Source organism: Durio zibethinus, chromosome 5 (assembly GCF_047325235.1).
Source record: "Durio zibethinus cultivar Kanyao isolate XHJ-2024 chromosome 5, ASM4732523v1, whole genome shotgun sequence".
NCBI classification, from domain to species: Eukaryota; Viridiplantae; Streptophyta; class Magnoliopsida; order Malvales; family Malvaceae; genus Durio; species Durio zibethinus.
The window spans coordinates 27,340,134-27,412,222 of NC_143166.1; the positions used below are offsets into that span (position 1 = coordinate 27,340,134).

Consider the following 72,089-nt stretch of genomic DNA (forward strand, 5'->3'; position numbering starts at 1 on the left):
AGTATTTAAAGGTATTTAAAACTAAGGATCATTTTTTTATTCAAAAGATACACTCTGAGGTCCATTCTTTTTTGCTTTCCAACCATTAATTTTTTTTTCTTTTATTATTTCTTTCATTTTCTTTTTTTTCTCTTTTTTTTTTTTACCTTTTGTCACTGAGTGGATTTAAAACTTATTGTGAACTTTCATATTAAGCCTTTGCCCTAACATACGGGATTCCATTCTAACATCTCTATTCTTAACCCTTAAATGTATTTCTCTTTATCTTCCAATGTGAAAGGTGATCCTTAATTAGGGTTTATTTTGAAAGCATTCAGTCAGGCTCAAAGGGTAACAAGGGATAAATTTTTATATTTGTGTAACGTTAATGAAAAAAAGTCATTTGTCATTTCAAGTATAAAAACTTAAATTGAAGAGGACCTTTCTTTAAGAAAATGATCTAGGAAAAGGTTTTCATTTCAATAGGTTTTTTTTCTTGTCTCCTTTCCAAAACTTTGAATTTGTCAGAACTTTATTGGAATTTGTTTAATTTTCCTACGTGCATGATGTTATAACCTTTTTTTTATTACTTTATTTTTCTCTTTTCTTTTTTTATTTGTTTGACTTCATCTTTAACAATCAAAGATGTTATCAATATTAAACATTTTTTTTGAAGTTGGGCTTTTAAAGATATTCTTATTTTACCCCCAATGTTAAAAAGGATCATTGGCCAAAGTTCATTTTGGGAATAATAAATTTAATAAGCTCAAAAAGGTAGCAAGTGGATAATTTTTCTATAAGTGAAGGATAGAGAAAGATAGCCATTCATCATTTCAAACATGATCACTTGGTTAGAAGAGTAATGTATTTGAAGAAATAGATAAAAAGGCCCTCTTTGGTTTTGTTTTCATTTTTTTATTTTATTTTTGTTACAACCATTAATCATTTTGTGTGACTGATACCCTATCTTATTTTCCTACTCAATGTTCTTATGAAGTCATATGGGATGTCCAAAATTTGATTGCACAATTCATAAAAAAGCTCATTTTAGTTCCAAATTGTCTAGCATTTTGATAAAATAAGGAAATAAGGTATTAAGGCATGAAACAAATTGTTTTAGGGAAGAAGAAAGTTTGTTTCTTTTAGTCAATATGCCTTAAGATATGAAATAATGGTTACTTGAGAAAGAAAGTTCAATCATTTTTCGTGTTATGTCATTGAAAGAATTTAGATGGTTCAATCATATTGGCATGATATGATACACATTGAATTACCAATTAAAAATTTTGAAAAAATATCTTGCTTGGTTTTTTAAATTCAAAATGAGTTTTCAAAATTAGTCTCTTTTGTTCATTGCCCAAGAAAAGATCATAGTTTCAATGTATCAAATGACAGCACAGTTCACAAGTGAAAATTCATATTTCTTGAAGGATTATGACTGGTGAGTAAAATTATTCAAAAGAACTAAAACATAAGAGTGGTCAAGGAAAAGTATAGTGGTATTGGATGGGGTTCTTTTTTAATATAGTAATCACCAATTTTTTAAAGATTCTCAGCATAAAAATTATAAATTTCCCTTTGAAAAAGCCTATTTTTTATTTGATATTGAAAATTGTTTATGTGGGATTTTATTACAAATCTTTTTTTTTTTTTTTGCTTTTCTTCCCTTTTTTTAGCAAAATGCTTTTCATTTTATGATTTTAAAAATTAATTATGTCAGACTTTTATTCAAACAAATGCATAGAGATAAAATTTCATAGAAAAATCAAAAGCATTCAATTCTTCCAAAATAAAGTTTAACAGGATTAACTTATATAACTCTTAAGGACACTATGCACATGTCATACACAAAAGGTTAAAGGTTCAAAAGAAAACTATCCTATCTTAATCAAAGCCTTCTTCCACATTTTAACTCTTCACATTTTACAATTAGACAGAGTCGACTTCTATTGTTTCATCAATTTTGGAGTTAGAATACCAATCTTGATAAGATCCTCAATCTTTTCCTTTAGCTGTCTACATTTTTCAGTTGAATGGCCAATTGCCCCCATATGATAATCACACTTGCCATTAGAATCTTAACTCATTGCCAATAGATTAGGTGTTATTTTTAGAGGCATAAGAGTGAGGTATCAGCCTTCTATTAGCAAAGGTAAAAGGTGAGAAATAGAGATTGAAAGTTTCTCTTGGTTATTTTTTTTTCTTTTTATTGGTAAAGTGGTAGGCTCAAATGTAGGAACAAGATTGTGAATGGTTATTTAGAGATAGGGGCCTACTGAAAAACTTAGATACTGGCTTGGTTGGCAAAGACATGGGCTTTGAAAGATACTGCTTATGACTGAAAAATAAGGTTGATGGAAAGGATAAAAACTAAATGGGATGAAGATTTTGGGTAGATGCCTTTTAAGTGTGATTGTTTACACCTTTCTTTCATTATTTTTCACTGTATTTTCTTTTTCAACATCAGTTACATCATTCTACTTAATCCATCATTCTTGAATGTATTTTCTGTCATTTATTTGACAATCACCATGTCTGCAAAGTCTTTGGAGATATGTCCAATCATTCTTTCGTAATAGAGAGTATTCAGGGAATTGACAAACAAAATAATGATTTTTTTTCTCTAATAAAGGTGGTTGTACTTGGGCTAACACGTCTCTCCATCTATGTGCATATTATCTAAAAGTTTCGATTGCTTTTTTTTCATATTCTACAAGGACAACCTATTTGGTGCCATGTTTTTAACATACTTGTATTATGCTAGGAAAGCTCTAGCCAAATCATTCTAAGAGTAAATTTTACTTTTATCTAGCTGGACATACCACCTTGTTATAGACTTAGTAAGACTATCTTGAAAGCAATGATTAACAACTTATCATCATAAATATGGCCTATCATCTTTTGAAAGTACATGGTGATGTGTGTTGAAGGACATTTCATTCCATTATACTTCTTGAAATCTAGAGCTTTAAACTTTGAAGAAATGACAAGATCAGGCAGTAGACTAAGCTCATTGGCATCAACACTCACATAGATATCATGGCCTTCAATTGCCTTTAGTCTTTCTTCTAACAAATCATTTTTATCCTTCATCATCATATCTTTTGATGGATCCAACACCCTTTTTAGTTGCTCTAATTCTTTTAGATCATCCAAATCAAGCACATCAATGGAGTCATAAGGAATATGCCTGCGGTTGACATTTATCTAAATTGAAAGTAACTTAACAGAAGTATCCATATAAGGATGATGAGTTGTTAGAGGTGTTTGTGACAAATGAAGGTATTAAACATATGGATGTGTGAACCCAGGTGGACACAATGGTGCTTCAATATTTATTTTCTCCTTTGCCCCATGAGTTTTGACGATTCTTTTTCCTTTTGTCAAATCTATTAACATCGATTTAATTTTGCCAATTGTCTATCCATATGCTGTTGCACTCTTATAACTCTTTCTCGGATCTCTCCTTAGGCTTTTTCTATTATGTCCATCCAACTTACATTTTCATTTTCTATGATTTTGGTAAAGCTCGAGTATTGTAAGCACACAAATTCTTGTTTCTTAGGATGCGTTATCCTTAAACCTTTTATTAATTACCAAAAGTCAGCTATGCATGACATGAATTATATTATTAAAATTTTTAAAAATATCTTTTAACTTTGAAGGTTTAACAAAAGTATATAAACAATCACTACTTTTTGTCCTTAGTTGGCATGAAAAATAATGAATTCAAATAAATAATGCATGATATGCAAGTAAAATCTTATTATTATTAAATGAGCTCAAAGTCTCTCATATATTTAAGTTGGGTTATTTAAAGACATTTCTTTCACCTTAAAAATTTTGTAAAAATATATTTACAACCATCATTCTTTCTCACAGACTCTTTTAGGCACACCATTATTAAAAATGAAATGTAAATAGAGACATTCATTCTTAGAAAATTTAAAAGTTTTCCTTCATTCCCAAAAGTTTCAAGTTTATACATTAAGAACAATCTTAGGATAAAGGCTAAAAAGTGTTAGACTAGCTGTTACTCCCTTTTGCCTTGCCTAAGAAATCCAAAAGCAATGGCTCTCTCTGCAGGTAAGAATAACCTTTTGCCTTGAGGCTTTTTCTTTTCATTCATCATTTTGGCCAGTTTGACTATCACCTACAGCACTACTTGCTATCTTAATATGGATTAATGAAGGATTCTTATAAATAACTAGCTTCATTTTGGCATCAAAACTCAAATATCTGACCTTAATCAATCCTTATACCCTACGTTTTAGAGTCGTAAAGTCTTCCAAAAAATGACACGTGACACCAAAATGGTATTCACATTGGGCATTGTGATCATACCATTTGGAAAAAGGTAGTTTGTGAAGTTCAGTAGAGATAAGGGTAATAACGTAGTTTTCTAAGAGCAATAGGTATAATTCTGTGTAGGACATGGGTATTAGGTCGATATGGATTTTTTTTTTGCAAGAGTTTTTCTGTTTTATGGTTGCTTTGCTTTGCTGAAATAATAATGGTATAATTGGTCTTGAAGTGAATTGAAAAACTCTAGGTCAAAAATTGGGTTCAAAAGGTGGTGATGGGATAGCATATTGAACAAATGGTTGTGAAATGTGAGGTGGTGACATGAATTCAATTGTGGAATTCTTGGAAGTTGCATTAAATTTGGGGGCCTTATCCTAAGTGCTTTGAAAGGAAATAAAAAATAGTCATAAGAAGATTTAGGTGCAAGTTTAGAATCAGGATGGTTGGTGAGGGTTGCTTGAAACCAAGTGACTCCATCTTACAAATCATATTTTTGAGTTCAATCATTTGTGTGATTAACTCCTTCATTCTTTTCTTGAGTTTGCCCAAACTTTGATCTCTATTTGAATCAGCCAATGCCTTAGTATGCTTAAGAGAAGTGTTAGAACTAACAGGAGCCAGTTGGTCTTGATTTAATGGAATCGAAAATGATAACGATCCTTAAGGAGCAACAAACTTAACCCTACCATTACCTTTAACCACTTTTATCAATTGAGTAATTTGTTGTTTCATCTCCCAAAGCTTGAGCCTAAATTTCTCCTGATTCAACTCTAACACACTAATTCTTGCTTCCAAACAATCTTATATTTTTGCCATTCTAATTTCCACCAAGACAGACACTTTATTCCATGACTTAGGCCAAAAATTTTATATTATTACCCTTATTGAATGAATGTCATGGAAATAATTTCTAACTTATATGACATACAAAGCATGTTTATGAATACATGAAGATGCAAATATACCTAAGGCAATGGGTTTTTATATGTACAGGCCCCAAATGGTAAAAGTTTCATCATCCATGAATGTGTATACAAGGAATGTAATGTTATGTTGCAGGGATAGTGGTACATGAAATGCAATGTATATTTTATAAAACCCTACCATTCATGAATCCATATGCATGAAATGCTATAACATATTATATGAGTCATGAGATATATACCTATGACTAATGCAACATATTTATATGGAATGCACGGACCTATAATTCACATGGGATATGTTTACTTGAAATATAATGCATGTGTTGTGTTGGCCTAATGAGGTTGACATTGCCTTAAAATATGTGATAAGATGGAATGCATTCACCACCTATTAAAATGTGCATTTATCAACATGTGCATGAAATGAGATGCATGTACTATCCACTAATGTGAATGGAATGCAATGCATGTATTATCTTATTATGATATGCATCAAATGGGATGCAGATACTATCTATAAGGATGCATGGGATAGGGCATATATACTATCCGACTATTTTTTTTTAGTGATAAAAATATATGTAAAAAAAAATCAAATGAAAATGTGAAATAAAAAAAAACATTCAAATATAAAAATTCTATTTTCTTTCATTTTTCTTTTTTTTTTTGAAAAAGGAAAAAAAATTCAAAAACACATTTTCACATAGAATTCGGGGATTTTTCTTTTTTCATTAATTTTTATGGCCAATAAACAAAGAATTTAAGAAAAACCTTTATTTTTAAAAAAAAAATTTATTTTTTTTTGTTGGATAATGCTAAAAAATTCCTTTATTTTATTTTAAAATGTTTTTGAAAATACAAAATTTGGATAACTACAAAATGAATGAACTACATAACAAGAGATTTTTCTTTTTAAGAAAATGCTTTTCTTTTATTATCCTTTTCCTATATTTGGGTTATTTCTATAAAAAGGTTGGCAATGCTCTACCCTAGGTAAAATTCCTATGGCTCACGATAAGTTGGGTTAGGATTTATATGTCTAAAGGTTTCTAGACTATTCCTTACATCATTGTCCATTATATACTAGTAAGGCTCCCCAATCCTCACCCATTACAGGCTACTAATGGAAAAGGTTTTAATCTGAGTGAAAGTATTTCCCGAACAAATGCAAAGGTTATCACCTCACGAGAGCATAACTATTTTACTTCCTTCTAAAAGGAATAGAGCCCAAGTCTAGAGCTCATGCATGCAAGTCAATATGCAAAGTATATGCAAAGTGATATATTAATCAAAATATCATAAATAAATCTTAAGCAATGAATCAAAATGAAATAATAACTAACATGCAATTTATTTTGTTTATTAACTTGCATATATTTTTTTGAAAAATTAAAATAAAAGGAATTAAATAAAACCAATTAAATTTAATAATTACTAATAACGCATAATTAAAATTTTTTGCCTAACTCTCAAAAGTCTCCAATAGAGTCGCTAAGCTATCATAACATATTGGTCTAGAGACTCTATCGTTGGAAGTAAAATATTTTAAAAAATCATAAAAAACACGACCAATCTTTTTAGGGTGTGGTTGGCTATCCAAAAATTTTATCTTTTAATAAAATAATAAAATAGATTTAAAGCTTTATTAAAAAAGATAATTTTGGTTTACAAAAACAAATTGGGTTCGGGAGTCGGTTACGTGTGGGAAAGGATTAGCACACCCACAACACCCATAAATTGGTAACAATTAATCATGTGCTATTTGTAATTTTAGATAAAAATAGTTTTTTGCATTAAATTTAATTAATTCCCTTTGATTGTAAAAGATAAAATTAGTTAAATAAATCTTTATTTAGGAATGTTATGAAAATCTTCAAAGCAAAACAATACCTTCAAAGTTCTCGACATAACGGCAAAATTCGAAAATAGTCTTTCCATTGAAGATTTATCATAACATTCCTTCTAACAATAATAAAATAACATTCTTTATAAATAATAATTATTGATGACTCTCCAACATCTAGACGGAATGCCAATCAATTATATTTCATAGAATGCTATTTTAACTTTATTTACTCAAAATTAAAAATTTTAAGGAAAAAAAATCTTTTGTGTAGTGAAAACAAAACAAAATAATATTAATATTAAATGACCATAACTAAAGCAAACATATATATATATATATGCATTACAAATGAAGACTTTAATTTAAAAATAAAACATATGCAAAATGATGATCATGTGTGAATTTAAGAATTGGGTTCTCAAATATAAAAGACCACGTGAACTTTTCAACATGTAAGTAGAGTTTGATTGTGAATTTTATATTTAAAATCCCATCTTATTATTTTTATTATTATATTTGTTAACTTAACAAATTTATTTTGAGTTATGGAAATGTATGAAAATTCTTAATGAAATAAACTTTTCTAAATACCCCAACATCTAGGCAGCATTCGAGAACAAATTACTTTATAAAAGGTGTTCATGCAAATTCTTTGAAATTAAAATGAGTTTAAGGTTTTGGGTAGATTTGGGTTTAAATTTTAAAAATTTATGATTTTCTCTAAAAATTTTCAACATTTAAGCAAACTTTCGGAGCAAGTTCATTTTTATAATTCTTTTAAAAAATGAATTTATATATACTCTTACATATTTTGTATATATTTATTCTTTCTTTAAAACCATCATTAATATTATCATTGCTATTATTATTATTATGCATAACTTTAAAGTGCATCAAAAATAAAATATATCAAACATGGATTTAAGTATTAAAGCTTAAATTAAAATGAACATGAAATCCAAGTAATAAAGAAATTAACAATGCATGAAATTAAACTTACAATTAAATTTAAACAATCATAAAAAAATTTCTTGGATATAATGAAAATTAAACACACACATAAAGATAAACTTTCTTGGAGTCAAATTTTAAGCCTTATATTTTTATAAAATTTTATTTATTAGAGAATTTTAACTAGAAAAACAAACTTAGACCTAACTTTTAAAAAAAAATGAATGTGAATGGTATGGCCTGCCTTTCTTTAATATTTCTTCTATTCTTCAATCTAAAGAGAAAAACAAAGCAAACATGTAGTCCCTACCCCTTTTTATACAAAGCTTTGTTTTCCTCCTTATATGGCTTTCTTTCTTTAATACTTCTTCCTTTCTTCAATCTTAAAAAAAACCAAGCCAACCATGTAGTCCCCACTAAGGGTGTAATCGATCTAGTTCGAGTCGATATAGTATTATGCTCAAGCTCAAGCTTGATTCAAAGTTTGAGGCTCGAAACTCAAATCGAACTTGATCGAATTTTTTTTTTAGCTCAAACTCGACTCGAGATAAAAATCGAGCTAGTCGAACTCACTCGATTAGACTCGATTAATATATAAAAATAAGCTTGATTCTTATATTTAACAAAAGCTCGATTATTTGTGCTAAAGCTCAAGCTCGAGTTCTTAATATTTTATTAATTAAAATAATAAAAATATATTTAAATATAAAAGTTTGGTTAGGTTCGCAAGCTACTCGAGCAAGATATAAGAATATTTGAACTCGGCTCAATCGATGAGTTGAACTACTTGAGCTCGAGCTCGACTTAATAATAATCGAGTTGAATTCAAGTTTTATTTGAATCGAACCTAAATAGCTTGCAAGCACTAATTATCATTTACACTCCTAGTCCCCACCTATCTCAAAAAAAGCTCTAGTTTTATCCTATATATGGCTTTTTTATTTTAATAATTTTTTTCTCCTATCCTAGAAACCATGTAACCTATAGCCCCCATTTTTTTAAAACAAAGCTTTAGTTTTCACCTTTATAGTTCTCTTCCTAGTTTTAGTGTTTCTTCTACCCATTGCCTTGTTTTATTCTTTAACAAAATTAAAGTATAGAAGGTGTGTCATGTATATACCTTACACACTCCATGTGAAAGGTGAAAGCTTTATGCATCCATGATATGAACCAAACCAAAGTTACCAGTCTATTTTAGACTTCATGGTAAAAATGGCAAACCCAACTCATAAGTACTGCCCATGCAATGTTCAAATGGGAATCGTTCATGTTTAAAAAGAATGCATGAAACTTTTTCATACAAAAATCTTGAGATAACTAACCGGACATCCACTCAATTTACACTAACGAAACAAGATAAATATTACATGAACTTAAAAGGTAGGAAGGTGGATAAAGGAGCTACCTTTCCTTTGATATCTTATAAAGATAACAACCTTTTTCCAAGCTCCCTTTCTTTTCTTCAAAGCTTTTTTTTCTTCTTTTTTTTTTTTTTTAACTTAGCTCCTTCAACCTCATTCTTTTTCCAGAGGGTTAATTTTTTTTTTTAATTTTCAATAAACCCATCTTTGTATATAAAAAAAAAACTTTTGTTTTTTTGTGAATATAGGCCCTTGAATTAAGTAGCATTTAAAGGCTAAAGTTTCTTCATTTCTTTTCTTTTAAGGAACAAACTTTAACCATTGGATTAAGATTCAAAGGAAATCTAATGGCCCATATTATTTACCGCAAAGGTTGAGTTTCTATAACTTTTAAGCCCATGAAAAGATCATTTTATCCCTAGTATAAAATTTTTTATTTTTAGGCCATTTTCTTAGAAATCAATGTTCTCATACTCAATTTTTGAATTTTAAATCACCAAAATTCATGAAGTATTATAAAATTAAGATCTGAAAAGTTTCATGAAAATTCAAGCTCGGAAAGGCCAAATTATGAAAATACCCCTATAAGGGTATTTTGATAATTTCACACTTATTGGGGTATTGCTATGATTTAAAATGTATCAAAAATCATAAAATATTATAAAGTTAAGATCTAAGAAGTTTCATGAAAATCCAAGCTCGAGAAGGCCAAACTATAAAATTACACCTACAAGGGTATTTTGATAATTTCATATTTTTTAGGGGATTGCTATGATTTCAAATGCACCACAAATCATGAAATGTTATAAAATTGAAATCTAAAAAGTTTCACAAAAATCCAAGCTCGAGAAGGTCAAATTACAAAAATAACCCTTATAAGGGTATTTTGATAATTTTATTTTTTTCGGGGTACAATAAAAATTTTAGTATTTCAAAAGATCTCAATTTTAATTTTAAACCACATTGATTTAAATTAGATGTTGGATTTTTAGAATTGACCTAGGCTTTATCTATTTTGACTAAGTTTTATGCAGTTTTAACTTTATTTGATCGGATTTGACCCGAGTTGACTTTGAATTTCTGAATAGGCAAATTTGTGAGCTTTTTATAGGTCCTAAATGTTCTCAGCCTATGTTCGCAAATAAACCATAGTTCAATCATGTTGAAAATTATTTCGAATAGAATTTGGTATCTACACTACTCTATGGTTACTTTTTGGTTGAACCTAATGATTGAAAAAGAGTAAAAAAAAGTTAAAAATAGTGCCTATGCTAGGAGAGAGTTGGTCTATCAAAACATAGATGATCTAGTGGCTGTTATAGACTTTAAGCTTGAGAATCCCTAGTTTTAATGTTTAAAATCAATTCAACTTCTCCGATTGACCTCTTATCTTCCTCTACCATTTCTCTTTCTGAGGTAAAATCTTCTAGTCCTCTGACATCATGGTGCTCTCAACCATCATTCTTGTTTGAAATCTTGCTCCTACTTGAAAGTCTAAGTCTTCTAATAACAAAGACTGTAATGATGATGAAGGTTTCGATAGAGAGCAAGAAAGGGAGACCAACTATAGTCATGAAAAAAAGTGAAGATGAGAAGAAGTTCTCTTCAAACTCAGAGGACTTGGCTTAGGTGCCCTTATTTACTCTTTGTTCCTTAGGTCTAAATCCTAAAGAGTGATGAAAAGCTTAAAAGACAAGGCTAATCTTAAAGTCTACCCTAACACATACTCTATTCATAACGTCTGATCTTTAAGGGTCAACTTTGGCTTTTCAAATAAGGGTATAGCATATCAATGCCAACCATCGAAGATCGGGTCACTACTTCACCCAAAAGGTCACCAACTTTGGGTATACTAAGATTGTATAGTGGCTGATCTGAGGTTCCCTTTACATCTTATTGTTGTTGAATTTTTCTTTCTTACAATTTAACTATCACTCAACTTGCACTAAATTATTTTTGATACATAGTAGCTTTCATTATTTTTGGTAAAAACCTAGGCATTCTTTATTCTCTCTCTCTCTATTTAGAGAGTTTTTCTTAGTTAAGAAGCATTCACACACTAAGACATGATTTATTATCATAGTTCATCTAGCCAAAATGATATTACGAAGCTTAATAAAAAATTGAAAGCTACTTTTTTTTACTGTATTCATAAGGAAAATAAGAATTAAAAAAATATACTTGAAGTGTGGGAGATTTTGAATAAGCTTGGGATTTTTTACAATGAACCTACTCCTTTTACTATGAACGACCTCAATGCTTGGGACCAGATTTTAGGGTTCACCAAGAGGGGTAGAGTTAGTCATAGATGCATACTTGCTAAACTCCCTTGAAGTAGTGAACTATACCAAATATCAGGGTAGATTTAAGGTAACCTCATAGGGTATTTAATTTTGTAAATTCTGTCTGACACTTAGCTCATATTGCAAATATGTCTGACAACTCTTAGCCATCAAAGTCTTTTAACTTTCGTAAATTCCTTCACCAACTATGGTTAAAAAAAAGCCAAAAATAGCTCGTCCAACTCAAGGCTCCCTTTAGGGGGAATTAAAATAATCGATCCCTCCAGTACTTAAGGCAAATAAAAGTTGATGCCATGTTGAGAGGCTTCTTCCTCCAAAAAATAAAAGACTGAGAGCTCATTTTCCATAATGGATCTCGAGGTCCCAATTTTAAAGCCCACCTCAAAGCATTTCTCTACTGGCTTAGAGCATAATGCCAATAATAATCCCTTTAAAATGTTAACATGGCAAAAAAATTCACGAAGGTCATGGTCCCTCAAAATAGTAAGTTATCTTTTAGTTTAATTTTTTATATTGTTTGATGAATTCCACTATTTTCTAAGTATAAGCTTGATTTTTCTTTTTCTAGTTTCAGAGAAGCTTCCAGCCATTCCATCCAATATAGGCAATAAAAACATGCACCACACTTACCTAGCTCTAGCCTACTTTTTGAAAACTGAGTAGGATCTTAAAAAATTTACTAAAAAAATTATAAGAACAATGACATGATCTCCAAGCTTTAAGCCAATTTCTCTATTTTACATAAGAAAAAAAAAAAAGCAGAGAAAAAAAGTTGAAGACTTGGTGATCAAGCTAGAAGAAATACAGGTCTAAAAAGCTTTAGTTGAATCTATAAAGAAACAAGCCGAGCTCAAATTTAATCAGGCTCAGGCTAAGATTGCAAAACTGAGATTTAAGCTCGAAGTTGAGTAGAATGCCAAAAAAAAAGTCAAAAGAGAAGTGAAGGAAGACATCATTAAAGAGTTCATGACTTTTTAAAGATACTTTGATCTTCAGGTTGAGTTTTCTCATGAAAACTTCTTTGGCATTTTTTAGCTATGTAAGGATGAGGTACTATTCAAGTATAACGATTTAAACCTCGACTTTTTTGACATTGGGTTGGATAAACTTAAAACTAGTTTTTTCTGTCCAATCTAAAAGAGAAAAGGATAAGGATGATGAGCATGAGAATGAGGCCATGGATACTAAACTTAATGTTACTCTTAGGCTTAAAGCTGAAAAGGGGTTTACTGCTACTGTTGAGAAGGAAGAAAACTGAAGAGAATAAAGAATTTGTCTTTTCATTTCTTATTTTTTTTTTGTATTTCTTTTTGTTTAAGTGAAAGGTTAGGTTAAAGTTGAGGAAGGTCTACTACTACTACTACTGTTGAACTTAATGACCTTGGATCAATTCACTCACAAAACTTCTATCAACCTGTAATCACTTTGATGAAATTCTATCATGATCAATACAAATGTTTTTAAGTTTCAGCTTTATTTTTACCTTTTGCTTTATTGTTAACTTTAAATTATCAAAATGAGCATTCTAAGTTTTAGCTTGGAAAATATAATGAGATATGTTAAAAATGAGCATTCTATGTTTCAACTATGATATAACCATGAGATCGCTTTAGTAAATTTAATAAATCAACCTGAAAATGTATTAAATTAACTTAAGGCTCTAATTTGATAAATTGATTTTGATTATTCAAGTCCAGCTTAGATTAAAAATATGTTCCTTAGGATTCGATTTGGTTAGATTAAGTAGAAATTTAGCCAAATATCAAGGTAGACAATTCGTTAGTAATTGGGACTTTTATTCAACAAGTATTTCTCAAGATTACAAGTGTGAGCTTAGTTCTACATGTTTTACTAGAAGTAAACTTTAAAGTTGTCTACATTTTATGTCATCAGAATATGATTGCCATTCATGTCTTGCAATCTGAAGGTTACATCACCTCTTTAACAACATATGGGCCTATTTAGTTTGCGGCCAACTATCTACCTCGATCATCAACTCTTAAAGCTTTCACCTTTCTATGTACCAGGTCATCCTTCTTTATATTTTTACATTGAACTCTTTTATTATAAAAGTTAGCTATTTTCTATTGGTAGGTTACTATTCTGGTCAGACTTACATCTCTTTGTTCCTCAATCATATTTAGATTGGCCCTTAAGGCTTTTTCGTTTTCCTTTTCAAATCTGATTTCAACTTTAAGACTCAAGAGGTCGATCTCTACAAGCACTATGGCCTTTGTTTTGATTGTCATATTAAATGGAGTTTCTTTTATGGATACCTTTATGGTCATCTTTAAAGCCCACAAGACTCTTAGAAGCTCTTCGACCAATTTACCTTTAGTTTCATCTACTTTCTTTTTTAAAGTTTCAAGTATTATCTTATTAGCTGCCTTGGTTGACCATTGGATTAGAGGTAAATGACTGATGTGAACTTTAGATGAATATGAAGATTGGAGCACCATTCTTTAGACCTTGAATTTTTAAACTATTTGAAATTATTTGTTATTATGGACCAAGTTAGACTAAATCTACAAACTATGTTTTTCCAAACAAAATTTTCAACTTGAACTTCTATTGTTGAAGCTAGGGTTTTGGCTTCGAGTCACTTTGTGAAGTAGTCTAATGTTACTATTACAAATCTTCTCTACCCTATAGCTATGGTGAAAAGTCCAAGGGCATCTATTCCCTATTATATTAAAGGCCAAAGATTGACAATGATGGTTTGTTCGGTTGATAGAAGATGTTATATATAGGTAAATATCTGGTATTTATCACATTTTTTCACTAGGTTAGTTGTATCATTTCTGATAGTTGGCCATTAATAGCCTTATTTGAATACCTTATAGACAGTGGTCAAGGTCTGAGATGATTACCATAAATTCCCTCGTGTATTTCTTTATGTAAATAGTTTGCCCTTTCATCATTTACACATCTTAGGTAAAGTAAACAAAAAGATCTCTTCTATAATTTTTCATTGATCATGGTGTACTGAGAAGCTTTTCTCATTAGAGTTTTAACTTGGACCTTATTTTTAGGTAGTTCTTCTATTGTCAGGTATGCTTTGATCGAGGTCATCCATGACTCTTTTCAATTTGTCCAACCAATTTCTCCTCTATACTCTTTTGTGCTAGCTTTTCTACTAGGACATTAGTTGAACTATTCGTCGTCATTCCTAAAGCTAACTTAGACAATGAATTAGCTAGTATGTTTTCTAATCTTGGTGCTTTTTTTACTTAAACTTTGGAAAATGTGTTTAAAAAAGTTAGTGATTTATCTAAGTACTTCTTTATTCTTTTTTTATTAAGAACAAATTTTCTATTTATTTGGTCAACTACCAATTAGAAATCACTATACACGATAATTTTATTCACATTTAGCTTGATCGTAATTTTTAGTCTAACAATTATGGCTTCATACTCGACCTTATTATTGAAAGCTTTGAACCCAAATCCTAGGGTATACTGAAGTAGTAGGTCTTCTGGATTGATCAAAATTAGGCTAGTTCCACTTTTGTGGCTAGTGGCTAAGTTATTAACAAAAAAATTTCCACATTTCTTCTTTCCTAACTTTTTTCGCCTCTTTAGGCTATTTGTTGATCCAAGTCGAAGTGCATACCACAACGAAATCTACTAACATCTGGGATTTAGAGTTGACCTAAGAAGTTTATACAGGTTTTTTTGCTAAGCTTTATTGTCCATTTGATTTGATTAGCCTTCTGATAATTTTGATTTTTACAAAATTTGTTTGAGTGGTTGGTAAGTTAAGACGTGAATTGTGTAAGCTTGAAAGTATGGCCTAAGTTTTCTAGCTGATGTGATTACTGCATAGGTCAATTTTTTTATCTTGGCATAGTTTATCTTCAACCCTATCAACACTTTACTCATAAAGTATACCGATCTTTGCCTTTTTCTTTTCACCCTAATCGATACCAAACTGATAGCCTAGTTGGTTACTAGGAAAAATATAGTAACTCACTAGATTTTGGCCTAGAGAGAATATGTAGGGAAGAAAAAAAGTCCTTAAGCTTTTCAAATCCTTTTTGGTGTTGAGGAGTCCATTTAAAGTTTGAGATGTTCTTAAAGGTCTTGAAAAATATTAGGCAATGTTTTGCTAACCTGGACATGAATTTGCTCAAGACAACTATTTTTTCAATTAATCTTTGCACTTATTTCATTGAGGTCAGTGCTTTCATGTTGAGAATGGCTTGAACCTTTTTTTAGTTTACCTTTATGCCTTTTTTATTGAACATACAACCAAGAACTTGCTTGATGTGACACTAAAGGCGCATTTATTAGGTTTGACTCTTACGTTGTATTTTTTTAAGGTATTAAAGCTTTTCTCTAGATCTTTCATATTCTTGGTCAAGCTTTTACCTTTTACTATCATAGTGTCTATATACACCTTTATGTTTCTACCGATCTAATTTTTAAAGATTTTATTAACTAACATCTAGTAAGTTGCTCATGTGTTCTTCAAGCCAAAAAAACATGACCTTGTAACAGTACAAGCTTTTTTTTTTATTAAAAAGGTTTTTTTTGTCTTTTTTTAGCATTTTGATTTATTATAGCCTAAATATGTGTCCATGAAACTGAACAGGCCATGCTCGACATTGCCATCAACCAATCATTCTATATTAAGAAGAGAAAAGCTATCTTTTAGATAAGCTCTGTTGAGGTTGGTAAAATCAACGCACATTCTCTTTTTTTGTTATGCTTTTTTACCATGACTATGTTTGCTATCCAATCAGGGTAATATACTTCCCTGATAAAACTTGCTTGTAGTAGTTTATCGACCTTTTCCTCAATAGCCTTGTGCCTTTCTAGGGTAAAAGTACTCTTCTTTTGCTGAATTGGTTTCATGTTTGGATCGGTGTGCTACCTATGGACCATCATTTCAAGATTGATCCCTAGCATATTTAATAGGGTTTATGAAAACATGTAAGCTTTTTTTCTTAGTAATTGAATGAGGTGTTCTTTATGGTCTAGCTTGACCCAAATTTACATATATTTTTTGGGATTATTTTTCTAAAATTGCATAGAGATGAGTTCTTTTATCAATTCTGATCTATTTTCATCAACCTCAGGTCTTTAGTCAATTATTTCTTTTTGTTCAGTTAGGTCAGGATTATTTTTTGCAAAATAGACAAATCTTGATATGACAATTAGTTTTTCTTATTAGTAGAGTGGCATGCAGTAGAGAGCAAATTGAATCAAAATTTAAATTTGAATTTAAAATTTTCTTTTGATCGACTTAATAACTCGGTCCTATTGGCAAATATGTATGCTAACTTGAGAGCTCGACTTTTATATGTTTGTTAAAAAATTATAAAAGTTCGTAGCTTGTAAAAGTATGGAGCTTAGGGGTTCAAAATGACTTAAAAATGCATTTTTTTTTCAATCAATTTCTTGTTGCTTCTTACTGAGGTTGCTTTGCTTTATTTTTTTTACTTTTCTCATCTTTATGTCTATTTTTTTTTTTATCTTTTTTGGCTCTTCTTTCCTGCCACAACTGTCAATCTGCTTTCCAATCCCACTTCTCATTGTTGTGACGTAACACTGTTGCACCATAGACTAGTTTTCTCTAACTTTTTTAGCCCCATTCGATGTCTAAAACTTGATTTTTAAATGAGGAGTTAAGCCAATTAACTGTATAATAGACTGGCTAGGTCAACCTAGTATCATGTTGAAAGTTGAAGACACATTCACCACCATAAACTCGATAACCTAGGTAATGCTTTTCAGTTCATTACCTAATGTGATTGGCAACTTGATTGTTCATTTTACTAGCACCTTCATTCCTAAAGTCGATTAGTGTGCTAGTGAATGGCTTCAACATCTATTATCTTATTCTTATTTTCAACATTATGGCATAGTACAAGATGTTAGTCAAGTTTCCACTATCAAATAGAATCTTTACTATTGTATAATTATATACAATAGTAGTGACTACAATAACGTTATCATGTAGGAATTGGATTTATTTCATGTCTTTCGACGTGAAGAAGATCAGTTCATCTTTTTAACTTTTTTTTTTTAGTCGATGACCCTCTCGCCATGATCATTCCCTGGTCAAACTTTCTCTTGGCTAGCGTAGAACTTTCCCTAATGATCACATTAATTATGCCTACAATGGGCTTATTATCTACTATTTAGCCTCTCTTTTCTTACTCATTTCTTTGATTTTGATCACCTCGATTTCCATCTAGTCCATCCTCTTAATTTCTCATTAGCTTTTTTCTATGTTCCCCATTTTGTAGTTTTTCTTGCCTTGACCATATGTCTTTCAATCTATAAATCTTTCTAGCTGACCTTTCTTGATCAAACTTTCTATCTCATTCTTCAGGTTGACATAATCATCTATGTTATGGTTGATGTCTTAGTGAAAGGCTTATCTTTTGGTTGGGTCCCTTTTTGAGTTCTGCCTCAATAGCTTCAGTCATCTAAGCTTTGGATCTTTTTCTATTTGCATCATAATCCTCTCTTAAGGGTATTCAGTGAAATGTAGTTCCTTTCTCTACTTGAGCTCCTAGCCTTATGTCATCTTCTTCTTAGGGGAAGATTGTAGAATTTTTTATCTTTTTTTTAACTGAAGAGAGGGATTGAGTCTTTCTCACATTGACCACCAAGGAAGAGGGATAAGTCTCTATCAACTTAGTGATTTTTCATAGTAGCTTTAATGTTTATGAATTTTTCAGCCACAAGTAGGATGTCAACTAACGTCTTTGGTTGCTTTAGAGACATGGTAAGCTTCATTTGGCATTTTTTGTCACTAAGTCCATTGGTTATGGAAACTACAGTGGCCATTTACTCTAGATCTTTTACTTGTAAAGCTTCTTTATTAAAACTTATAATGTAGTCTTTTAAAGACTTGATTTTACCATGATGGAATAATATCAAGCTTTGGGTAGTTTTCTTAGTTCTTCTACTACTAACGAAAAGAGAGAAGAAAAAATGGTTAAACTCTTTGAATAAGGTGATCAACCTCAATTTGAAGCTACAATATGAAGATCAAGTTGCCCTTTTGAGGATTATAGCCAATCTTTTACATATTAGGGCCTCATCTAAATCATGTATCATTATGTTAGTTCTATAAAGTTTCAAATGATTAAAAGATCAAAGGTACTGTCGTAGGTCTCCAAGGTCAGCATTTTGAATTCTTTTTTAGGCATAGTATTGTCAATCTCTTCGATGAAGGGCGAGATCTCTAGGAACTTCAGCTTGTCCTCAAAAGCGATAGCTTTTCCTTTCAACTCTTTTTTTATAACCTACATTCTAACCTCCAGATCTCTATTCGATTGGGGCTCTTGGTCGATTTATTTGGAATTTTAGGTAGTGGCTTCGGTAAGGTTGTGGCTGGGATAATAGTGATGGGTGGCTGAAATGGCATGTTCCTTCTCCCTAAAAGTTGAAGAAGCTTTGACTTCTTCATAACTTAGTTGCCTTTCTGGTGGTTATCTACCAAGTGTGACTAAGTTTGATACTTTTAAGGCTTGGGGTGGCGTTATGCTTTGGACCATTTATTTTAAGGCTTGGATTTATTTGATTAAGGCTTAGAATTGTTCTATGGCTAGCTCTACTTGTACCGATGTAAATCAGTCTATAGGTTGGCTATTGTGGGTGGTCGGTCCTAGTTGGGACAGTTGGTTCTCCTTCCTCGTTAGCTTTTTTTCTAAATGGCATAATATTTAGCTCGACTAAAAAATATGCCCTTACTTGGCATGCAAAATGTTATGGCCGAGCTCCGAGCTCAGGGTTAAGACCCTAAAATCATTAAAAAAAAAAAAGAACGATTAAGAGCAAAGGCATTAAATGTTCTCTGCATTTACGTTTCAACGCTTAAGTCAAAAATCGACTAGAGGAAGCCAAAAGGAAAGGAAACTAGGAAAGTAAAGGAGAAAATTAGATTGGATAGATAGTACTTGAGTGGCTTTATTTATAGACAAAAAGTGAGGAATTTGTTAGGTAAGATAGTGATATAGTCGAGTTGACATAGCATTATATGTGTCAGGTTAGCCTAAAAGTCAAAAATACCTTTAGCTACTTGCTAACAATTTCTAATAAGAGAAATGACCGATTTACCTTTTGAATCCAAAAATACCTTTAACAAGTTTCAAAAAAAAAAAGTAAGATGAGGGTATATGAAGATACAATGCCGGTGAATGGTTTTAAAAGAGCTAGGGAGTTAATGGATACTAATTAGTCAATTCGATCTTGGTTACTTCATTAAAGGATTTAACCAAATGGATTGAATGAATGAAAACTCCTACCTTGAAATGTTTTCCGTTATTTTTCAATATATTGATCGTAATATGATCTATACATTACTTATGAAACTCAACTATATGATAAATGTTTTAAAGCATATGATCCTATTAATGGATATTTATAAACATTGATAAGGATATTATTATTTTTAAAAAATAATTTTTATTTAAATAATACACTATTCTCATCAATTTTAGAAGAGATAATGTATTAATTATATTATTTTTCTTACAAATACCATTTTAATAGAGATGGATCTGAGTAGGTGCAGGCAGAATTCTTTATTTATGTTCCTTGTAATAATCGATGCAATATTTTATTGATTATTTATATGTCACCTAAACACGCGGCCGGTTTCGCAAGGAGAAACACTCATACATGATTAATAAAACTAGACGACTAACAATTGTTTTTCTCTATAAAATAGGAAAAAAATCGAAAACGAGACACTACCGAACGTAAGAAGTACCGTATACATATTATTAGATACTGGAACTTGGTAAATGGATGTTCAATTGTTCATCGAAATTAAACTGGAACACAGAGCATCAGCAGCTAAGCAGGGTCATTTTCCTGACGCAAGCCGCTTGGGTCCGTATTTAAAGGCAAATTCTACGGCTGCCCTTTGACCAAAAAAATGTCTCTGGCCGCCATTTGAGCAAAAAAAATTTTATGGCTGCCGTAGACTTGGAGTCAGAATACCATCATGAATGTGACGGGGGAAGGTTGCAGTTGGTGGTTTCAATCTTGGCGACTGTGTTTATATGGCATAACTCTTAACATTCTTTGTTAAGCGCAATTTGAGTTTAGTCCACTAGTTCTTTCTCAGTTTTACAGCAAAGATGGCGTCACTTTCGCTTGCTCACGCTTCAAGCAGGCTCCTTGCTTCCTCTCCCTTTTCCCCTCTCCCTTTTCTTGGCTCCCAACAACAAGGATGTTCAAGAATCCTGCTTTCAACAGCCGATTCACCACTCGATCTTTTTCTCGAAAAAATTTCCGCGTTTCTTTCCTCGAATTGCAAAACCAGAATTGCCTGCATGTCAAGTGCCACATCTCCAGCAGGCAAAGATGATCAAAAGCTAATCGGCCAAAATGAGAGAGTTGTTAAGTTTTCATCGTGGATTGATTACTTACCCAAAAAAATTCAGCCTTATGCTAAGCTTGCTCGCGTGGAGAAACCCATCGGTGCATGGTTACTGATTTGGCCGTTTGCGTGGTAAGAGTTTTTCTTACTTTGATTTACTAATATTTTGGTTTTAGAGTATTCGGGTGAAAACTTAAAAATGCTGCTGCTTAATTAAATTTAATTCCCTAAATTTTCTATATATTTTCTATTTTTTGTTTTTGGGAAGATATATATTTAGTATTTGATTTTCTACAGGTCGGCTACGTTGGCAGCATCGCAAGGAAGTCTTCCAGATTTGAAGACTTTAGCCCTATGATTTTGTGTGGCTCCACTTTTGAGGGGAGCTGCTTGTACAATTAACGACATCCTTGATCGTGACATTGATAGACAGGTTATTTTTCCTTGGAATCAAATTCCGGAGTTTTATTTTCCCTTACTTAGAAAAAAAAAAAAGCGCTAATTTTAAAAGGCTATTGACTACTCAAAAAAAAAAAAAATCTTTTGATCCTTATTATTAGCATTTTTTATATAGCCGTTTTCCTTAAAAGGTCCATCTGAATAAAAGATTTTAAGATGGGATTTCATTACTAATGAGGCTTTTAAAATTTTAAAAAAGAATTCAATTTTTAACAAAATAAAAGTCGAATAGTCAAAAAATTTTTAATTTTAATAAAAATTTTGGAAAGCTCAAATTTTCTCTTCAAATTTCACCTACTTGGTAGAAAATTATGAAATTTTTTTATTTTATAGAAAAAAATCCATATTAATTATGTTTCTTTTTGTATCTAACTTTTGTTTTTGTTTTTTTTTTTTAATTTTAATTACAAAACTTATTATAAAATTTTTTTAAAAAAATTTTTCATATTGTTTGTAATATCCAACATTTTTACAAATATAATGACACTCATATTATTTATATTTTTAGTGTTTTATTTTTTTATCTCTAATATCATTATTTATATATTATAATTATTTTTTTATCTTATCAAATTCCAATATTCAAATTTTATTTCTAAAAAATAATTATCCAAATACTATAATAATTTCAAAATGCTAAGATTCTAAAATTTTTTATCCAAACACACTAATAAAAAACTCCAATGATTAAATTTTACGAATTCAATTTAAAGGCATTTTAAACATTTATTATATTTTGAGGAAGAATTCACTAATGTAAAATATTTTAGTTTTATACGTTTATGAGTTGTGATAATTGATTTTATCAAATCTAAAGGATCGAATAGAGTCAAACTCTATCATTAATATATATTTACCTTACATTTTTCCTTTATGTATCTATTATTTCTAATCACACAGCTGCCTTCGCTCTTTCACATTTTGCTCTCACCTTCCTTCCCTTGTCTTCCATCTAACAAAATCGGCTTATATGTTTCCTTGCATAATGAGAGTTTGTCAAGCAAATCACTTTCTCTATTTTGCATTCAATTACTATATATGGAATATTGAAAAGTAAAACTCTCCAGATTCCTAAATTTTAGATTTATTTCTTGTACCTCCTAAAGCAAATAGGTAAAGTTGTAAGTGTTTTATTAAAGGAAGCCAGGTAAATTACAAGAATTTTATGAATGATAATCAATTTCCTCTTTTTTCCTTTTTTTTTTTCAAAATTCAGTACAGGATGAGGAAATTCATATAAAATATAAAAACAAGTTAAAATTGTATAAATTCTGTCCTTACTTGAAATGCATTGTTTTTAATTTGTGCAGCATCTGATGGCATATGTGATAAGGACAAAGAAAGAAACTGGTGGCATTTGTGATTAGGATAAGGAGAAAATCAAAGAACATAAGAACTAAAAGAGTAAAGAGAAGAGTGAAAGAGAATCTCTAGACTCAATAAAAAAGGAAGGGTTAATGTCATCTTTAAATTATTACGAAATTTTAATATAATATTTAAATTTTAAAAATTTTTAATGTGACATTTAAATTATAAATCTACTAATTAATATAGTATTCATTTTTAATGTAAGTAACTTCAAATAATAACACGTAATATACAAATAATCATCTAAATATTGAATTAGTTAATAAATTTATAATTTAAATATCATATTAGAGATTTTTAAAATTTAAATATTACATTGAATAGTTTATTATAATTTAAGAGTTATTTATAATATTAATCCAAAAAGAAATAAAATAAGAAAGAAGTAATGAATTTATATTTAAATGGTTATTTAAACCAACCATTAGATTGAGTTGATATCAATGGTCATAAATTGCCATAAAATTATAAAATCTTACACTGTAAGTGGATCCATCTTTTATACTTTTAACTATTATGAAACCCTTTATTTATTTATTTTTATTGTTTACAAATTCATTTCTTACTTTTTATTTCTAACTAAAAACAAAATACTAATAAATATACAAAAACAATGATCAAACAGAGTCTCTCTTTACAGGCACGATTCATGCTTTTATTGGTTTTTTTTTTTTTTTTTTGAAGTATTTTAACCAGTTGTGCTGCAAATCTAAACAAATATATAATTTTATCTAGCCATATAGGTTAGTGATAAATAGACAATTAATTTTTATTCTTGTGATTTTTTTTTTTTTTTGTGCAGGTGGAGCGTACAAAACTGAGACCAATTGCAAGTGGTGCTGTAACACCACTTCAAGGACTTTATTTTTATGCATTTCAATTGATTTTGAGTCATGGAATTCTCCTCCAACTCCCCAACTATAGGTCAGTTGTTTCTCTTCTCCTATAATTCCTTTCTCCTTTCTTTTTTTTTTTTTATAAGTAGATAATGTTTGTGCTATGCAACGGATTTATATGTCTGATTTGAGTATTTATATTAATTATATGATGAGGAGTTTTAAATACAATAAATATTAATGATATCATATATGCACTTAAATAACTCAATATGCATGAAAATAATTAAATAGTATAAATATTTTATTTTATAAAAAAATATTATTTATCAAAAATAAATTTTTATCATATATATTATTTTCAAAATTTTAATATATGTAAATATCAGTATAATTATATTTTGTTAACAATGATAATTAAATCAATAATTAAATTAAATTAAAATTAAAATTAAAAGTAATTAATCATAATCTACGTAATTTTATTTAAAATGTACTTGTTGACAGAATTAATATACTTTTACTTTTGTTAAACATTTTGCTGTATTAATAAATAACATATGTATATTAATATTCGTTTTGCCAAAAAAATACTAAATATTTTATTAATAATTTATTCTTCCTCAAATTTAATTTAATTTTTAATAACAAAGATTATAATTTATATCATACTTTATTCACATTTATTTAAAAGATTACGTCTAAGTATATTATATTTATAACATAATATAGAACAAATATAAAATTTATAATCATGTTCACTATATTTCTATATTAATTGATTATTTTTATTTCTATTCGCATTGATCATATTATTGTTGACATAAGTTTCGTAGTTATTCAAAATTTTAAACTGAAAAACCATATTTTTGGTTATTTAGAGTTGAGATTGTTTATCTCAAGCACCTTTTGAGATTGGATGAGTCTTCTTACGGTTTACTCTATGAGAGGTAGTGAGTCTTGTCCTGTCACAAGAGAGTTTATTGCCTTAGGTTTTCCATTTTGGATCATCTTTGAGGATTAGTTAGTCTTAACAAGGGTATAAATGATATATTAATACTTACAAGTTATTTGGATTTGATTCGAATAAAATTTGAATTCGACTCAATTATTATCGAGTCGAGCTCGAGTAACTCGACTCATTGATCGAGTCGAGTTCGAGCATTCTTATATCCTGTTCGAGTAGCTCACGAGTCTAGTAGAGTTTTTATATTTAAATATATTTTTATTATTTTTATTAATAAAATATCTCTAACTCGAGCTCAAACTTGAGTACAAATAATTGAGTTTTTATCAAATATAAGAATCGAGCTTATTTTTACATATTAATTAAGCTTAATTGAGTGAATTTAAGTAGCTCGATTTTTATATTGAGTCGAGCTCGAGTTAAAAAAATACAACTCGATCGAGTTCAAGCCAAATTTTGAGTCTCAAATTTTGAATCAAGTTCGAGCTCAAATTTAATACTGTATTGACTCGAACTTGATTGATTACACCCCTAGTCTTAGCTCCAGTGAGTATAGTTAGTGTCAGCGGGTTTTGTGTTCTTTTCCAACTGAAGTTTAGGGCAGATTACTAGAAATCAAGGAAATGTCTGAAGCTTTGTGGAAGAGTTTGAAATTGACTAATGACGAGAATGACAATATAGTTACAGACATGGGTAGTTGGGGCAATGGAAACAAGGAATGAAGAGCCTGGTTGGTAGGTACACTCTTCACAAATAAGGCATTTAATAAAGCGGCGATGAAAGGGACACTGAAGATTATCTGGTGACTGGCTAAACAAGTAAAGATTATGGATTTGGAGGGCAACAGGTTTCTCTTCAAGTTTGCTATTGTGATGGATAAGAATAGGGTGCTTGATGGGTCACCAAGGTCGTTTGATAAGCAGATCATACTGTTCAAAGAACATAATAGGAAATTTAGACCAAAATATTACAATTTTGACATAGCAACATTTTAGGTTCATGTGTATGGATTACTACTGGGTACGAGGAATCACGACAGCACAAAAAAATTGGATGAATAATGGGAGACCTTAAAGCAATTGATGCTAGGCTCGATCGATGAGGGTGGTCAAGGTTCTTACGTATGAGGATAGACATAGATGTAACAAAGCCTCTCCATAGAGTTGCACAGATCATAACAAATGGAAATTCTAAGGAAACTTGAGGGAGATTGAGCTACAAACGCTTGTCGAGCTTATGCTATCAATGTGGGAAACTAGGGCATGTGGAAAAGGACTATAAGGGAAACGTACAAAGAGAAGGAGGAGGAAAATCAGATAGCAAGTAGTATGGGGCGTGGTTACGATTATCCCTTTTAAAACTTAAGGAAGTCGTGAGAGAGAGGGAAGGTAATAGCCATGCGATTTCTACAATCAAGATTATTAATGGAAATGGACAAGCCAATGTAAGTTCCCAAGGCATGGCGACAGATGGCAGAGGAGTGGTTTAGCCAATATTAACTGATAATGTAGTAAAGTTGGACCCAAATTCGAAACAAGAGAAACGGGATATATAGCAGATTGATCTCAGGGTTAGAGGTACTGAGAATATCTTGGATGGATTATTAGGGGAAAATCAAATGTACAGAGGGAAGGTGATATCTTAAACAGAATATTTAAGGAGAATATTGAAGAGCCACTCAATAGTGGGGTATGCATGCCCTTCCCACCTGAAGCTCAAATTAATCAAGTAGAAAACATCAAAATAGGCTTAGAAGATGAAGTTGGCTTCTCACCCAGTAGAATAGTACCCATACCAAGCTTAAATGGGAAACTCTTGGATAACCTGTTACATAGGAAACATATGGCTCACATGGCAAAAACTGTAGAGAATAGTGATACTTTGCAAAGAGGGATTAATATGGAGGAACATGCACGTGGGTCTGGTACTCTAGTGATGAATATGGAAACAGGACACTCAAACAAGGCCCCATGCAACATTGAAGAAGCTGTTAAAACCCAAGTCAGGAGAAAGTGGAAAAAGTTGGCATATAGACCCAATGAAGAACCTAATGGACATACACAGAAAGTGGGGAAGAGGAAATTTGAACCAGAAGAACTGAGAAAGATGGATATTGATAATCCGAAGAAGAAAAGTAAGAAAGAAATGAAAAATGATACAAACAGTAATTCAGAACAAACAACGGAGATTGGTTACTAGTGTCATCGAGAATAATGAAGTGCTTGGTCTGGAACTGTCATGAGCTTAGGAACCCACGAGCAGTTTGAACTTTTTAGAAGATGCTAAGTCGAGAAGATCCCGAGGTGGTTTTCCTTTGCGAAACCTTTTCTAAAGTATGTAACTTAGACAGAGTTCGAAAGAAGTGTGGTATGAAACGAATGGTTGGCGTAGACACTATTGGGAGAAGTAGGGCCTGTTAATACTATAGAAGAAGAAAGTTGATCTGAGTGTTGGGGAAGGAGGTAGGCTTTCCTTTAAATTAAATCACCACACACAAGAAAAAATAAATTTGGGTAATTGTAAATAAATTACTTTGCATTTTTATTAAACTCAATTAACCTTTTTATAGGTTTACTAACAGAGAAAATAACTCAAACAGTTAATAGATAATCGAAAAGTGGGGAAAGTGGGTAAAATGACTGAATATTAGGAATCACTCAACCGATTAATAACTACTACTAACAACTACTACCCACTAATCCTAAAATCTATCGTCTGCTACCAACTATATCCTAAAACCTAGGACTTTGAGCCCAAACGTGAACTTAATTTTGAATCATTTTTCAATACTCTCTCTTGATTCAAAATCACATACTTCAAGACGTAATCTGAAGTAGAAAAATTTCTCTCTTGAAAGTGCTTTGGTGAAAAGATCTGCTAACTATTCGTCCATTCCACAATGCTCCATTTTGATTACACCATCTCCAACTAAGTCACGAATAAAATGAAAGATAATGTCAATGTGCTTTGTTCTCCCATGAAATGGATTCTTTGTCATAGCAATTGCTGACTTGTTGTCACAAAAAAGTTTAGTTGCTCTATCTTGAACCTGACAAAGATCTGCGAGAAGTCTTCTAATCCAAATTGCTTGACAAGTTGCTAAAGTTGCTGCTACATACTCAGCTTCTGAAGATGATAAAACTGTTGTAGCTTGTTTCTTTGAACTCCATGTGATGGCACTTGATCCAAGAGTGAAAACACTTGTCGAAGCACTTTTTCTATCATCCAATGAACTTGCCCAATCACTATCTTGGAATCTATATAAATTGAAGTTTGTAATTTGACAATACCAAATCCCAAAATCACTAGTTCCAACAATATAATGTAAGACTCTGTTTCAAGATGATGTTTTGTGAGACTTTACATAAACCTAGATATTATACCAACAGAAAATGTAATATTTGGTCTAGTATGGGTCAGATAAATCAAACCTCCTACTAAGCTTCTAAAAGTTTTGCATCAACCTTTTCTGAACCACTTTCAAGTTGTAACTTCTCATTCATGTTCATGGGTGTGGCAGTCAGATTGCAGTTGAACAAATTAAATCTTTTAAGTAGATCCATTGTATACTTTCTTTGTGAAATGAAAATTTCATCCTCACCTTGCTTCACCTCAAGCTCTAAAAAATAATACAACAGACCTATGTCTGACATTTCAAATTTCTTCATCATGTTAGCTTTAAATTTAGCAACAAGATAATCACATGAGCCCATATAAATAATATCATCAACATAAAGGCAAATAATTATAAGATCATATTTTTCTTTCTTCTTCACATAAAGAGTAGGCTCATTATCACTTCTTGTAAAGCGATTGTGACAAAAATAGCTATCAATCTTACTATACCATGCCCATGGTGCTTGTTTCAACTCGTAAAGTGCCTTCTTTAGCTTGTACACCTTTGTTTCTTTGCCTTTGATCACAAACCCTTAAGGTTGACTGACATACACCTCTTCTTTTAAATCTTCATTTAAAAAAGCAAACTTAACATCAACTTGATAAACAGGCCAATAAAATTGTACAGCCAAGGCTAAAATAATTCTCACCATTTCAAATCAGCAACCAGAGAAAAAGTTTTTTCGAAATCAATACCTTATTGCTGCGAGTATCCTTTCACCACTAACCGGGCTTTGTGCTTTTGTATGGTTCCATCAGCATGGTATTTAGTTTTGAACACCCATTTGAAGCCAATTACATTCTTATCTTTCGGTAAATCTACCATTGCCCATGTTTCATTCTTCTAAATTACCATCATCTCTTCTTGCATTGTATTTTGCCATTCTTTTTTGTTTGCTGCTTCTTCAAAAGTTGTTGGATCTGAAACAAGGAGAGCAAATTGACAAGTTTCATAAATCTCTTTCAAAGATCTGAACTTTCTTGAAGGTGTTTCATCTGATAATTCTTTCAAATAAGGTGAACTATTGTATCGTAAGGTTGAAGATAAAGAGTGAGATGAGGAAACCGATGAATAAGAACTACCTAGAGAGTTTGTGAGAATTGATTCGACATCTTCATTTGTTGGATTCTCACTAAAATTCTCACTTTCACTTGGAATCATAACTTGAGTAGTCTAATTTTTGCCATTCCACTCCCAACTTGTATCTTCATCAAAGATCACATTTCTATTAATAATCACCTTACCACTAAGAGGATTATATAGACGATATGCTTTGAATTGAGTGCAATATCCCACAAAAATGCATTTTTCAAATTTTTTCTCAAGTTTGTGATGAGCTTGAAAATTAACCAAAACATAAGCAGCACAACAAAAAATTATCAAATGGCTTACTGTCGGCTTTGTACCTCTTCAAGCTTCATAAGGTGTTTGATTAAAGATTGTATTTATAAGAGAAAGATTCAGCAAGTAAACAGTAGTTGCCACAGTTTTAGCCTAAAAATGATTTGGTAGTCCTCTTGCTTATAATGAGCTTCTAGCCATTTCCACAATAATACAATTTTTTCTTTCAGCTATACAGTTTTGCTCTATAATATAAGGTGCAGTCAATTCCCTGTGAATGTCATTTTCATCACAAAAAATGTTAAACTCATTAGATAAAAATTTTTCTCCTTGATCAATGCGAAGAGTCTTTATGAACGCTTCACTTTGTTTTTCCACAAGAGCCTTGAATTTTTTGAAACTTTCAAAAGTCTCTAACTTATTGGATAAAAAATAAACCCAACTCATTCGACTACAATCATCAGTAAAAAGAAAAAAAATACTTACTCCCACCAAGTGATGTAGTTCCCATAGGCCCATATAGATCGGCATGTATCAATTCAAGGTATTCAGAAACTTTTCATGACTGTCCATTTGGAAATGACTTTCTTGCTTGTTTTCCATAAATACACCCTTCACATAAATCAAGAGATCAAATTTTAGGTAATCCAAGAACCATACCTTTTTTACTTAGTAACTGCAAGCCTTGATATTGAAATGTCCATATCGCAGATGCCACAATTTTGATTCATCCTTCCTACTAACAAAAAGAGCTTGCTTTTCCACGTTAAAAATTTTAAGTGGAAACATTTTGTTTTCTATCATATGCACATTCACCATAGGTTGCCCAAATTTGTCTTTAATCACACATATTCCATTTTCAAACACAAATTGCACATTCACCATCCATTAGTTGTCCAACACTTAACAAACTATGCGCTAAATTAGGAACAAAGAAGACATCAGAAAGTAATTTTATTTTACCATTGCTTGCCTCTACTACAACGATACATTTCCTTTCAACTTGCATCTGCTTGTTATCCTTAAGTTTGACTTGTAACTTTTGTGACTCATCAAGATCTTTAAACAGTGATATATTGGGGGTCATATGGTTCGAGCACCTACTATCCATAAACCAAACATCATTTGAAGCTTCATTAGCCAGGAAATGAGTCATGAATAACTTACTTTCTTTGCTTTTTTCCTTCACATAGCTCACTTGGTTCCAGTAATTTACTTTTACATGCACAAATTTCTTACAATTATAACACTGAACAGTACTTATGTTTCCTTTTTGCTCACCATCAGATTACCTTTTTTATCCATTAAAATAGCTTCTTCCTCTACCTTTGCCACATCCTCTTTTAGAAAGCCTCATCTGCCACGTCTTTTGCTAACGGACACTTTCTTTCTAGTTTTTTCCCCTTTCACTTCAAATGCCTTCTCATCAGTCTTCTCTTGTGATCTATTCAACCTTGCTTTATGAACTTGCAAAGAACCCATTAGTTCATAAAAAAAAATAGATAAATCCTTAGACTCATCTATTGCAGTAATTCTATGATCAAACTTTGGAGTTAGACTTCGTAAAACTTTGAAAACAATAATCTCATCTGTAATCTTATCACCATAAGATCTCAATTAAGTAATAATAAAAATTACTCTAGAAAGAAAATTTGCACTATTTCTTTACTCATCATCATTAAAGTTTCAAACTCATGCTGGAGAGTTTGGAGTTTCACAGCAATAGCTTCTTTTGAAGAGCCCTGAGCTCTTTCTGTAGGATTTTTCAAGCTTCCTTTAAAGTGTTAGCTGCTACAATCCTAGAGAAAAGTATCTCATGAACTGTTTGCTGAATGATAAATAGGGTTTTGAAATCTTTCTTCTTTTTATCTTTCAATCGTCCTTCATCGTTATCATTCTCATCATATCCGATTTTTACAAAATCTCAAAGATCTTGAGATTTTAAAAGTGTCTCCATTTTAATGCTCCAAAAGTCATAACATTTTTCATCGAACACAGGAATGAGAGGTTGGACTACATTTGAACTATTATTTACTATCATCATTGACAATTTGACGGATACAAAAAATAGGTAAGGATCTTAAGGCTCTGATACTAAAGATTTGTTAGAAAAAAAGGTAGGCTTTCTTTTAAATTAAATCACGACACACAAAAAATAATAAATTTTGGGTAATTGTAAATAAATTACTCTGTATTTCTATTAAACTCAATCAACCTTTTTATAGGCTTATTAACAGAGAAAAAACTCAAATAGTTAACAGATAATGGAAAAGTAAGAAAAGTGGCTGAATATTAAGAATCACTCAACCATGTTTAATAACTACTACCAATAACTACTACCCACTAATCTTAAAAATCATCGTCTACTATCAACTATATCCTAAAACCTAAAACTTTGAGCCCATACATGAACTTAATTTTGAATCATTTTTCAACACTGAGGTTATTGAGTTACTTATGTCACCATATTAATGTGGCAATCAAGGAATCAGATGACCAAGAATGGAGGCTAACCAATTTTTATATTGAACCAGAAGCTAGGGAGAAGAGGAGGACAACATAGAATCTATTCAAAATGCTGGCTACTAAAGACCAAATGTCCTGGCTTTGCTTTAGGGATTTCAATGAAATACTTTGGGATAATGAAAAAGACAATGGGTGGATTGGATTTGAAAGACAAATGGTTGAATTTCGAAAGGCACTTGACGATACAGGTTTGTTTGACTTAGGTTTTAGAGGGCCAAAATTTACTTGGAGTAAAAGATCAAACCCTACATTTAGGATATGAGATAGGCTCGACCGGGCAGTGGCTTCAACAAAATAGTGAGAGAGGCTTCCTAGCTATATAGTCAAAAACTTGGCAAGACCAGTACCTGACCATATCTCAATCACGGTAAATACGTTAAGGCTAAGAAGGAAAAAACTTACTGAGAGGGTAAAATGGAGAAATTTTTTGAGGCTATGTGACGAAAAGAACCTGAGTGCGAGCACTTAGTTAAAGAGGCTAAAAAAAAATTGTTAGGATAGGAATAAGGCAGAAATTAGAGAAGAAGCTGGGGATAATGCACAAATGGGGCACAAAAAAATTCCATGATCAAAGTTTCAAAATCGAGAGGTTGACTAGTATTCTTAAAAATATCTAATTACGTGCTAACACTGTAAAAGAAAAAGAGGAAAAACTGGATGTTAAAAAATAGTTGAACAAACTGATGGACATAAAAAAGTACACTGGCAACAAAGATCTAAAGTTTTTTGGCTCAAAGAGAGGGATAAGAACACAAGATACTTTCACTCACAAGCATCTCAAAGGAGAAATAATAGAATCAATGGCCTCGATGATGAGTTGGGAAACTGGCATGAAGGTGATAAAGCAATAGTGGATCAAGTGGTGAAATATTTTAGAGATTTGTTCAAATCCTAAAGGACATTCAATATGGAAATGATCTTAGAAGCAATAAACCCATGTGTGACAAATAAAATGAATAATTTTTTTTTTGGAGTTCTCATTAAAGGAGATTCACGACACTATTAAACAGATCGATCCAATAAAGGCATCTAGCGTGGACGATATGCCTGCATTGTTCTTTCATAAATTTTGGCATATTATGTGTTCAAATGTCATAGTTATTGTCTTGCTATGCTAAATGGGGAAGAGAGGTTGGAAGAAATAAACAAAACCCACATAGTGCTTGTTTCTAAGACTAATAAATGAAAAAATGTCTTAATTCCATCCCATTAGTCTGTGCAATATGGTGTACAAAATCATTTCCAAAGTCATTACTAATAGATTAAACAGGTTCTACCAATTTGTATCAATGAAAACCAAAGTACGTTTATCTTGGGTAGGTTAATTATTGATAATGTCATAACTGCGTATAAGCTTTTACATATTTTGAAGCTGAAAAAAAATGGCAAAAAAGCTTAAAGAGCACTCAAGTTGGACATGAATAAGGCATATGATAGAGTAGAGTGGGACTTTATTAAAGCCATAATGGAAAAATTAGGTTTAGGGATAACTAGATATTGATTGGTATGCAATGTGTGAAAACGATAAGACATAATGTGATTACTAATGATACTATGACTGACACCTATTATCCATAAAGGGGCCTCTGATAAGGGTACCCCTTATCATCATACATGTTCTGTACTAAAAGTTTTTAACATTACTGGCAAATAAAAAAATGAAAGTCAACTATAAGGCATGTGAGCTAGCAAAAATGGGTCCAAAATCACTCACTTATTTTTCACAGATGATAGTTTGTTGTTCATCAAAGTAAGCCAAACAGAATACGAAAGGATGAAGCACTTGTTCAAGATATATGAAGAAGGTTCATGGTAGAAAATCAATTATGAAAAATCAAGATTATTTTTCAGTAGGAATACTAACACAGATAAGCATGAGATGGTTAAAAACAAGTTTGAAATTCATGTCACAAACAACCTAAAAAAGTACTTAGGGCTACCAATGATGATTGGGAGAGGAAATAAAAAAGCCTTTAGAAAAATAGTGAATAAAATACAATAAAAGGTTTATAGGTGGAATCAAAAGTGGATTTTGGATGGTGGTAAAAAGGTTTTCATTAAAGTAATTTTACAATTGGTGTTCTCTTATGCCATGTCATGCTTCATGTTTCCAAAAGGGCTAGGTCACAAGATGAATATGGCTATGAGTAATTACTGATGGAGTAAGAGAGGTGAAAAAAAAAAGAATTCACTGGATGACATGGGGGAAACTGTGCAATGGTAAGAAAACTGGAGGCTTAGGGTTTAGAGACATAGAAGCTTTCAATATAGCATTGTTGGCTAAACAAGGTTAACAATTTTTACGTAATAACACATCCTTGGTCTACAAGGTGATAAAGGAGAAATATTTCCCTAACATTACTTTTTTTGAAGCTGGTGTAGGCCATTCACCATCTTATATTTGGCACAGCATCTACATAGGCAAAAATTTATTACGACAAGGGTTAAGGTGGCATATAGGGGATGGAACAAACATCAGGGTATGGCATGATCCTTGGACACCCAAAAATGGTAGTTTTGTGCCTCAACCAAAAGAAGCTAAATTTTCACGGGAAATAAGGGTAAGTGATTTATTAGTTTCTAGCACAAAGGAATGGGATGGTCAAAAACTAGATGCTATGTTTACAAGTAATACAATTGAAGATATCATGACTATTCCTCTTAGCAATGTTGAGATTCACGATGTTCTAATCTAGTATTATAACAAGGATGGAAGGTATAGTGTAAAAATTGGATATTGGTTACAAATGGCAGAAGAGCAAATAGTCAACAAGGAAAATGAACCTGAGCTATGGGATAAAATATGGAGGACAATCATTTTGAATAAAGTTAAAATTTTTGCATGGAGACTAAGCCATGGGTTTCTGCCAATTTTTGCTAATCTAAAGGAGAGAAGGCTGTTTGACTCAGCTCTCTGCCAAATATGCAAATAGGCTGATGAATCAATCCTACATGTAATCACGAAGTGTTCAATTGCAACTAAAGCATGGAAAGAATCAAAAGTTATAGTAGACATGGAGGGATAGCAGTGGCAGAATGCAAAGGAATGGATGTCTCATATGGTAAGGGGAGCAAACTTAAAACGAAGGGAAAGATTCTAATCCTAACTTGTGTTAGGCCTAAAGCAATAAACATAACAATGCAAAAGTAATATATCGCAATAAACCCATAGTAATAGATAACAATAAAAAATCAACAACATAAAAAAAAAAAAAAAAACACACCAAGATTTATGTAGAAAACCTTTCAGTGTAGAAAAAAAAAATCACCGACCACCAGAAAAAACTCATCTATCAAATAATGGATATATAAAGTTCTTCTCTAGTTAAAACTAGAGCTAATCAATAACTAGAGAGACAATTGGAGAAATCTCATCAAATAAATGACTCAACAAATACACCTTAGATTTGTTTCTAAAGAGCTTCAAACCTGATCTTCACTATTCAGAATGTGAAACTTTGAACTATAAACTTGCTAATAAAATTTCAGCTCAATCGGACCATGGATCAATTTTCGTTCAACCAACTCTCCCTTCTCCCATTTTTCTCTATTTTTCTGGCTTCCTTTTTTCCCTTTATTTTCTTAGTTTTTGGCACCATCTTATTTTTCACCTTAAAATAACTCACCTCTTTTTATTAAGTATTTAGGGTTCTATGTAAAAAAAAAAGACCAAAGCTTATGGCTTTTAATTGGTCCAAAACAAATTACATAAGGTTGGACTCCTCTTTCCTAACAGCTTAGGCCATCTGGACTAATAGGAATGAAGAGATAAAAAAATAGTGCACAGGTCAACCAAGGATACTGCTAGGTTTGCATGTAATTACCGAGAGTCCTATCAATAGATACAGGCTAAACAGAACCCTCAAGCTACAAAGGAAGTGGTAAAATGGAAAAAACCGTCTGAAATGTAGTTAAAATAAATTTCAATGGAGCATTCAATGTAAAGGAAGGCATTGCATCTATTGGCGTCGTTGCCAGGGATCACTGCGGGCAAGTGTTAGGAGCCATGCATAAGTAGGTTCTACATTGTAAGGATCCTACTATAGTTAAGGTCTGAGAAGCTTTGGAAGCGGTGAAATTTGCAGCTGTTATGGGCTTCCAGAGAATTGAAACGGATGGTGATGCACTAGGGGTAGTTAAACTAATAAGTTAGAAAGGCGAGGATTGGTCCTTATATGGGAATCTGATCAATAAGGCAAAGCTCTGTCCATACTAAACTAGAAGCCAACAAAATAGCTCACCTGCTAGCTGCAGAGGCCTTACGAGTAAATGAGATAGCTTTTTGGTGTTATTGTTGAAGAAGACAAATTATGATAATGAGCAATGAAACCTTTTCTTTCAAAAAAAAAAAACAAGTTTCTTAGTTATTCACTTTTTTTTCAATGAAATCAAAATTTTATTTATTTACATAAATCCAAAGTTAGAATTCATTGTATTCAAATATATATATATATATATTCTGATGCAATTTTTGAATTTATTCAAATAATTCTCTTTATTCTACAATTTTTATATGATTATTTGGAATTAATTCATTTTGTTGGAATAAAAATTTTGAGCTTCAGGATATATACTTCCCACTTACGAATTTTAAGAAAAGTTATCATTTACAGATTTTTAAATTTTTACTTTTAAAAATTTTACAAAAAATTATATATTTATCATTTTTCAATTATTATTTATTATTCTATTTTTTTCTCCGACCAAGTCATTAAGTATTACAGTTTTCCTAATTATCTGCTCCCCACCTAGCTTTTATGTGAGGGAATGGATGGCTTTTCTATTAAGAGTATTTTATTTATAATTTTTTTATTATAATAAAAAATTATGAATGAATTCATCATTTATAAATATAAATTTTATATAAAATTTTGATGATTTTTATATAATTATAAATTATAATTAATTAATTATATTATAATTACCGTAAATGATATGATTTTTTTATTAATTTTTTATTCATTCCACGGAAAAAAAATGAAGCACACAAGCTTCACGTGGCTTTTGTCGCTACCTCCCGTCATTTTTAACTCCCGACATGGTTCTCGATTCTAGAGCTCCCAAAGAAAGTTTTTTTTTTTTTTTTCATTTTTTGAAAAGAGTGAGGGTGAGAGAAATATAATCATTATGTTCTTCTTCTATAGGTTTAATGATAAAAGAAGTTTTAAAAACGACATGAGATTCTGATTTTGAATGTTTTCCTGTAGACAAAAAATATATATAATCACTATCACAATTATTTTTTAAATCAATTTTAATATTTTATTTTACTTGTTTTAAAAGTAATGTTTCAATAATCTCAAATTTAGCAAGTTTATTGAATTAATTGAATGATAAAAAAAGTATTCTTATATGTTATTTATTGATGATTGAAAATTATACTTTTTTTTTAAATTCAAATATCAATTTAAATGAACAACTTAAAATTTGTTCGGCATTTGATTTTCAATCTAATACCATTGATCGAACATTGATTAAATTTGAATCTAATACTATTAATTAAACATTTATTTGGCATTAGATTTCCAATCTAATACTATTGACTAAACGTCTGATTCATGTATCAATCTAATGCTACTGGTTTACTAACAATTTCTTAATTACAGCACGATCTATGAGACTTCATTCATCTTTCTAATTTCTACGTATCCTCTCATGAAGAGGTTGACATACTGGGTAAGGATGTTTGTGTATTATCATTATTATTATTATCAATATTTGCTGTTGAAAATGGCTTGTTTGTTATTTATTGTTTTCCCCCATAGTTTTATCATCGACACAACTATCATTGATGCAGGCCCAAGCCTATTTAGGTTTGACCTTCAACTGGGGAGCCCTACTCGGCTGGTATGCAGTTAATGGAAGCATACAACCATCTATTGTCTTCCCATTGTACATGTCTGGTATTTTCTGGACTCTCGTGTACGATACCATATATGCTCATCAGGTAAAAATAATTTACAAGTTTCTCTTACAAGTTGCTTTACAATTTACTTTTAGCATTTAAAAGTTTCCCTGTACTTAGTATAAATATTTTAACAATCATCTAAAAACTATAATTTCTTTGATGTTGATCACCATGCATTCAGGATAAAGAAGATGATATCAAAGTTGGTGTTAAATCCACAGCCTTGAAATTTGGGGATTCAACCAAGGAATGGACTACTGGGTTTGCGATTGCATGCATTGCTAGTCTTGCTCTTACTGGATACAATGCTGCAATAGCTGTTTACTTACTGCTTTAGATTGGAACTTAATTTCAACTAACATTTTTCGTTATTGCAACCTTTTCTAATCTTATCAAATTCCCATAATCTATTTTTGGAGCAGGGTGGCCATATTATGTGTTTTTAGCAGCTGCATCTGGACAATTAGCTTGGCAGATAGGGACTGCTAATCTGTCATCCCCAACTGATTGCAGCAGAAAGTGAGTATAATTAGTTTTAAAGAATTTACTGGTTTAGATAATTGAATTATTTTATAAAGAAATATAAGATTAAAATAATCGTTCTTTTTTTAGAGAATTGAATTATTTTATATTAAAAAAATAATTAATTTTTTATGCAATTTAATTTTTTTTTATATATGCACTAAATATAAAATAAAATGATAATTATTATATCTTATTTATAATTTTATACATTTATATATAATATAACGATAGTGATTTAAATACAACAAATCGATCTTCTTTTAGCAAGTGATAGAAATTTGTTTTGAGTAGAATTGTCATACAGAGTCTCAAATGCATCTTGCAGATTTCTAGTACTACTAATTAAATTCTCGTTATCTTCGTTACAGTTTTGTGTCCAACAAATGGTTTGGTGCCCTCATTTTCAGTGGGATTCTATTGGGAAGAGTCTTCCCTTAAAGTTATATAAGCGATCGTTTGATACCATTATCAGTTTTACTTCATGTTTTCTGTTTTTTAAAATTTTTAATTTCAATGTGAGAGGAAAATAACACTATATTTAGTTTATCTTAATATATTGCTCTTTTGTGAACATCAATTGTAAGGGAAAAGACCTACATAAAATTTTTTAAATAAAATTTGTGAAGTTTTTGATTAAATATCATTATTTAAAAATTAAAAATAAAAATAAAAATTAATAAACTAAAAGATCTCATTATATAAATTAAATATATAAAATTTGAAAAAATTTTACGAAATTTTGATATAATTTTTAGATAAATATTTTTAATAAAAATATTGATAAATTTTTTATTATTAAATAAATATCAATCAAATTTAAATTTTAAATAATTTTTTAAATATTATTAATTTTTACATTAAAATTTATTAATATATCAATTTGAATTCTTTTTTTTTTAATTTTTTAAATTATTGTTATTTTTTAAAAATTTTCATGAACTTTACCTCATGTACTATATAAGTAATGATCCAACTATACACCCTAAGCTCAGCTCTAAAACATCGGAAGCGGCTGCTATATGTATTGTCTATGGTTTAAGTTTGCTGAATCTCACACTTTTCTAAACCAGGTTGGTGTTGGAAACCGCACAAGACATTTATGTTTTATGCATTATCTCTGGCTATTTGCGATGAATGTAAAGCATAAACTTGAAAATAAATTCTACAATTATCGTAATGGTATTAGGGAAGATACCGCTAGATAATATTAAAAACATAAGGAATTATTATTAATTTTTTTTATTAAGTGTGATTGTTTATCTATCAAAATTTATGATTTTAATAAAATTTTAAATTAATTAAAAATTTATTAAAAGGATAATTTTGAGATCTATTAAAATAATTTGAGCTTAAGAATATGATTACGTGTGAAGAAGAATCAATATTCTTATAAAACTTAGTTTAAAATAATATCAATTAATTACGTATTATCTTTTAATTTTTATAAAAATATTTTAATTGATATTTAAAAATAATTTCTTTAATTTTTCTTATTGCAACAAAAAATTATTTTTTTTGTTTATTTAATCTTTCGTTTGAAAAATAAATAAAAACTTTATCTATTAAAAAATTTTTAAAAATATTTTAATACTTTGATAATATTAAAATAAATTTTATTGAACTCTTAAAAATTACTATTCAAGCTTTGCAAAATCACATCCATCCTCAAAATCAATATTTATAATACATATAATAATACAATATGATGACCAAAATTTAATCCAAATAATATCTTTTTATAAAAGTTCATTTCATATTTTTTATTAAATAAAAAGTAAATGAAAATTTTTATTGAAAATTTTTTTAAATATCCTAATATTTTGATAATATTTTAAAAAAATTTTTAATTTAAAAATTTTTAACGAATTTTTTTAGAATCTCATATTCAAAAATTCACAAAATTTTTTTAAATTATTATTATTATTATTATTTCAACTTAAAAGTTAGCTCATAATATAATTACTCATAAATAAATTTATTTCCTAAAAATACATATTTTCATAAATATTTTATACTTTACTTTAAAAACAATTTATTCAAATCAAAGAAAAAAAAAAGAAAATCTTTATGTTAAAAAGAGTTTCCAAACATTTTTACAATATATTTCAATATTTTGATAATTTTTACAAAAATATTTTTATCTAAAGAGCTACTCAAACTTCTTTGAATTTTATCATCCAAATATTTTCATTTTCGTTTTCGTTTTCGTTTTCGTTTTTGTTTTTGTTTTCGTTTTTTTAACACTTTTTTATATATTTATTCAAAAATTTAAAATTTAAATATGGATAAATAAATAACTTAACAAAATAAATAAATAAATAAAATTACCCAAAGAAGATCAGTCAAAATCGGTCAACGGTTTGAAGTGGTTTACTGATGGTTTGGACGGTTCGATCGGTTCACAAGTGGTTCAGAAGCAGTTCAGATGCGATTCGGCTACAGTTCAGGCGACCTAGGGCGGTTTGGTTAGTCTGGCATCGGTTTAGTCAGATTGGTCTGATGTAGCAGCAGTTGCTTGGCTCGGGCTGGGCGCTCGGACCCCGGACCGAGTCAGGTCCATGCGTGGGTCGTGGATGGTTTTTTTTTTAGCCTATAAAAATTTTTTCAAAAAAATCATTTCGAACTCTCTCTTCAAAAAAAAGTTTTACTTACTTTCCAACGCAGACCAAAGAGTCAAGTAGAGAAGAACTTATAGGACTTTTTGTTGCCATTTTTTTTTTTTTTGCTCCCCTTTCCTCTGTGAATTGGCCCTCCATTTTATTAGGAATCCTCAAAGTAAAAAACTTGCCATGAAATGATTTTTTTTGAAAGGTAAACTGGCGAATTTTAGCTTGATGTTGCAGTAGTTGTTGCTGTATTTCAGGGGAGAAAAAGCACAGAGTTTTTTATCAAATTGAATTAAAGGTAAATGGGGAAAATATCAGAGAGGAGAAAGAGTGGATAGCTAGAGAATGAAATTATGTGGTCTTGGTTTGAAGAAAAAGCGGAAGGGGCAACTGAACTCTAAACAATTTTCACTTTTTCATTTTTTTTTAAATTAAATTAATTTAACATCTAATAAAATAGACATGGGTTTTAAAAATTAATTTGGGCTCATAATTGGGCTTTGAGCTTTTAATTGAACTTTTAAACCCAAGTGATTGATTTTGAATTTTTAACTTGTGCAATTAATCGAACCCAAAGTAGCTCAATTCAATTGAAACGAATAATTTGACCTAAATCAAGAAGTTTAAATCAAGTATAAAAAAAACCAAACAAATTGGAATCGTTTCAAATAAAATTAAGTGTTTATAAAATACAGATATTATAACATCGACAGGTAATTATATAGATATTGAATATTCCAACATATATTTTCTTGTTCCTCATCAAAAGAGTTACGAGTTATGATTATTCACGTCAATAATTCTCCAATGTAAATGGGAATTTTTCTAATAATAATAATAATAATAATAAATATTAAGAAAATCAGAATCAATAGTCATTTTTTATGAAAAATAACTTTCATTAATATCAAAAGGTATCACCTATCGCTACAAGAATAGAGTCTTTTAATGAAGGTTACAACTCTCACAAAATATCCATATAATCCTCGCTCATTATTTTAGCCAGAATTAAATGACTCTCACAAGCTCTCACTATGAGTTTCCTCATTAATTATATAAATGATAAAAGATAAAATAAGACCCTTACTATATCTATCCTTTAGTGAGAGTTACAAGAACCTCACAAAATGTAAATAATTAATGAAAGCTAATTTCAATCATCACTAAATGTAAAATTTATAATGAAGACCAATTTTGACTCTCACTGTATCTTTTATATTTAATGAAAGCTTTTGTTAACTTTTACTTAAAATTTTAACTTTTAGTGAAGGCTTGTGTTGATTCTTTTATTAAGAATTGTGACCTTCCCTAAAACACTTTACATCATTTAGTAAAAGGATTTAAGTCCCTCACAAAAAATACTTATTTATGTATTTTTATTTAATTTGTTAATGGACATATTTTTTATATTTGTAATTCTTATTCCGAACAAAACATAAATAAATTACATTTGTCCAAAATATTATTGCATAAAACCAAATAAGCATCCACATATACAGATACCAAACAATATATAAAACAATATATAATTATCTCTCGGACGTATTAATTCCTTTTAAGGACTCTAGATTTTTATCTAAAAGAACTTAAGCAGATTAACAAGACAACTGAGCAATACATATTCAAAATCAACAGGAATCCCTTCCTCATATTAGTTCCCTCTATTACCAGTAAAGAATCTCTTTGTAGGTTGAAAGTCTTAAGGCCAAAAAAGAAGCTCCACATGGTGAAGCCATCGTTAGGCATTAAGTAAGATTCCAGTAAGGTTCACCTGCCTGCAATGCTTTCCTTGTATGAAATCCTGCATTTGCAAATAAATCAGTCACTAAAGCCTAGGTAGTAAAAACCAAGCATCTTCATCAATACACTCCCAATAGAAAAGTGCCAGAATACGGGCACAAAAAAAGGACCCAAAACATTAAACATCTAGAACAGCCAAGCTTCAAAACTTCTATAGAGCAACCGATAAAACAAAAAGAAACCATAACCATACCTGAAGAAAGAGACTATTCAGTCTAGAACACCCAAGCTTCAAAACTTCTAAAGAGCAACAATTACTAAATTTAAGATAGGCAGAAAATTTAGAAGGTAACAGATAAAACAAAAAGAAACCATAACCATAAAAAAGAAACCATACCTCAGATTAAGAAAGGACAAGTTAAAACAAGCAAGTTCAACTTCCTTTAAATTGGTTGACAAAGAAAGGTTTAGAGATGATAAATGGAAACATCATGTTGCTAGTGGGATGGGCATTTTCCTAATATTTGGACAACCTATGTAGTTGAGGTTCTACAGTAAATGGTTCGCTTGCTCGACTAGCTTATAGATGTTATCAAAACAAAGCATGCTAGATTTATTATGCACACAAAGCAACTCAAATCGACTACTAGTAGCACCCCAATTCAGGCCATGCATATTTATATATCCATTCAAGCTCAAATGGGTAAGATGTGTGCAATATGCAAGAAGCTCCTCTGTGGCAAATTGGCATAGCGTACCATATGACAAGTCCAAATCCTGGAGTTCTCATAAAGCACCTTCCTTGTAAAGAGGCTCCAATGATGAGCCAGCTAGATATTTGCAGGATTGCAATTTTTGCACCTAAAAGAAGAAACAGAAAAGTGAACAAAAGAACATTGCAGGAAATAATCAAAACATGCAATATTGGAAACATTAAAAGCTTAAACCAGACAATTTACCAGAATGACATATTGCATGGTATTCACTCAGTCTTCACTCAGCCTTGGAGTAGCCTAATGGAGAAAAAGAAATGCTGAAAAGTTGATAAAATTTAAACTGAACTAAAGATCAAGCACCATATAAAAGAAATAGATAAGCACCATCATGCTAGATACAGAAAAGGGAAAATATTGACAGAAAGAAAAGAAAGTATTTACTCACCCAGGTAACAAGACTTTGCTGTCCACAAGGCATCGTGTGGTCAATAGGTTTCCTCCTAGTCAGAAGCTCTAGGAGTACAACCCAAAACTATACACATCACTCTTTTGTGTCAACTGGCCGGTCATTGCATACCTGGAAAACGTTAGAGCCATAAATCAGTTAAAATTGTGCACCTCCTCTGGGATAGTGATGCATTCAGAAAAAATACTGGAACTCCTTCAAATTCATGTCCGTAGTTCTAGGCTTCTAGTAGTGCAGATGGACTCCACATACTATTGGACCTTGGATAAGTTTGTATATCTATCATGAAAGAGGTGGGAAAGAATGTAGGGAGTCCAAATAGCAACATCATTTGGGGAAAAAAAGTGACATCAATAAAGATTGATGTAAATAAATATATCTGGATGTCAGAGTTTAGACTAGTTACAAACATATGCATAATTTCCTAGCTGTTATCAACGAATAGAATTAAACATAACAAACCATATACAAGAAGTCAACTAAACACATAGCAAAGGCCATTAACTAGTTGGTTCAGAAAAAGAAAAATATAACATAAAGAAGCTAAGAAAGCATACTCTGGGGCATGGTAGCCAAAGGACCCCAAAACTCAAGTAGAATGAAGACAAGCAGCCTTGTCAGGAGACTGGTTTGAGAGGTTAAAATTTGCAATCTTCGCTTTAAACTCTTCAAAGAGGAAGACATTGCTAGATCTTATATCTCTTGTATAATAGAAGGTTGAACCTTCTCATGTACCTTACCACATCAACCGCTATTCTTACCTGCTACATCTAGTCAAGCATTGGACCTGGTTGTGCCCCTTGAACTCCCTTCCTACCTATAATTGTAAGAAAGAAAAAAAAAAGAAAAAAAGTCAAACTAATAGTCTATTTTGTATATAAAAAAAACGTTTTGTCAGATAACTCTAAATCAGGAACTAATATATAAAATAAGGGCCTCATATACCATGCAATATGTCATGTTTCCAATACTTGGGCTACACTGTAGGGAGAAGCCATAAACCTGCATCAATGGAAAAACATGTCATTAGTAGACAACCATGTGATGCAATTTGTTAATAAGATACTTAATAAGCGTGAATTGTCTAAAAGAAAAAAAAATCACCTATTGGCATGTGCATTTTATACAAAAAAATAATTATCAAAGCTCACCATCTTCATTGTCTAATTCTTCTATTCGCCTTCTTTTTCTCCTCCTTTTCCTTCCATTTTCCTTATTTTTCTCCTTTCTAATGAAATATGTGTTTCCATTGTCTCTCCAGCAACATCAATCCTTTGCCAAGTGGGAATATCTTCACAATTATCCATATCAACCGATAAACTTTCAAAAGTAGCTTGATTTTGTTGATATGGCTCATCTTCTTCAATTGGCATATCATAAAGGTCTAGAGGATGAGTTTTTTGCACAACATACCAATTAAGATCCAAAACATCTTTTACATAAAAGACTTGTAGTACTTGAGATGCAAGTATATATGGTTAATTAGTTTATAAGGATCGTGAAAAGTTTACACAAAGTAAACCCATAAATATCAGTCTTAATCCCTTTACCTCGATTAAATACATCTCTCCGATCAAACTTAAACATACAGACTTGAGGGTCATCTAGATAATGTAATTCAATAATGTCTACTAACACACAAAAATAGTCTACATTACCCACAATGGGATTCTTTGTTTCTCCTATGACAAAGACCCCACTATTTTAAGTATTCATTTATTGTTCACGATCTCTTATATGAAACCTAAACCCATTAATAATGTACCCTTTCTAACTTATCACTTGATGATCAGGATCTCAAGCAAGTGATAACAATTTGGCATTCACTAGCCCACTCTCATGTCCAGACAATTATGTGAACTATAGATTAAAATGATAATATTAGTTGAATAAATTTATATAATAATTATCTATCTTAATAATATGAATATATATTACTTACCTTTTTTTCAAACCAACTAGGAAACCCTTTATCATGTATATTGCCTAAGTTTCTTGCACTTTCTCCTAAAGTTGAGCTAATCAACTATTTATGTTCTTTATCATGGAAAAGAAAATTATTAGTTAGAGAATAAAGTAAAGCTTCTGCAGAAATTTAAACTGACAATACTGGAAATCTATAATGAACATAGCAATACACATAGAATAAAGTAAAGTTTCTACAGAAATTTAAACTGACAATACTGGTAAATGTACAATGAACATAGCTTTACCTTGGAGTTGGAGATGCTCTTTTATATTGTGGTGGAGGGCAATGACCTCGCCTAGAAGCATCAACTAGACTGTGTTAGAGAAAGAAAAGAAAACTCCGATACAAATATTAATTAAACTTTCAAAAGGTTAATAACCACATGCACCTAAAAAAAGGTGGGAGGGATAATTGCAGTATCTTAAACTTGAGACACCAATATCAATAAAGAGGATGGCATTCTGAATTGCAGAAGACATTTGGATCCAACAATCTAAGTTTTATTTCATTAAACTAACTGCATTGTGACCTCTCAATTCATGATTTTGATCCAACTCTTATACATAATACATATATTTAGATTCTAACTAAATCAGCTGTTAAGAAAATGACAGAATTTGCACTTCCTACTATTCCAAGCAGCCATAACTAAATGAAATTAAATTATTGCTTAAGGTGAGTTGGATGAACTAGAATCCCATAAACCAAGTTTTAAGTACTTTTATTAGGTAAATCATACATTTTTGGCTATTTGCAACAATAACGAGTACTAACTTCAAAACTATCAACACAGGAAGGAAAATTTGATATCCCTAAGATTCCAAATAGGGATCCCTTTGGTTGTTACTCTACTACTTTTTTTATTTGCTCCTGCTTCCTAAGAAATAGAAAACAATAAAAAACAAATGATAGAAACCCAAATTAATTGATTAAAAATGTACAAATAACTAAAACATAATACGATTCTAACATGATTGCTCCATATAAAAGTAAAATCACTGCCTTATATTCTCCAATTTGTTTCTTAAATTGAAACTAGTAAAAGTAACAACCAAATAGAACCTAATCAATTTAAAATTGAATTCTTTGGCATCTTTTTGCTATTAACAAAATGTATCTTTTTTCATGAAAATATTCAGAGCTTAAGAATTTATTAAATCCTTATGAACAATTTCTAGAGTATAAAATATATGAAGAGAGAAGTAAAAAAATGACTTTCGACGCTGAGAAGGAGGGCTACGACTTTGAAAGCTAGCGCTGCGAAAAGGAAAGGAAAATGCTAAGGATCTAGACCGAGAGCGAGAGTCATAGCTAGACGGAGAAACAGATCTGAAATGAGAGCTCACTGATGACTGGGCTTATTGAGAAGAGAGAAGGATGGCGGCGGTAATGGCGACAACATAAGCGGTGGTGACAAAGGCGGTGCCAGTGACAATGCTAATTAAGAGGCAAGGAAGAAACCCCTAATTCTTGGTTGAGTGAAAGTTTTTTTGTTTTTTTTTTTCCTATGGAAAATTTTGATAATTTTTATTTGCCTTCTTTTCAAACAAAAAAATTTGTTATGTTCATTTTTTTTGTATTCACGGTGAAAGGGATGCGGCGAAGGTCACCTTTGAATATTCACTCTCAATAAATTTATCTGCCTTTAAATATTAACTTTCAACAAAATCATAAATCCTGATAATAATTTTTATTTACTGTTTTTTTATATTTTTTGTACTAGATACTTTTTTAAATATTTTTTATTTTTATTATTATTAAAAAATATATTTTTTTATAAGATTACAATTACTTTCATAAATTTACAAAAATTCTTATTTAAATTGTATAATTTTTTTAAAAAAATGTAAAAATTAGTAAATTTTATTAAATGAAATTTGAAGTGACTCTTACTAAATCTATTTATATTCATTTTTAACTCACATCTCAATTGTAAATATGAAATTTTATACTTAGTGAAACAAATTTGTGAGGATCCTCCCAAAAAATATTAAATTAATAAAAATCATTTATGATTTTCACAATAAAATAACTTCTAGTGAGAATAAAAATACATTATTCACTAAAATTACTCTCAATGAAAGTTACGGATGACTCTCACTACAAAAAGAGGTTTTAGTGATGGTCAACGGTTAATCCACGTTAAAGTTCTCACTAAAACACACTTCTCATATAGTATACTTTTTTTTTTTTTTAAATTACATCTACAATTGGATGTTAATAGCAAGCGGCAAAACCAATCATAGAAACTCTTGATCTAGCTCAAATGATCAGACAAGAAATATATAGGATAAATCTCACATAGATTTCCTGTGGGCTTCTCATTTTTCATATTTATCTTTGAGCAAAATTTTTTCTCACATGTAATCTTGATGTCTTTTTCTGTTACTGTAAGGGTTTAGATCGTTAATACTTGATATACTTTTATCACATGCTCAAATTAATTAAAATGAAATACTAATTACACCCTTATTTTATCTTTAGAGTTAATTTTTTACTTCTCCATCAAGATGCCTTTCCTATTCTCTTATTCACCGCATCGCATCCTTTGAATCACTCATCTTCTTTTGTAATCTGCCACCTCTTAGGCATGATGGGGCTACACATTTTTCGCCTCTTATCCTTTTTTTTTTTTTCCTTCAAATATTTGGTTACTTTAGAAGCTTTCTCTATACTTTCTTATTTTTCCTGAAATTGTATTTGGGTGTGCAACTTTTGCATTCTATCTTTGCTTTTATCTCTAATTTTGCTCACAATCTCATAAATTAATCGATTGGCTTGCCAACCTGACCCATGAGTTTTTTATATTTTCTAAGTTTTCGGTTAATTTTGATGAGAATAAAAAGGAATTTGGGAATTTGCAGAATTTGGTAGTTTGGGTATGAGAAATTTAGTGTTTTTAATGCTTATATTAGGTGGTGGTGATGATGATGGCTTTTCCTGTTTTTTTTTTTTTCTCAAAATTTTGGTTAAATTTAGTGATCACAATGATTTTGAAGGGTATAATCAATTAAAATTGATTGTTGGTGCTGGACTATAAGAAACTTTTTCAATTTTGGGTGAAATAAAAATATTAATTATAATTGATTATCAGGATATTGTGTTCTTTATTTTAAAATGACTATATATAAGTGTTATAAATTTAACATGAATTTTAAAATTTAGTGTTATGACTACATGTAATGGTTTTTCATTATGCTAGACAAATTTTTTAAAATAAAGAAGAATCGCTACCAATCATTTTTGTTAGGTACGATTAGTCACCTAAAATTTTTATTTTTTTAATAAAATTTAAAATTAATTAAAATCTATTAAAAATATAATTTTTTGTCTACAAAAATAAAAGTTTGGGTTTGAAAATCGATTACATGCAGAGAAGGATTATCACCTTACAGCATCCGTCCGAAGACGGTACCAATTAATTTTATGTTATTCTATAATTTTGACAAGAAAAGTCTTAATTTTGATATTTAACAATAATTCCTATCATAAAGTCTAGATTAGAAAACCTACGCATCAAATACAAAAATCATGGAGTCGTCACTAATCTTTTTTTACCTAGATTTGATTGCTCACCTATGTGAATCTATCTTCTTTAAAGTTATCTTAAACCTAAGCTAAAGACCCATAAAAAAATAGGTTTCGATCTACATCATCAGAACTAAAGTTTGAAAGTCGATTACATGTAAGGAAGGTATTACCACTTCTTTATGCCCCAAATTGATACCAAATTAATTATGTATTACTTGCCTAAGCCTTATCAAAGATAGTTTTTATTATGGTAATAAATCAATCACAATCATTTTTTTTATTTACACGATATGGTGATACAAAAAATTCTATCAAAATATCAAGCAATCATATAATCATGTAATAAATATTAAAAATCATACCATGCGAAAATTATCATGTAAATATATTATAAATTATATCAAATATCATGTAATAATATCACGCCTAGATTATGCCTAAGTATTCATGCAAGAATGTCATGCAAATATATTAATTATCATGCAATAATAATCATATAAATATATACTATCATGCAAATATATTAATAACCACTTAAGCAAATATATAATCATAAAATCAAATATAATCACACAAACATATTACTAATTATGTATAATCATTCAATTATGCACATAATAAATATAGAAACATGCAATTAAATATCATTCAAATATAATATTAATCATGCAATAACATATAATATCATATCATGTGATAAATATAAAATCATGCAATAACAATAATAATAATAATAATAATAATAATCATAACCATGAAAATAAATATATTAATAATCATACAATCACACAAATAAATAAATTAATAATCATGCAAATAAACATACAATTAAATATATAATCATATAATTAACAATGTAAAACATGCAATTAAATATAATCATGCAAATAAACATGCAATTAAATATATAATCATGCAATTAACAATGTAAAATATGCAATTAAATATAATCATGCAAATAAAAATATTAATAATAAAGCAATCACACAACTAAATAAATTAATAATCATGCTATTAAATATGCAATCAAATATATAATCATGCAAATAATAATATTAATAATCACGCAAATAAACATGCAATTAAATATATAATCATGTAAATAAAAATATATAAACTATGCAAATAAACATGCAATTAAAAATATAATTATGCAAATCATAATATATAAATCATGCAATCATGTAAATAATAATATATAAACCATGCAAAATATGAATTAAATATATAAAAGTTATGCAAAAATCACAAAAAAAGCAAACATTACCTCAATTGATCACGGGTTCCAACAAGTTTTCACATTTTAAAAACCGGTGCTTCTTGCTACAAATCTTAGTCTTCATTCCAAAAACTCCAGCTAAATCTTTTTGCTTGATTGCTTTTTCCTTGTTGATTCAAAACTTTTTTTAAATTTTCTCTCTTTTTAATGACCTATGCTTGAACTTTAAGTGAATTGCTGTAAGCCCTTCCCTTTGATCACATATTCAAGGTCCTTATATAGGGATTGAATCCCTTTCGATTTAAAAAAATTATTCAATCGAATTTAGGATTTCTTTCTTAATTTTATTCTCTTAGTAATCTTTCATTTTTTTTAATAGATTGAGCCCAAAGTCTTTCTAACATTATTTAACCATTAAAGTTAAAATTTAAAATAGAATCTAAGAGTTAAATTGAATCCAAAATTTTTCATGCAAAATCCCACTTTTTTTATTTTTTATCCATTTTTTTACCAATTGACTCTAACTTTTATGACTAAAAAAAAATTAAACAATAAATTAAACTAAAAAATTAAAATACAAATAAAGTTTAAGGCTTAATCTTTAGGCCCAAAATTCACTTATCCAATTAAGACCCAAATGCACAATCAAAATTAAAATTCGAAGCCTAATGAAATTTGAAAAATCTCCAAATAAAATAGGATGTCTACAATTCCTTTAATTTTTCTTATTATAATAAAAATCCCTTTTTTAATCTTTTGTTTGAAAAATAAATAAGAGTCTTATTTATTGAAAAATTTTCAAAAATATTTCAATACTTTAGTAATATAAAGAGAAATTTTTTATTTAGGGATTTCTTAATAATTATTACTTGGATTTCTCAAGAATCCCATCCTCAATGATTTAGATTTAATTTTATAATATGATGCATATAGATTAACTTATAACGTCATTGCATTGCATAAATTTTTTTATTTTTTAATAAGAAAAAGTAAACGAGAATTTTTCATCTTGAGAATCATTCTAAATATTTCAATACTTTGACAAAATTTTTAAAAAAATTTTCTTACTTAGGATTTCTTAAGTTTCGATACTTGGATTACTATAAAATCCCATCATCGGAGGCTCGATTTTACTTTTCAAAAATTTGATGATATACATATAATACAAATAATAAAATATTGGAACACATTTTTATCTACCCTCTTTTCAGAAAAAAAAATGCTTTTTTGTATTTATATTTATATTTTATTTTTTGTATTTCTTTTTTTTTTAATTTTTTAAAAGGAAAATTTTTTTATATGAAAAATCTGTATAAATACTCCAACACGTTAGTAACATTTAAAAAAATCTTCTCATCTAAAGATTTTATAGGTATCACTATTCGAATTATCTTTGAATCTCATCATTGGATACTTGTACTTTTGATTAATTGATGCAATTAATATTTATGCATTATTATATGTAAACTTATATCTATAAAAAATATTTTATTTTGTCATATATTTTTTAATTTTTAATTTAAAATAAATAAATAAAAATGTATTGAATATATTTTTAAATACTCCAGTACTTTAGTAGCATTTAAAAAAAAATTCTCACCTAGAGTTTTTTAAAAAATCACCACTTGAAATATTTTAATATCCCATCCTTGAAAAGTTTTTTTAAAAAATATATCTTGTAGCACTTTTTTCTTTGAACATACACTATTCAAAATTTTATAACTTAAATGTGTATGAATAAATAAACAAATAAATAAATAAATAAAAATATTTTTATATTGAATATATTTTTAAATACTTTGATAGTATTTAAAAAAAAAATTCTCACCTAAAGCTTATTAAAGAATTATTACTTAGAACTTTTTAATTTCCCATCTTAGAAAACTTTTTATAAAGAAAATATATTTTTTAGCACTTTTTTTATTGAACATACACTATTCAAAATTTTATAACTTAAATGTCTATAAATAAGCAAAAAAATAGCTTAATAAAAATATATAAGCACACAAAGGAAATAAGAAAATTACGTAAAAGGATCGGTCCAAGTTGGTCAGTGGTTTGGAGACTATTCAACTCAGTTTAAGCGAGGTTTAGGCGGTCTAAATGCAGTTCACAAGGTTCAGAGACAGCTTAAGAGTTGTTCAAGAGATGCATGGCAACGGGATGAGGCGGGACGGGTTTTTCTCACCTCGAACTCGACCCGATTTTAAATATATAATACTCGAACTCGTATCCGATCCGATCCGACATTATATAAAATCAAATCCGACCCGATCGATCCAAAATTAATAAAATATTATTTTAAATATAAATATAAAATTAAATATATATAAAAATATATATAATTAAATATAAAATTAAAATAATAATTTTTTTATATATATCGGATCGGGTAAGGTCGGGTTTGCCTAAACCCGACCTCGATCCGAACCCAAAATTTTTTTTACCCTACCCGACCTCGATCCGAATCGATACCCAATTTTTTTTAAAAAAAATTCGACCTTAAGCTGTCAGGTCGGATCGAAACCCCACGGGTTCGGGTGTTTTTGCCTTCCCTAGATGCAGGCCAATTCAAGAGTCGTTCAATAGCTTGAGGCAATTCGTTTGGTCCAGTTCAGAGATGGATAAGTTGTTGCCTAGGGATGGGTTGGGTGTGTGGACACTGGGTTGAGTTAATCCAAACGCGTGTTTTTCTTTTTTTTTTTTTTTTTTTTTATCAAGGCTATAAAAACTAAGTTTTTCATCTTTTCCAACTTATCATAAAAAAAACCTTTGAAACTCTCAACTTTTTAAAACAAACCCAACAACCGACCCCCATTGATCGCGCTAGTGCCGTCATCGTCGTCGACGGTCGATGCCGTTCAACTTTTTTTTGGCCTAAAATTTCACAGTAAGCTCTTTTTGGCTTTCTGATCACCATTCCAGCCTTTGTTTCACTAAAAAAACGCACCAAACACCTAGATCTAAGCTAAAAGTTATGGCTTCAACTTCTCAAAACACCTTTTTTTGCTGCTCCTTTTGCCTCCATTTTACACTATGTTACTCCCTTTTCTTTGCTCGTCCTTCCGAAAAATAATGGAATTTCAATCTCCCTTAAGCACCCCAAATCGAGAGTCCTTCCTTTGTATTTTTTCTATTTTTTTCTTATGTTCTTTTTATTATGCTTTGCCTATTTGCTTGTTAGCGCTGAGGTTCCTCCCTTTAGGGAAGACTATGATATTTTTTTTATTTTTTTTATTTTTTTTGTTGTGTTAGGTTAAGGGGTGTTAGGAGGGGATTTTGTTCTCTTTGGGTTGTTTTGGTGGTGTTGAGCTATTTGGTTAGGGGTGTTGGGTGGGGGTTCTTATTGGTGGTTTTTAGTTGTTAATAGTTGGAGGGATTATTGGTGGGTAAAGGATAGAAATGGGGCTGCTGAGGCTGTGTAGTGGTAGTGGAAGGGGGTCGATTATGAAGGATGTTTAGGTACTTGCACTGGTTCAGGCAAAGGCTAGGAATTTGTAGGTGCTGGTGCTAGTGTCAATAAAAGCAGATGTGTGCGGTGATTGGGGCCGAGACTAGTGCTAGTGCTGGCAAAGGTTAGGGTTAATGCACTAGTTCTAGGTACCTGTAACGGTTGGCACTGATGTTTTAAGATGGCTAGTGGCTTGTATGGGTGAAAGCTGGGGTTGGTGCACTAATGCTAGGTACCTATAGGGACTGGCACTAGTGTTTTAAGAGGGCCAGTGGGTTGTACGGGCAAAGGCTGGGGTTGGTGTGAACGAAGGCCGGGTCTAGTGCGTTAGTGCTGGGTACCTGCAAAGACTGGTGCTGGTGTTTTACAAAGGCCGATGGCTAATACGACGAAGGTTAGGGTTGGTGCGAGTGACGGTCAGTCAATGGGTGTGATAGGGATGGGGACTTTTCCTTCAGATAGGGATTGGTGTTCTGTGTTTTTCTTTTTGAAAATTCCCCCTCTCCCAAATTTTCACTATGTATTCTCTTCTCTTTTTTTTTTGGTGCATTGCTCTCCCTTTTCATCTGTGAATTTTGTAATATGAAATGGGAATTGATTATTTTCATAATTGTATCGGCATAACTGCAACCCTGCAGCATCTGAAAAATAGATTGAAATTTTTTTAGCTGATATGGCGTGAAGCTACCTCTATGAAGTGGTTGTCCATCACTTTCGTCTGTCTTTTTTCTTTTTTTTTTTTTTAATTTTCTTATTATTTTTTATGATTTATTCAATTTTTTAATTAACTTAATCAATTCTAAATAAAAATTAGAATAAAAATGCAATTGAGCTTTAAAATTTAATTAGGCTTAAAATCAGAGTCTGAGGCTAGACAAATTGATTTGGACTCTTACAGGACTTCAAGGCCGAGTGATTGAATTTTAACCCAAAATTAAAATGAGATTTGAAGATTTAGGCTTTTAAATTAAATTGAATTTTAATTCATATAAAATAATTCAAAAATAATTAATTTGAGACAAACTCGATATATGTTAATTCAATTACTTTGCTCAAATTAGTCTAAATTAAATCATTCGAATCAAGTGCAAAAATTGATTAAAGTTAAATCGATTCGGATAAAATTAAATGTCTACACTCTTACATTAATGTAAGTGAATTTTTTTTATTTGAGATTTTTTCTAACAGAAGAGTAATTTAAAATCTTTATTCCTTAATAGAGGTAGTTTTAAGCTTATTTCCTCTAATGGGTAGTATAAACCAAGTAAATGCCATGTCAGCATTCCATTCATCTTTTCTTTATTTCAACACCAGAGGAATGGAATACTTTCATATCCTCCAAGTGAAAGCCTTTTCTCTAACCTAACATTGTTTGAGATTTACTTAAACCAATAAAAATTCTTCATGGTTGTTAGAACGGTTTTAAGATCGTTAGATGATTTAAGAAGAATAAAGGGAATTATTATCAATATTTTTTTAATTAGGTATAATTGGTCACTTACAAAATTTATCTTTTTAATAAAATTCTAAAATTAGTTAAGATTTATCAAAATGATAATTTTAGTATACCAAAACAAACTTTCATTTAAAGAGCACGGTTACGTATAAAGAATAATCAACACCCCAAGATGCTCAAAAAAATATTGATTAATTGTGAGTTATCCTTCTAGCTTTTAATAAAAGTCGTCTTAATTTAATATTTAAAGATAATTCCCTTCTTTTTTGTGAAGTTACTTTTATTTTGTATAAAAATAAAAATATTTTATTTAGGAATAAAACAAAAACTTTAAAGTTAGGAAATTATTCTAAAATTCCCTATCATCTAGGTATAATTTAAGGACAACTCCCTTTATTTAATATTTATCATGATAATTCTTTTTAAAAATAAAGATAGCATCATTTGTAAGTAATAATTGATGGAAACTTTCCATCAGTTAGATAGAGGAATGGAATACTTTCATATCCTCCAAGTGAAAGCCTTTTCTCTAACCTAACATTGTTTGAGATTTACTTAAACCAATAAAAATTCTTCATGGTTGTTAGAACGGTTTTAAGATCGTTAGATGATTTAAGAAGAATAAAGGGAATTATTATCAATATTTTTTTAATTAGGTATAATTGGTCACTTACAAAATTTATCTTTTTAATAAAATTCTAAAATTAGTTAAGATTTATCAAAATGATAATTTTAGTATACCAAAACAAACTTTCATTTAAAGAGCACGGTTACGTATAAAGAATAATCAACACCCCAAGATGCTCAAAAAAATATTGATTAATTGTAAGTTATCCTTCTAGCTTTTAATAAAAGTCGTCTTAATTTAATATTTAAAGATAATTCCCTTCATTTTTGTGAAGTTACTTTTATTTTATATAAAAATAAAAATATTTTATTTAGGAATAAAACAAAAACTTTAAAGTTAGGAAATTATTCTAAAATTCCCTATCATCTAGGTATAATTTAAGGACAACTCCCTTTATTTAATATTTATCATGATAATTCTTTTTAAAAATAAAGATAGCATCATTTGTAAGTAATAATTGTTGGAAACTTTCCATCAGTTAGATAGAATATAAAAAATTTTTATCAAAAATTATTTTTCTCGTAAGTTATCTTAACTTATTTTATAAAATCTTTTTTGAAAATCATAACTTTTTAATAGAATATTTTTATACAATAAATAAGTAATATGAATGCTAACAATTAGCTAAAGATAAATAAATAAACAAAAGCAAATAGACACAATAAATGAACAATGTTGAATAGTTATTTTTCATCTAATTAAAAAAAAAAAACTTCATTCGAAAATGAAATGACAATCTTTAAATGTAGAGAAACTTATCGGATTCCCAAACATTTAGGTAAAATTTAGAAACAAATCTCTCTACTTAGGGATTCTTTTAGAAAAAGAGTAATATCTTTATTCCCTTTCAAATCGATTTTATTTTTGTAAAATTCTTAAAACATTTTATTTAGGAACATAATGAAAACCTTTGATAGAGAGAAATTACCTAAACTTCCCATCATTTAGGCAGAATTTAAGAACAATTTTCTTCACCTAAGATTTTTCGTAATAAATCTCTTTTTAAATCAAAGATAATATCCTTTTGTAAATAATAATTGTTGGAAACTCTTCAGCGTTTAAGCAAAATACTAAGAATTGTTTTACTTAGGATGTTATCTTGAAACTTCTATTATAATTTGAAAATTATACTTCTTAAACAAAAATAAGTAATGCAATGAATGAATATTATAAATGCACGAGATAAATGAGCAAAGCAAAAAATGACACATCTTATTTGAAAAATTAGGTTTTAGGGTTTGGGTATAAAGTTTGGTTTTAGTTTAAGATTTGAGGTTTAAGGTTTAAAGATAAAGTTTCAACTAGGGTTCGAATTAGGGTTTGACTTCAGGGTTTAAATTTAGTTTTTGACTTTAAGGTATCATAACATTTAGCATTGTTAGATGATTTAAAAAAAACACAAGAAGTTGTCACCAAAATTTTTTTGGCTAGTGTGATGGCCACTTAGGAAAACTTTTCTTTTTAATAAAATCTTAAAATTAATTAAAACAGATTAAAAAGATAATTTTTTATCTGTGTAAACATTTTGGGTTTAAGAATGTGCTTATATGTGAAAAAAGATTAGTACCTCATAACGTCCATTTTAAAAATAGTACTAATTAATCATATGTTATCTTTTAATTTTTACAAAAAAGTCTTTATTTTGATTTTTAAGAAGAATTTTCGTAGCTCCCTTTTATTGTCACAATATTTGTTTTTAATTCTATTTCATTTTTCACAAAAATTTTCTTTTTTAATAAAAAATATTATTATCAATTTTATTTGCAAAACAAAACTCAACCTTATATTGAAGAGTTTTTGAAATGGTCAACTATGCTAGTAGCATTAGAAGAAATTTTTTTTAAATAGGGATTTATTAAGAATCATTACTCAAATTTTCTTAGAATCCTATACTTGAAGACTTGTGTTTATTTTTTCATAATTAAATGATGCACATGACATGCGAATAATATTCATGTATTATTATATGTAACTTTATTCCAAAAAAACATCTTTTCTTTTATTTTTTTTGCAATTTTTTAAATTAAAGAAATAAGTAAATGAAAACCTTTTTGTATTGAATATTTTCTCAAATACTCTAATAATTTAGTAGAATTTTAAAAAATATATCCTAACTTAAAGATTTTTAAAGAATCACTACTTAGACTTCTTTAATATCCCATCATCGAAGGAAGATTTTCATTTATTATTATCACTTTTATTAATTTCAAAATTCCTTCACATTATAATTTTTTTAAATTCAAATTTAAAAAATGCCAATAAATCTATATTTGTATTGAATAAAAAAATTTTACCAAATATGGTCGGTTAATGAGTTGGACAAAATTGGTCAAATGGGTTTGTTAAAGCTAGTCAAACATGTAGTCAATGGACAATCAACTATATAGGAAACAAGTCAAAAGCACAAATCCTGAGTCGAGTTTGGGGTGCACGTACATGTCTTTTCCTCTTTTTTATCAATTATAAAACCCATGCTTTTTTTACTTCATTTCATTATCTCTTAAAAAAAAAAAAGAAAAAACTCACCCACTTTCTAAAAAAATAAAGCCTTCAACCAACCTAAATCCCTAAACCCAAATTCCGACATCAGGCCACCTTATCGACTACCATCCTTTGCTTGTCAATGTTATCAGCCATTATTCATTAGTACTAGTTTAGTCCTAAATTTCACTCATTTCTTTTTTTTTTGTTATCTTCTTTCGCTTTACCTACTTAGATTTCTCTAATAACTAACATATTTTCCTAGTTCTAAATAGAAAGTTTCAACTTTAAAACCCAAAAAGCCTATTCTCTGTCTTTTCAAACACCATCATCTTTTAATATGTTTATCCTCTAATTGAGACCTTTACTTCCCCTAAAAATCTAGCCTTAAAACCTTTTACAAACTGAAAGATGAAATATTAATTTTGACAATTGCAATTTTTTTGTTTTGTTTTTGTTCTATTGCTATTCCTCAAAATGTAATGAGGATTTTTTGTTTTTTTGCTCTGTGTTTGGTTGGGTATCAAGCTAATGGGTTTTTGGATTTTCAAATATGGAATGGCAAGGCAAGGCTTAGTTTTTCTTTTCTTTTTTCTTCAATGGTGTTTGGTTGATTGGCTAAGTTAGAATGGTAAGGATTTGAATGTGGTAGGGTGCTGATGAGCTAAGCTCACAGTGGTGGCTAGTGGTTACGGTAAGGGTTACAGGTCAGGGGATTTTTTTAAGTGACTTGGGTAGGGTTCGATGATGGAAAAAATGGTGTGTGTTAGAGACTTGGGTCCATGGTCAGCAATGATGAAGGAAATTTGGTTGTGTTTTTTTTTTTTTTTGTCAAAACAACCTCCTTTTTTTAATTGAACGCGAAAGCTTAATTTATAGAGCCAAGTTGGGGTTTCAAATCCCAGATTTTTTGGAATTGTAGGGGTTTCTAAGATGCCATCAGTGTTTCTCTCATCACCGAATCTCGCATTGAAATGGTGGTTGTGTAAGCTCTTTCAGTTTTGGTTCAGGTTAGGTTGCTTATGGGTATGCCATAGCCCAAAAAGATTGGTCACTAGGCTTGTTTTTGGGGAAGTGGAATTTCTTTAGGAAGATGGGGTTGCAAAGGGCAGGGTAGCTAGCCTGTGGGTTGCAGATGCCATGCACGACATTTGTTGATTTTATTTTATTTTTATTATCTTTTTTTTTAATTTTAATTTTTTTTTCGTATTTTTCTATTTCTTTAATTAACTAAATTATTAATTTAACTAAAATGCAAATATGATTGCATCAATTTAGGCCTTGATATTAAATTGAAATTTAGGCCTTTGAGCCCAATTGACATAAGCTTTTTGAACCTTCAAGCATAAATGAGCCATTTAACTAAAAGTGGACTGAAATTAAATTTTAGCTCATGTAACTTTAGATTAGAAAATTTGGGCTCAAAAGCAATTGATATGTCTCACTCAGTTTAAACAAGTCTAATATCAAATAACTCTAATTAAAAGGCTCAAACGGTAAAAAATAGGAACATCTGAATAAAAACCAAGATTCATTTCAACTAATCTAGATAAAATTTACTATCTACATAACGTTTGGACTTATGGTTTGAATTAATGTTTAGACTTATGGCTTAGATTTAGGGTTTTAGTTTGAAGTTTGAAGATAGGGTTAAAATTAGGGTTTGGATTTATGATTTAGGTTTAGGGTTTGACTTTAGGGTTAAGGCATAAGGCTCAATTTTTAAGGTTTGGTTTTCAATTAGGGTCGATTTAAGGTTTAGAAAAAAATGAAAACTAATGGTTCATTTGGTTTTCCCAAGATTCCTCAATGCCTAGGTAGAATTTTTATTGATTCTTTTAAGGAACATTTCAAGATGTAAATGAATATGACAAGCAACACATATATTAATCATGAATAAGCAAATGATGAATGAAACAAGTGAACCAAAACAAAATGACACAATGCATATTGTAATATTATAAGGTTAAATGCTATAATGAGCATTAAGTAAGTACTGGCATATAAACTAAAGGCATGAATAATAAATGACATGAAATGAAGTTCAAATAACAAAATTACATAACTTCAAGATTTAAGAGGATGAAAGCTACAAATGGTGATTTTTCAAGCTTTAATCTCATTTCTTTATTCATATTTTATATCCTAAGATTAAGACACAAATTGTAAACTTAAAGCACAAAAAATATAGCAACAACCCTAAACATACCCAAGTAGTAGCCAAATAGCAAAAAAAAAAAAAAAAAAAAAGACCAATCCTAAAATGTCATAGGTAATAGGTACCTAGTAGAGCTACCACCATCCATTACTTTCTCTTTTTTGAAAACAATTGTTGTTCTCTCTTTTTGTTGCCCTTTTTCTTCCATTTAAGGTTAGAAAACATGAACAAAAAGGAGTCCCAAACCCCTATGAATACCCCTTAAAAACAAAACTAAAACTTATACTTTGGAACAATTTTTGAAGTTTTTAAACTATTTGAACATCCACTTCCCAAGCTTTCATAAGGTTTTTATTTCTATAATAGGAAACTACCTTTCAATTAAAGAAAAACTAGTAAACATGAGCTAAAAATGGAGTCTTAAGCCTTCATGGATAGTAACAAAAATACAAATTCAAAATTCATGTATGAAAAGGGTTTGTGAACTTTTAAACCTCTTGAAACCTTTCTCTTTTTTTTTTTTTTTGTATTTTGAAAAACCTTTGATTTCCTAAAGAAAAAGCCTATTTTCATCACTAAAACCAACAAACATAGATCAAGAATAGAGCTTAAAGCTACAGCAAAATGAAAAATTGAAACTAAAACATACACCGAAGAAAAATATTTACAAGATTTAAAACTTAAAAAAAAAAAGCCTTACTTTCTCCTTTCAAAAGTTTTCATTTTTAGCATCAAATTCTATATGAGAAATAAGAAAGCTAATGTTTCTAAACTTTTGTCAATGAGAACTAAGAAGAAAGGAACTATAAAAGCTATATCCTTTTAAACTTACTAGAATAAAATATTCATTCTCTTTTAAACCCTTTTTTTTTAGTCTTTTTATTCCTTTTGTTAGTGTGTGCCTCCAGCTCCGCTCTTTAGCCTTAGAGACAACTTTTAATCCTTTCTATTCAAGGAATAAATCCCTTTTACAATAGCCCTAAGATGGGAAGGCATCCAAAGATGGAGATTAGTTTGTCTTTTTCCTACGCTCTTGGTGGTCAAGTGTCTTCCATTGGCTATTCTATCATTACACTCTCAAACCTAAGGGTTCAAGAAATTTCTAGCACATTGTTTAGTTGTTTATGCAACTATCTAGCCATGCCATGAAAAAAATACCATTTTGCACTTTTTAAGCGAAATCGATTTTTTTCATGCCCATTTTCCCCATTTTGTTTAAACACCATTCACTCCATTTTATTATGTCATAAATTTATATTTGGGTCTCCAAACATTATTTTATGCCTGTATACAATGTTTGACTTGGTTTGATTAAGTTTACAAGAACAACATCAAAGCTCATTTTTGTACTTTTTATGGGTTTTTAGAATCAAACTTCAATTTTTTGAGGTCTCAAATTGTAATTTTATTAAAATTTGGTCTTAACTAGCTCAAACAAAAAAAAAAAGTCAAGATTTCCAGGTTTGACACTAGTTTAACTAAGTTAGACTTAGGGTAAATTCAAAGTTTTCTAATTGACCTTTTTTTTTTAAAAAAATTTAAGAGATGATCATATTTGACTAGTTTGACTTAAGTTTGATCAAATTTAACTCAAATTTGATCAAAGGTTTTTTTGGTTAGAAATTTGAGTTTTGATCAAACTCAAAGATTTCTAATTGATTCTCTTTAAAATTTTAAAGTTTGACAATTTGACTCAAGTTTGATCAAATTTGACCTAATTTTGATTGAAAAGTTTTCGAAGCCTTAATGTATGAATTGACTAATAGCAAATAAGTTTAAAGCTTTCCACTAGATTTTACCTTAAAATTTTAGGAAACCAAATTTGAACTAGTTTGACTTTTAAGGTTGACTTTGGATTTATCTTGGTTTTACCTTGATCTTCATGGCTATCTTTAAAAGTCAAATCTATGATCAATTTGTTCAAAAATCTTAAGAGTAATTGCAAAGCTCAAAATCTTTGGAGAAAAACTAGGGTCTTATTGAGTTCAAAAGTTGAATTTTGATTAAAATAAGTTCGGATAAAATTAGGTGATTGTAATGGTCTATAATTAAAACCCAATGGAAATCATCAAATTAGCCTAATGTAAATCCTAAAAAAAGCACTACCTAGATTTTCTAGGTATTATACTTCCTTTAATTGAACATGCAATGGATGCTGACTTTGCAATGCACCCACAAACAAATCTTTCAATTTGACATCTAAGTGATTAAAACATTTGAATTGGATTCACATATGTATTAACGATTGTGTTCTTTTAAGAAAATTATAATGACTTAAAGCTAATTGGTTTGAGTGTCTAACAATTGCATAAAAATATACCATTTTGAAAGCATATATGGTTGTAAATATCTCATGTTGTGGACTAGAACAGGCAATTATTCTAGACTTAGACCAATTAATGTTAAATTATAATTAATTAAAGTGGCACTACATTTCAATATTCCTGGACATGTAATATGATATTATTTAAGTGTGTCCCAATTTAATTTTGTATTAGGAAGTATAATGAGATGAATCAATTTTGACTAACATGTTAAAAAAGGTTCTTGTTCTCATGTATATATATATGAAGTCGGTTTATTAAGTTTCATAACTTCAGTTTCTGAAGGCAGAGAACAATTTTTTCTACCTCTTTTATGCAAATCTTCATTTAGATGTTCGAAGGAACAAACAACAACGCTTTCGTAGACTTTAATTAAATGGGCTTAAGCTATTGCCAGCATTTGGGTTAGTTTTAGTTTTGTTTACAAATTGTGTTAATGACTCGGTGAGGTTTCAATCAAATGCAATAAATATCCCATTTCATTAAATTTTTTATTTTCCTAAAACAATTGAAAAGTCACAAATAATACTTCAATTCAAGCAACTAGATTAAGCAAGACACATAATACATAAAGATCATTGGGGATGATGATAGCTAGTTTGAAAAGTGAAAAAAAAAAGAATAATGTAAAGGTTAAATTTTTTTATCTTATGGATCTTTTTTGATAATGAAAAGAAATATTGGATTAAACACATGAGTTTATTAACAAGTATGTTTTCAAGCAGTACCTAGGTAGTGTTTTTTTTAGGTTCAACATTAGATTGATTTGATGATTTTCATTGAGTTTTAGTGCTAAACCATTTGAATTTTTGTTTATTTAAGCAAATATCAAATAATGCTAGGTTAGAGAATAAGCTTTCACTTAGAGGATATAAAAGAGCTATTTCTTGGTCTTAGTACTTGGTTTCCTCTAGTGTTTAAATAAAAGGAGAAAGAGAAGATGAATGGAGTGCCAACATAAAATTCATTTTGTTTAGAGTACCCCATTAAAGAAATAAGTTTAAAACTATCCTTATTAAGGAATAAATATTTTACATTACTTCTGTGTTAGAAAAACCCAACTGTTTTGTGCAAGAGAAATATTAGGGAGTGAGAAAGAGGCTTTTTGGATTCAAACCGAAATTTGTATATCTCATAAACTATCCTAATTGCTATTAGATTATAGAAGGCCCAAATTAGCCAATTAATATTACACAATTTTCTTATAACATCCTATTGTTCGAAAAGAAAGGAAGATTAGAACTTGACTCTCTCAATAAATTATATTCATAAGTTTTATCATTATATTGATTAATATGGCATGAATTTTAGTGTTTATGTTGTGGTTCTTGTACTTAAATCTCACTATACATGTGGGCTTTATTTTTGGGCTACTATTTCAATCTCTTGAATGTAAGTGCATGATTGTTTAGAAACAAGTAGAACAAAATCCCACAAGTCCATACCAATTGTTGAAAAAACGTGATATCACCACCTAAGACTCAAGCTTCAGGCCAATACGATTCTTGAATTTGAGAATGAAATTTTTTTATGTCCAAGATCAACCTATTATGCAAACAAGGTGCTCAAGCACTTAATAATTTAGGGCAAGCAACCCTATAAGCTTTACAGCACAAGCTTAACAGATTCTTGAGTAATACAATATACTTTTTTCATAAAATCTTCTTATTAAAGTATGCAGTGTCAACACTTATATACTCAACTACTTTTTTTTGAACCATTTGGCATGAAATATGCATTTTTTAAAGATTAGCAACTAATAAGAGAGAAGATTGTATAGTGACATGACAAAACTCTCACTAGATAGAAAACCCTATGAAAGATTTCAAAAATGAAAATTGTGTTACAAAGCTAGAAAGAGCTTTTTATACTAAGTAAAGGATCCAAGATAAGGGCTTATATGAAAATGCAACATTGGTAAATGGTTTTAAAATTAAAAAGTAGGGAGTTTATAGATTATTAGCATTTGCCCTTCAAGCTTAATCATATTTTGGCTAAGACATTATCATATTTGTAGTATTTTAATATTTAATATCTTATAAAGGTCTTATTTATTTATCATTGAATTTGTTTACATGTATTTCAATAGTGATGCTTATATGATAAAGTTCTCATAATATAAATAAAGCTTTGCAAGGGAATTATAATGAGATTGTAATTAATAGATCATCATTGCATAAAAACTATATGTTTCAAATTAGTTTCTAGTCCATGCTTTATCAATAAAAAGATATTGACAAAAGCTGTTAATATTAACATATGGTTGTATTTTTACTTATTAAGTAAGCAATCGATCTCATAAGTTGAAGTTTGGATAAATTTGAGCTAACATATGGTTGCTTGTTATAAGAATAAGTTCACTGAACATAACCATATATGAGAATGCTATAGCTACATTCTTATGTGATGGCTGAATAAGTAATCTTTATGATGAATGTTATATTTTGACTTAATTTCTGGTTCTAACCAATAATGCTCCAATCGAGTATTATAGGATATAACATGAGGCATATAAAAATGCATGAAGTAATCAAGATGAAATACATCATCTTATGTAATAAAGAAAGTATCTCAACTAGTCTTGATTGAATTAACTAGAAAAATCTTTGGCCAAAGTGAAATAAGAGTTTAGAATAAAACTTATTTGTGAGTTAATATCAATGATAAGATTTAACATAGTTGAGCAAGATTGAGTAGACACTAAACCAAACTCAATGTTCAAATCAAGATATTATATGATGAAAGGATATTAATTATACACTAAGACCATTCATAGATAGGTTGTCAAGCCATATTAATTTTTCTTTAGCAATTGGGGTCATGGCAATGAAACTAGCATTAATTATAATCTATAAACATAAGATTGACCAATTAGAGAATTAGTGATAAAGATAAAGAGTTTGTTTTATCTATAGCCGAATACTAAGGCTTACAATGCTTATATTTATTGCCAACATACTAAAAAACCTAACAGGTCATGCACAATAAGAAAATTGTGAAACATTAAAATTGGGACAAATTGAGTTGGACTTAATTTAATTTTGGTATAACTAAAAATTAGAGGAAATAAAAACAAGAGAAAGAGTTTCATTTGTTTTGGTAGATTTTACAACATAGGGTTAATTGTGAAAATTTACATTCCATGTATTAAACCTATTATGCCCGAATGCTTCCCTTATAAAAAGGAACATTAAACCACCTTTCTTGTAACACTATTCTTTTAAGAATAAGCAAGATTCACTCAACATAAAAATAAGCTAAGAGAGTCTAAGCAAAACTTAAGAGAATATAAGAGATCTTAAAAAAATTTACTAGAGAGAGTGTGGCATTGAATTTTATCAAATCTTAGAGAAAGTTCTTTCACAAGAGTTCATATGGATTACTATTAGAGACTAAACATTTGGGCAACTTCTTGGCTTGGGAAACTATTTGGAAGGTCACTAAATTCAACCAAAGGAATTTTGGCATCCATGGTAACCACCTAAGCCAAAACCCATACATGCTTGTGAAGTTGTATGTTTGTATAATCTTGTTGATTAATCTTAGCTTTAGAGAATTAAAATTTTAAAAATTTCACTGCTTTAACTTTGTATGTTGATACATAATTCTTTTCAAATGGTATTAGAGCCTTGTCATTATAGATTATACAAATTAGAAGTTTGTTTGGTTGTTCATGGTATCAAACTTGTTTTGATTGTAATATGTTATGATGTAAAGGTTAGAAAATTAATCTTTGTCTATATTATTTTGATCAAATTCTTTTAAAATATCAAAGCATGATTTTTAGGATGATTTATGGATATCCTTTGCATGCTTAATGAATTTTTTGTTTGCAATCTATCCATATTAAGAAAATTATGCTATAGTGATATTACAAAAATTGTTTCTAACTCTAGGGATATTATTTGGCTATGAAATTTTAACATATGAAAATAGACATGTTGATGATCATTGTGTAAAAATTTCAAAATTTTTGGAACTAATTGGGTTATTCAAAAGTTGAGACAAGTTCAACCCAGAAATCTGCTAGTGACAACTAGGCATGTATAATATGTATATAATGCATGATTGCCCTAATATGATTATGGTAATTGGTTTTCTTGATGCAGTTGGTATTCTTAAAAGTTAAGAGACCTTAAAAACTTACTCACTAAAATTTTAATAAAAATCTACTTGGTAATCAATATTGAAAATCTTAGGAAACTTGTTCACTAAGATTTCAAGATTTGTTTTTTGATCACCAAGTTTAGTGGATTGTTTTTATAAAAGTCAAAGTAATTGTTACTTGTTATTCAAAGAATCATAACCAAAGGCATAAGAAAGCATGGGAAAGGGTTTAAAACTCTTATGTGGTGGCTAATAAATGTGGCATAACAAAAGATGACAGAAACTACCTAGTTCCATAAATATTACCCTAGCCACAACTTACTTTCCTTCTGGGATGGGCTTTCAGCCAAGCCCCAGGTTGGTGGTAATTCTTTTTAAATTTGGATTCCTAAGCTGTTTGGATTTGAAAAATAAGATTTCACATAAAATCCAAATTGAATTGGATTTTCAAAATTTTTTAGAATTTTTAATTAACAAGAAACTATTCCACTACAACACCTAATCGGACTAGGAAATTCCCAATGTATGTAATTTGGCTTGATTTTAATTGATTGGCATTCCTAAATGGTTTAGAGTGATGTTGACCATGTTACATTAAAATTTAAGTAATGTTATAATTTCTTAATTGTTTAGGAAATTATGATTGCAAATTACATATTCCTAAGATAATAATTAGACATATTCGGCCATGCTAGCCAAACATGTCTATGCCTTGCATCACATTAAATTGGATTGATGATTGATATATGATATTGATATTAATTCAAAGAATAGATGTGTAAGATCATTAATTTGAACCAAACATGATGATTGTTATAGTATGCATCTTAGTTATAAGATAAATACAATGCATGCTATATTGATTTATTATTATACATGCTAAAATTTATGTGATAAATGTCATGTATAATCGTGAGATGCATGATAAGATTACATGTATTGGATATATGATGAACTCTTATGCATGCTTGATAAGACCTATGATGAATAAAAAATCATTCATGAAAAATATTAAGTCTTGATGCCTTCCATTAACATAAACAATTAAATTTTTTACTAGTGGGGCTTGTTGAGACTAAACTCAATGCACTCATTATTTGAAATAAGGTTATATTATGGTTAATGAGTCTTACTTAACTATCATTGTATTATTTAGTTGCAAAAAACTTGACCGTATAATGATAGAGACAATGATTAGGTGAATCACATAAGATGTGATTAGACATGAAGTTGTCACCCAATTGATCTATAACTCACATGGGAATGTGATTGATAAGTTATCTATCTATTTTACTTATCATGGCTTATTGAGACAAACCTCAAGGTTATGCTAAACTAAATGGGGTCCTAGCCCACTAGAAAAATATGATTTTTTTGAATTGATAGTAAGGGCTATTTATTTGATTAAAATAGTAAGAGCAACCCATATATAGATTTGGACCTTATATATATTGGTATTGAATAATATGACTGATACCTGTTCATATTTTACAACTTACAAAAATTAGTAATAACTTGTCACTTCATAGCATACTTGATGCTAACAAGTTCACAGGGCCTAATTTTAATAATTGGTACTGCAATCTGAAGCTTGTCCTAAGGTAAGAGAAAATAATTTATGTTCTTGATGAACCAATTCCATTAAAACTAGATGCTAGTGCTGATGATGCAATGTGATTATCAAATCCATAAAAACCATGCTAATCAAGTTACATGTATCATGGTGGCTAGCATAACCCCTAAGTTGCAAAGACAACATGAGAATATAGATGCATCGACAATCATTCTACACCTTAAAGAATTGTTTAACAAACAAGGGTGAACCACAGGGTTTGGGACTTTTAAAGAATTATTTCAAACAATGATGTTTGAGAGTACTTCGATCAAAGTGCATTGTCTCAATATGATAATTGGATTGAGAAACTTAGACAATTGAGATTTATGACGGATCATGAGTTAAGTGTTGACTTGATCTTGTCATCTATTCCTAATAACTTTTGACAATTTGTAATGAACTTCAATATATATCAAATGGAAGTAACATTACCATAATTGATAAATATGCTAGACATTGTCGAAAAGTCCATTAAAAATCAAAAGCCTGAGGCTCTTCTCGTTTCTTCATCTAAGGCCAAGAAGAAGTCGACTAAAAAAAAGAAAAGTAAAAAGGTTTATAAAAAAAGAGATGCAAGCAAGGCTATCAAGCCTATTGGTAACATCAAGAAAGATAAGAGTGCATGTCACCATTATGGTAAGAAAGGTCATTGGAAAAGGAATTGCAAGATTTACTTGGCAAGCTTGAAGGAGAAGAAATCTAAAAGAAACTTCTACTTCATGTATGTTTATGATTGAAATCAATCTATCTTTTCTTAACACAGCTTCTAAGGTATTGGATACCGGATATGGTTTTCACTTATGTAATAACATATATGGACAAAAGAAGAGTAAATGCCTAAAGAAATGATATGTGTCCTTACATGTTAAAAATGGCCAGAATGTTGTTGCCTATACTATAGGGACTTATTATTTGCCTTTACCTATTGGTTTAATTTTAGAACTAAAAGATTGTTATTATGTTTCTATCATAACTCGAAATGTCATTTTAGTTTTTTATTTAAAGATAAATGATGGATATTCATTTAATATTAAAGGAAATTGTTGTTTCTATTATTTAAATGATATGTTTTATGGCCTAGGAATGTATGACAATGGCTTATATGTTCTTAGATTAAACAATGATGTTCTCAATATAAATGTTAAGAAGGCTAAACTAGATAAATCAAATCAATCTTACTTGGTATTGTATGCTCGATCACACCAATGAAACAAGAATCACAAAGTTACATAAACAATGATACTTTTATTCTTTTAATTATAAATTATATAGAACTTGTGAATCATGTTTGCTAGGAAAGATGACTAAATTACCTTTTATTGGAAAAGGAGAATGAGCCAATATGGTTTTTGGACTAATACATTCATATGTATGTGGTCCAATGAACACAAATGCTAGAGGAGAATACTCATATTTCATTACATTCATTGATGATTATATAAGATATGGTTATGTATATTTAATGAAACATAAGTATGAATCCCTTGAAAAGTTTAAAAAATTTAGAATGGAGGCTGAAAAGAAAACTGGTAAAAGTATCATGACACTTAGATTTGATCAAAGCGGAGAATACTTAAGCCATGATTTTTTAAGTTATCTAAAAGAGAATGGGATTCTTTCATAATGGATTTCGATAGGAGAAATAAATCTTTGACGAAAATGGTTTGATCCATAATAAGCAGTTTGAATCTTTCTATATCCTTCTGGGGGTACGCACTTGAAATAGCTACATATTTTCTAAACACAGTTCCATCTAAATCCATTGACAAAACATCATATGAGATGTGAAAGGATAAAAAACCTAACCTGTTACACATAAAGAGTTGGGAATATGATGCTTATTTGAAGCATACACAAGCCGACAAGCTTGAAGCTAGATCGATCAAGTGTAAATTTATGGGATATCCAAAGAAAACTATTGGATATTATTTCTATAACTTTAAGGAACAAAAAGTGTTTGTTTCTAAATGTGATGTCCTTTAAAAAAAAGGTTTATCCTTGAAGAGACTAGTGGGAGTAAAGTATAACTTAAAGAAGTTCAAAAAACAGAAATTGATACAAGAATGGATCTTGAGCCAATGGTTAAGGCATCATATGCGCAATCGAAAGCTCAAAGTACATAAAAACTCCATAAGTTAAGTAAGACTCACCAAGCTTCTGAAAGATATAGATTTCCTATTGATAAGGATGAGTTAATCATAGAAGATGATCTTATTACCTATTAACCAACATTGATTTTAAGAATGGCATGAGGCCATAAAATTTAAAATGAAATCTATGTATGCAAGCTAAGTATGGACTTTGGTTGAACCACCTGAAGGGATGAAACCCATAAGGTGCAAGTGGATTTTCAATAAGAAAATCTATATTGATGGCAATGTACAAATGTATAAAGTCAGGCTAGTTGCAAAAAGTTATAATAAAAAATAAATAGTTGATTTTGATGAACCTTTTTTACTAGTAGCCATGTTAAAATCCATTAGGATTTTTCTTGCTATTTTCACATAATATGACTGAGATATGACAAATGGATGTCAAAATGGCATTTCTTAATGGGAATTTTCAAGAGAATGTTTACATGACACAACATGAAGGTTTTGAATATAAAAAGAATACCGACATGGTGTGTAAGCTTCAAAGATTTATCTATGGACTTAAACAAGTATTAAGGAGTTAGAATATACGTCTTGATGAAGTAATTATAGAATTTAGATTCATCAAAAATATAAATGAACCTTGTGTATGCAGGAAGATAAGTGAGAGTGCAACCATTTTCATAGTGCTATATGTAAATGACATATTGCTTATAAGAAATGATATACCCATGCTACAATCTACCAAGATTTTGTTATCAAAAGTTAGTCATGAAGGATTTAAGATAAGCAACATATGTGCTGTGCTTAAGGATCTATAAAGATAGATCAAAGAGGTTATTTAGTCTCTCACAATTCGAATACATAGATAAAATGCTAAAAAAGTTTAGCATGAAAGAATCCAAAAGGAGATTCTTGCCAATGTCACATGGTATAAATCTTTTCAAGGACATGTGTCCTAAGACACAAATTGAGAAAAATAACATGAACAAGGTTCCATTTGTTTCGATAATTAGATTCATTATGTATGCAATGCTATGCACAAGACCTGATATCTCATACGCTTTAAACGTAATAAGTAGATATCAAACAAATTTAGGTGAATGTCACTGAAAAGCCATGAAAATAATCCTTAAGTACTTAAAAAGAACTAATGTTGTGTTTCTTGTATATGGTGTACATAAAT

At 29.8% G+C, this 72,089-nt stretch overlaps 1 long non-coding RNA gene and 1 pseudogene across 13 annotated transcripts; one reads left to right on the forward strand and one right to left on the reverse strand.

Moving 5' to 3' along the window:
* The first annotated feature begins 20,284 nt into the window (after positions 1 to 20,284).
* Positions 20,285 to 38,952, forward strand: LOC111282258 (4-hydroxybenzoate geranyltransferase 2-like; annotated as a pseudogene). The gene is made up of 8 exons (XR_016342477.1): positions 20,285 to 21,148; positions 21,314 to 21,449; positions 23,646 to 23,767; positions 37,517 to 37,586; positions 37,708 to 37,857; positions 38,000 to 38,133; positions 38,239 to 38,337; positions 38,712 to 38,952. The product of XR_016342477.1 is annotated as a 4-hydroxybenzoate geranyltransferase 2-like (transcript).
* Positions 38,953 to 42,461: 3,509 nt separating this feature from the next.
* On the reverse strand, positions 42,462 to 47,391 carry LOC149518878 (uncharacterized). Of its 12 annotated transcripts, none has more exons than XR_016342220.1 (9): positions 47,187 to 47,391; positions 47,056 to 47,097; positions 46,085 to 46,135; positions 45,023 to 45,231; positions 44,817 to 44,873; positions 44,429 to 44,688; positions 43,851 to 43,982; positions 43,649 to 43,702; positions 42,462 to 43,550 (listed from the first exon to the last, which is right to left on the reverse strand). It is a non-coding gene; the product is annotated as an uncharacterized LOC149518878 (long non-coding RNA). The 12 variants fall into 12 exon arrangements; XR_016342217.1 differs by having other exon boundaries at positions 42,462 to 42,750; positions 43,448 to 43,550; positions 47,056 to 47,390; XR_016342218.1 differs by lacking the exon at positions 47,056 to 47,097.
* Between the last annotated feature and the right edge of the window lie 24,698 nt (positions 47,392 to 72,089).